This window comes from Pygocentrus nattereri, chromosome 8, assembly GCF_015220715.1.
Source record: "Pygocentrus nattereri isolate fPygNat1 chromosome 8, fPygNat1.pri, whole genome shotgun sequence".
NCBI classification, from domain to species: Eukaryota; Metazoa; Chordata; class Actinopteri; order Characiformes; family Serrasalmidae; genus Pygocentrus; species Pygocentrus nattereri.
Genome location: NC_051218.1, coordinates 9,302,586 through 9,374,674, shown reverse-complemented (window position 1 = coordinate 9,374,674; position 72,089 = coordinate 9,302,586). Strand labels below are relative to the sequence as shown.

At 38.9% G+C, this 72,089-nt stretch overlaps 3 protein-coding genes across 5 annotated transcripts in view; 1 reads left to right on the top strand and 2 right to left on the bottom strand.

Moving 5' to 3' along the window:
• The window catches only part of elmo3 (engulfment and cell motility 3), a 34,446-nt gene extending 23,799 nt beyond the window's left edge, over positions 1–10,647 (top strand). For 2 of the 3 annotated variants that reach the window (XM_017724360.2, XM_037540808.1), the window contains 6 exons: positions 6,229–6,392; positions 6,547–6,659; positions 6,827–6,931; positions 8,464–8,543; positions 8,831–8,911; positions 10,153–10,647. In XM_017724360.2, coding sequence (XP_017579849.1) covers positions 6,229–6,392; positions 6,547–6,659; positions 6,827–6,931; positions 8,464–8,543; positions 8,831–8,911; positions 10,153–10,365 — 756 coding nt within the window. In that variant the 3' untranslated portion in view covers positions 10,366–10,647. Of the gene's footprint in view, positions 1–2,933; positions 3,041–6,228; positions 6,393–6,546; positions 6,660–6,826; positions 6,932–8,463; positions 8,544–8,830; positions 8,912–10,152 lie in introns of those variants that run through there. The other variant, XM_037540809.1, reaches the window with a different exon arrangement.
• Positions 10,648–14,998: 4,351 nt separating this feature from the next.
• On the bottom strand, positions 14,999–24,182 carry lrrc29 (leucine rich repeat containing 29). Its single transcript, XM_017724361.2, has 9 exons — positions 24,032–24,182; positions 23,563–23,639; positions 22,700–22,801; positions 21,755–22,069; positions 19,581–20,252; positions 18,465–18,683; positions 18,085–18,297; positions 16,835–17,052; positions 14,999–15,763 (listed from the first exon to the last, which is right to left on the bottom strand). Exons 2-9 carry the CDS (start codon positions 23,617–23,619, stop codon positions 15,595–15,597), a joined length of 1,965 nt encoding a protein of 654 aa, XP_017579850.1. The 5' UTR covers positions 23,620–23,639; positions 24,032–24,182; the 3' UTR covers positions 14,999–15,594.
• Positions 24,183–26,086: 1,904 nt separating this feature from the next.
• LOC108443611 (cyclic nucleotide-gated cation channel beta-1-like) lies at positions 26,087–70,813 on the bottom strand. The gene is given in 39 exon segments (XM_037540755.1): positions 26,087–29,674; positions 30,082–30,271; positions 31,421–31,567; positions 31,786–31,904; positions 33,776–33,859; positions 34,152–34,249; positions 34,672–34,831; positions 34,934–35,075; positions 35,513–35,635; positions 35,723–35,787; positions 36,955–37,041; positions 37,160–37,210; positions 37,302–37,510; positions 39,289–39,489; positions 40,637–40,791; positions 41,134–41,229; positions 41,534–41,566; positions 42,618–42,783; positions 43,724–43,945; positions 43,947–44,513; positions 46,415–46,448; positions 47,802–48,330; positions 51,663–51,722; positions 53,599–53,760; positions 54,543–54,861; positions 59,111–59,135; positions 59,229–59,304; positions 61,558–61,615; positions 63,886–63,998; positions 64,640–64,730; positions 64,820–64,844; positions 65,304–65,345; positions 66,396–66,501; positions 66,594–66,619; positions 66,738–66,840; positions 66,924–66,987; positions 67,089–67,119; positions 67,558–67,639; positions 70,743–70,813. Coding segments are annotated over 38 exon segments (5,058 nt in total). The 5' UTR covers position 67,639; positions 70,743–70,813; the 3' UTR covers positions 26,087–29,476.
• Between the last annotated feature and the right edge of the window lie 1,276 nt (positions 70,814–72,089).

The following is a 72,089-nucleotide window of genomic DNA, read 5'->3' as shown; positions in this document are numbered from 1 at the left end:
AAGCGTTTTTGGGTCATAAACAGACGGCCTTTTGACCCTTTGGGGTGGTATGAGTGTCCAGCCTTTTGTTTGTGGCGACAATTTTCTCCCACAATCCTCGTGGCCAGGGGCAGTGAGCCCCATCTTTTTATGAAGGTATTAGAGCAACAATAGCAATTCCACGCTGTAGCACAACTACACACAGAGAGAAATCTGCTCCCTAACACAATCACTTACTAACATCAGCACTAAATTACACTCCACAACAACAGAGCTCACAGAGAGAGAGAGAGACAGACGAGAGAGAGAGAGAGAGAGACAGACGACAGAGAGAGAGAGAGAGAGAGAGAGAGACAGACGACAGAGAGAGAGAGAGAGAGAGACAGACGACAGAGAGAGAGAGAGAGAGACAGACGACAGAGAGAGAGAGAGAGAGACAGACGACCGAGAGAGAGAGAGACAGACGACCGAGAGAGAGAGAGAGAGAGACAGACGACAGAGAGAGAGAGAGACAGACGACAGAGAGAGAGAGAGACAGACGACAGAGAGAGAGAGAGACAGACGACAGAGAGAGAGAGAGAGACAGACGACAGAGAGAGAGAGAGACAGACGACAGAGAGACAGACGACAGAGAGACAGACGACAGAGAGACAGAGGAGAAAATGAAGAGAAATTAACTTTCCAGTCTAATGTAAAGCTAGGTGCCATCTATAAAATTCAATATTGCTATTTTCCAAATATCAGTTTCACAGTATCAGATTTCATTTATCTTGGCATTAATAACATTAGTGAGCTCATGATTCATTTATAGGTGTTGAGGTCTGTTCTGCTACTCCTGCAATTGCACCGTATTGTAAACTTCTTTCAAAACACCCTGAGGCAGCCAGAAAGTGATATACATTGGAGTTGAAGATGAGACTGTGCTACTTTTTGTCTTCTCTGATGCCAGTACCAACACTGCAACCAACTACAAAGCTTTAAAATGAGCACTTGACTTAAGATGAACCAATGTCCTCATTGGAAAGTCTGTCTGCTTGACAGCCACCTTGGCAGCGCCCCTGGCCAGTTATTCCAGTAATGCATTCCAGTCAGACTCTGATCTATTTGAATAGGTCGAGACCTATAAATTCAAAACGGAATGTCACATTAAAGTGTTACTGATGAAATCTGCCTTTGTACACTCGTTCTTAAAGGATTCTTTAGAAAAGAAAAGTGGTTCTATATAGAACCAGGAAAACTAAAAGAGCCGTCTGCATGATTAAAGGGTTCTTTACATTGTGAAAGTGTTCTTCAGGTTGAAGTAGAATGTGCTGTAGATGGTCCTATATAGAATCTTTTTGAGTTCTATATAGCACCAAAAAGGGTTATTTTATTGTTACAGGCTTAACATTATAACAGTAGAAGAACCCTTTTTGGTGCTTTATAGAACATTTTTCAAAAAGGTTCTATATAAAACCATATATAAAACACTCCATCGATCTGAAGAACTGTCTCACGATGCAAAGAACCTTTTTAATGATGTGGATGGTTAAATGTGAGTGTTAATGTAGAATATAGAACCACTTTCTATACTAAGAACCCTTGAAGAACCATCTTTAAGTGTGTAGCGTTTGGCTCGAAAGACAGTTTTTTCATCTTGTTCTGGCTGCTGTGCAGGCGTACGCAATGGGGCGGCTTTTTCTGCTTGCAGCTTTGCTAACTTTTTAGATAGGTACAACTTTCTTCTAAATATCTTGAACGTTCTGAGTTTTCCTTTTCATTTTTCAACCAGTGAACTGTCTCCTCCTCCTTTATAATGTCTCTGGGTTAGTTTGTAAAAGTAGGCTATCCTGTTTAAACTACTTAAAACCTTCTACCAGCCATATTTTTATACTGGGGCCAAACATGATCTTGTAACGAAAAACTCTTTTTAAACTTTTAATACTGGATTGCAGTGCAAAACAAAGCTATGCCTCCTCTAAATCAAATTTCTCTACTTTATTCTCTTTTAACACTTTTTATGATTGATAACACAAAAACAGAAGCTAGCTAGGAAAACGCTGTCATTAGCTAACAGAACTGTCTTTCCCTTACAAAAGGAGATGACTATTTTTACTGTATGTGTTCTTTGCACACTCGCCACACATCCACTTGCTTTATTGGGAAACTTTTCGGCTGTGCTAACTTACATGACATCCATGGGCTAACAAAACTGTTGTCCATTGAACAGCATGGATGAGCACACTGTCGCCCCATACTTTGAGCTCTGGCATCATGAAGTGTTGGATTGGTATAGAAAATTAGGTTGTCCCCAGACGTTCATGTTACAAGGTCGCCATCAACACTGTGTGACACATCACATGAGACAAGTGCTATTTTAGGCTAGATTTGTACAGGATTGGATCAGATTCATTCTTTTTTTCCTTTGACATACGATCCAGTACGTTTTTGTTATCTAGCAGTATCACTACAGCTTAATGTCTGTAGTCCATTGCACCAGTGCTGGTATAGATGATGTGTTGTTCAGCATTTAAGAAACATTGCTCAGCTATTGCTTTAGGCTTTAGGGCTGTATTCCCTCCTTGCAGTAGCCCGATGTGCGTAGATGTTGCTAAAACACTCTGTCCGCTCTCAGTATATAAGCTCATCGCGCTGGCTAACACTCCTGTTTCTGCACACCTCCATGCCTCACCCTTTCTTTTTTACTCCTCACTGTTTTTCTCATTTTGTCGTATTCATCGCTCACTCTTTTTCTCCAAGAACTGCCTGACTGTGCTTTTTCTCTCCACTGTTAATCGCTTCTGGCAGCGAGTTTCTGCCAGCTGGTTTCCTGGGGCCCATGGTGTGTGTGTGTGTGTGTGTGTGTGTGTGTGTGTGTGTGTGTGTGTGTGTGTGTGTGTGTGTGTGTGTGTGTGTGTGTAATGACTCTTCTGAGGGCGGGTTTTTCAGAGAGATGCGCCATGTGTATTTGGGAGTGTGTATCTGTGTCTGTGCGTTGGAGGGAGGGACTGTATGCAAACACACACTCAGTCACTGCTAGTTGAGGTTCCGGAGAGGCAGCTTTAACTGAACCATGGCGGAGGTAGGTTTACATACTGAATATACCATCAATACCCAGACAGGAAAGAATTTGAGACAGAAGTGGAAGGAAAGATTAGATGACAGAGGAGAAGGGGAGAGAGAGGGAGAGGAGGTGTGGTAGCTCTGTTTGTTGATCAGCTGTGTGCAGCTGAGGGTCCAGCACTCATTTGTGCCCTTGCTGTATAATCAGCTCCACTCTAACTGCTGTGTGTTGGGGAACTTCATTATTTACTGCATCCCTGCAGAGAGCAGCTATAGATTTATTATTCAGCTGCATGATTGTTTAACATGTGGATGTATTAAAGGTGAATTCTACTGGTGATTTTTTTTTTTTTTTCATTTCTTTGAATTTCTGCATAATTCAGTGGTTGCTATGTAAACGAAGTCATTCAGAGAGTCCTGATGTGAAATGGTTAATTGTAGAGAAACTTGTTGATTTGAATGTGTCTGTGACATCAGGCAGCGTAATCATAACTGTAGAATCATTTTCTGCTGAGGTAGGTTTTAGATAGTAAACGTGGGTGTCTGGTTCCTATCCCCACCACTGTAAACAATTCTAACCCAGTAATTTTTTTTTTTTTAGATAAGTTTTTCACACCAGACAAGTCTGAATGATTGTGTTTTTACATCTTAATTATTTAATTATTCAGAAATGTTGACAAATCAATGGAATTTCCCTGTAAATTGTCAGTAAGTGTCTGTTATCAGAATGCAATTTTAGACCTCCTGTGTCTCTTATGTCATATTATTGTTGAAGGCTTTTACCTATTAGAGAGGTTGTGGGATGTTTAGTTAAAATCTCTCAGTTCGCTGTTTTTCGTTTTACCTCGTTCACTTTTGTAATGGTATTTTAATGTGTCATCTAAAGCCAAAGATCCAGAGAGATTTATTTCATTTATTTGCAGCTGTTGCTGGAAGCTACTACAGCACCTCACCTATTGATACCTGCACAGATGTTCTTGCTCTTGCCAGGGCAGTTAAAACCCTATGTGAATTTTAAGAGGTCTGAATGAAAAACACTGGAATTACCAACTGATTAACATAATTACTGTAAAATATGCTGGATCAAAACGGTTTCCCATTGTAATATGATTTGAAAATGCCAAATACACCAATATAAATGGTTTAAATTTCAAGGTTAAAAAGATTAAAATTACCTAAAAAAAATTACCTTTCCTCTTTTTTCACCTTTTACTTTACAGTTATGTAAGAAAAAAATATCTGGAAAGATTTTATTAGCATAAGAGAGCTGTCTGCTAAGGTTTTGTGTATTTTCAGATTCATGTTCATTCAAGTGTCTTCCTTTTGTATGATGAGCGGTTTTTCTATTGTGAAAAGTACATTTTGAGCATATTGGGCTCGATTGGAACCTGAAAGGTTTGAGTGCTGATGTGTGCGGCCATCACAACAAAGGGATACAATGCGTGGTCTTATTCCCAATTCACAATGTGTGTGTTTATTCCCAAGTGTAGTCCTCTGTATTGACTCAAATATTAACACATTTTTGATCATATTGTTTTCATTAAATCACAACTGGTAACTCTTAAATATGACAAATTATTGCAAGCCAAGATTAACATTTGTGCTAAATAGCATTTTATTAAGATGTTCCCAAACTATTGACAGAAGGCAGTGTAGGTCAGTTACATGAAATATGTAGTAAATATTCTGTAAACTTACCCAAAGTTTGAAAGCTTAATAAGTTGAAAGTGCCACTTTAGTGGGTCAATGAGACACTCGCTCATTTAGCATTCCCATGGTCATGGTAATAGGCTGAGAGAGACAGTGAGTGAGTCGAGGGCTTGTGGTGAAGGCAGCTGAAGGGAGTGAATTGTGGTGATTTCGGCAGGGGTCAGTTCTCTTTAACGGCTGAGCTGGCCGCTCATTGTGCTCCTGTCTGTGGCACAGCTGGGGATTCAGCTCTGGACAGAGAGCGAAAACTCCATTGTGTTTTCTGTCCCTTCCTCCTTTCATTTCCTCCTCTCTGTCTTTCTCTCGGCTCGCCCTCTCCCTCCCTCGCTCCTGACCTTTTATTTGGGTTGCCTGAGGTTTGAATGTGTCTTGTGTCCATCAGGTCAGACATAACTGTCACATCACATACAGACACACATGCATGAGATGGCACACAGCGCAATTACTCACTCATTTAATTAATATTACTTTAGCTGTGTGATGGACAGAAGTGACACAAACTGTAGAACAAAATCTCCCAAATGACCATGTCGCATATTATGAAAATGGCTACATGTTGTCTTTAGAAACTGCTGAACGAACAACACACATTAACAAGGAATTCCACCAATTTTATGAGATTTCTGCATGATTCAGTCATTGAGATGCCATTCAGAGTGGTTTGATGTGAAGACTTACTGAATCAGATTTCTTTACAGTAGTGGTTATAGGAACCAGGTGTCATAATGTTTACATGTAGCCATTTTATTTATAATAAAATTATATCCAAAACCACAAGTGAACTCACATGATTTCTGAGTTTTATGTTAAATTAATAAAGATAAAAGAGTTGGAAATCTGAAAATGTATGTTTTCTTAGGGGATTATTTTGTCTAACAACACCCTACCTCTCTGCCACAAATTGACTTCAGGCAGCATATTTATAACCTTTTCATGTAAAAAACCTTGTGTGAGGGAGCTTTAGAGGCATTAAACGCTTCAGACGTCTGGTTCCCATCACCACCACTGTGAACAGTTTGACTCCCATCAAACCTCTCTGAAGACTTTGTTTACATTTGAATGATTTAATTATGAACATTAAAGTTGAAACTGACCTTTCAGTGGGTCAGTGGGATACTCGCTCATTTAAGCATTCCCATGGTCTTGGATTAATTCTGACTCAGTCAGTTTCTCTAGAACAGAACACTTCACACCAAACCGCTCTGAATGATTTTGTTTACATCTTAACTGTTAATTTATGCTGAAATGCGTAAAAAGCTGTAGGATTTTTCTTTAACTGGGTGTATAAATCTCTGACCTTGCAGAGCTTCATTTTGATTAGTATTCTTTAGGAAATTTTTTATTTTCTTAAATTTTACGTTGGGCAAAAAATAATCACATACTTTATTGAATATGTTTGTTGTTGATTCTAACATTCCAAAATCTAGACAGTGAATTTCCACCTTTTAGATTGATGCATGTTTGCACTTAACTGATGTTAATGTGTGTGTTACACAGGTTATGCAGGTGGTTCGGGAGCAGATCACCAGGACCCTGTCCAGTAAGCCCACCTCACTGGAGCTCTTTAAGAACAAGGTGAATGCTCTGAACTACAGTGAGATCCTGAAGCTGCGGCAGACTGAGAGACTGCATCAGGAGGAGACCCTGGCCCCACCTGTGCTGTGAGTGATACACCATCACTATGTCAAAAATATAAGAGCTAAAATAATTTTTTGAAGCTGTTGTGCTGTGAACGTTTTGCTGTTCCTGGCTTTTGGGGAGCAAATGTATCATTGCAGCTGTATCACTGCTGTATGTGTGTGTGTGTGTGCATAGTGAGCTGAAAGAGCGTCTGAAGCCGGAGTTGTTGGAGCTGATCAGACAGCAGAGGCTGAACCGGCTGTGTCATGGCACGCTGTTCCGCAAGATCAGCAGTCGCCGGAGACAAGGTGAGGAACTTTCCACTCTCAGAGCAGCAGTGATGATTTAGGATCAGCGCCTCTACCTTGAGCTAATGTTGGCTGTTGCTGGTAACTGTACACATTTGAGTCTGTCATTAAAGATTAAGAACATTTAGTTTGGGTGAATTAAACATGCAGATTATTGGCTATTTCAGATAAGCTGTGGTACTGCCGGCTCTCTCCTAATCACAAAGTCCTGCACTATGGAGATGTGGAGGAGGAGACCGAGACACCCTCCATTGAGAGTCTGCAGGACAAAAGTGAGTGGAACCACACCCTGTTCAAGCGCACTTGAGTACATGATCATACATGATCGGGAAGAACCTGCAGTGTATGTAGTGTTTACAGCCTGACAGTAATAATTAAAGTGATTTTAATCCAGTATGAATCTATAGTGTGTAGTGTTTAGTCTTAGACTAATAATTAGTGATTTTAATCCAGTATGAATCTACAGTGTGTAGTGTTTAGTCTTACACTAATAATTATAGTGATTTTAATTCAGAATGAATCTACAGTATGTAGTGTTTACAGTCTTAGACTAATAATTAGTGATTTTAATCCAGTATGAATCTACAGTGTGTAGTGTTTATTCTTACACTAATAATTAGTGATTTTAATCCAGTATGAATCTACAGTGTGTAGTGTTTATTCTTACACTAATAATTATAGTGATTTTAATCCAGTATGAATCTACAGTGTGTAGTGTTTACAGTCTTGGACTAATAATTAGTGATTTTAATCCAGTATGAATCTGTAGTGTGTGTAGTGTTTACGGTCTTACTTAATAATTGTAGTGATTTTTTTTTTTTTTTTAAACTGCTGAACGAACAACACACATTAACAAGGAATTCCATTGAGATGCCATTCAGAGTGGTTTGATATGAAGACTTACTGAATCAGATTTCTTTACAGTAGTGGTTATAGGAACCAGGTGTCATAATGTTTACATGTAGCCATTTTATTTATAATAAAATAATATCCAAAACCACAAGTGAACTCGCACATGATTTCTGAGTTTTATGTTAAATTAATAATGATAAAAGAGTTGGAAATCTGAAAATGTATGTTTTCTTTGGGGATTATTTTGTCTAACAACACCCTACCTCTCTGCCACAAATTGACTTCAGGCAGCATATTTATAACCTTTTCATGTAAAAACCTTGTGTGAGGGAGCTTTAGAGGCATTAAACGCTTCAGACGTCTGGTTCCCATCACCACCACTGTGAACAGTTTGACTCCCATCAAACCTCTCTGAAGACTTTGTTTACATTTGAATGATTTAATTATGAACATTAAAGTTGAAACTGACCTTTCAGTGGGTCAGTGGGATACTCGCTCATTTAAGCATTCCCATGGTCTTGGATTAATTCTGACTCAGTCAGTTTCTCTAGAACAGAACATTTCACACCAAACCGCTCTGAATGATTTTGTTTACATCTTAACTGTTAATTTATGCTGAAATGCGTAAAAAGCTGTAGGATTTTTCTTTAACTGGGTGTATAAATCTGTAGATTTTTTTTAATCCATTATGAACCTATAGTGTGTGTGTAGTGTTTACAGTCCTACTGTAATAATTATAGTGATTTTAATCCAGTATGAATCTGTAGCACTTGTAGGCACTTGGCCTAAGGGCCTTACCTAAAGGCTCAGTGGCAGAATGTTCACTTGTGAAAGGTCAGTTCTTTAAGTTAAGGACTACAGTTAACCTACAGTAGATGCAGTCCTGTGCTTAAAGAAGGACAGATGTAAGAGCCATTACTCTTTAGCTGAGATGTCGTGTGTCTTCCAACAGTCCCTGTGGCAGATATCAAAGCGCTGCTGACTGGAAAGGACTGTCCTCACATGAAAGAAAACAAAGGCAAACAAACCAAGGTTAGTCCCAGTTTTCTACATATTTTTCTTTCAGCAGCATTCTTTCAGAGCAGGCTTTTGCTTTGTTAAACAATACAGAGTTACTATCCTTCGTCATGCTGTGTTTTTATCAAATAGCTTGAGACCTGCATTAGCCAACTATCTCCTCTGTAAGAAAAACAAATACTTAAATGTGAAAACCAGAAATATGGCTTTCACAACTACTCCAGAGAGTGAAAACACCAGAGTGAATACAACATAAGCACTCAGAGCCCCTTGATTATGCTGCTGATGTTTTTGTTCTGCAGGAGATGCTGGACCTGGCATTCAGCATTACGTACGATGTTGAGGAGTACAGCTTGAATTTCATCGCCTCCTCCAGAACAGATGTAAGTGAGACTCCATCATTCCATTAGTCCATTTTTCAGCACTCCCTTATGACCGTGTTCAGACGGTGTCTATGATGAGGTGCATATTGTGCACTAAAGGGGGGAAAAGGGAAATATTTCATCATCATTATCATCATAATTTTTGTGTATATAGTGCTTTTCCCATGCTCAAGGACACTTTACAAGAAATGGAGATCACAGAACGCATTGCTAATACAGAAAGTGATGCAACATGTGTGTTTACTTATAAAATATATTCATATTTATTTTGTTTGATAAAATACCCTGATGGTCAATAAATAATCTATTATTAATAAATGTACTAATGATAGTAAGATTTGTCACTATCAGAATTGCCACTGAGCTGTGAGTGTGATTCCTACATGTGGTTTAATCTAAAACATTTCCAGCATCATGATTACAAGTAATCAGATCCAAAATGATACGCATCTGTAGAGAACCACTTAGTGTAGATGTTACCAATACAGCAAGCATCACAAGGGCGAGTCAGAGTGAGACAAGTTTTCAGCTGGCGCGCTTTTATTTCACATGTATTAAGAAAGCAGTGAGAGGAAGAAGTCATGTTCTGAGAAGCATAAGACTAATTTGCTGCTACTGACATTTCCACTGAAGGTTTGTTCTGAGGAGTTTTGTCTGAGCTTATGCCTCACTTGACTGAGAAAGTAGCACATAGAGATCTTTTTTTGATGGGTTGAGAGACATGAGCGTTATTTTGCAATTGGTCAAATCTTCCACCTAATTAGCAGTAGGCTGTGGTTGCTTAGCAACATGGTGGCTAAAGATTATTCCATGAATAGTGTTAAATATTAGTAAATTGCATGTTTTGTTAACTCTCTAAGTAGAACTGTTAACACATCCTCTCCAGAGAAAGCACAATTTATTAACTAACACTTTATTTTTGTGCCTGATTTCTGTTATTTGCGTTGTGTACACTTATTCTTCCCCAAAATGTAAAATTCATAATATTATATAATAAAAATGGTATTTTTGCATTAATATGTGTAGACGTGTGTTCTCTGTAGAGGATGTGTTGGCTTATTTTCACTTAGAAAATCTGTAAAACATATCATTCGAACAGGGACAGAAGTTTTTGCATGTGACCCTAGTACTAGAGCACTAGATATACTAGAGACTCTATATCTCTAGGATTAACTCTTTTTTTTTTCTCTCTCTCGCTCTCGCTCTCGCTCTCGCGCTCTCTCTCGCTCTCGCTCTCTCAGTTCTGCTTGTGGACGGATGGGCTGAATGTTTTGCTGGGCAAAGAGATGAGCAGTGAGGCGATGCGCAGCGAACTGGAAATCCTTCTCTCCATGGAGATTAAGCTCCGCCTCCTGGACCTCGAGAACGTCCCCATCCCTGACACAGCCCCACCTATCCCCAAACCCCCTAGTAACTTCAACTTCTGCTACGACTTTAGCCAGGCGGAGCAGTAACTTCGGGCACTGACCATGTTTCAGCTCTTCTGAAGTGAGCGGATACCCCGTTAGCACAGACGGATGTGCTGGTAGCAGACACACTACGGCCTTAAGATCAGGAGATTTGTGAAAAAAGCAGGCTGTGAGTAAGAGGGGCAGTGTTTTACTGCTGTTTTGTATGACGTTGTGCCCTCACACACACAAATCACTAAATCCTCACTGAAACTTTTTCCATAGAGTGACACACCCCAGTGTGGTGATGTGGTTGCCTTTCTTGAAGCTGAATGTAAAGGTGTTGTTGTGGTGTTTTTTTTTTTTTTTTTTTTTTTTTTTTTTTTTTTTTTTTTTGGAGAATCAGTAGGTTTCTATCATTAAGGTCTGACAAAGCACATCTACACTTTTTAAATCACTTTTTTACATGGTACTTACTGCTCCTAGTTTGGCTCCACATTGATCTTTCTTTGCTTTTGTCTTCTTAACCAATTTATCCTTAAATGAAACTGGCACGCTTCAGTGGTACTCTACATGAGAATTTCCTACGAATAATGAATACTTCAAGATGGTAGTAAATATGCAGTGTTTTACATCAATAAGTGAAGGCTTCTAATATTGACATCTACGTAATACAGCAGTTAGATTCATTTTAATGAATGTTGCTATAGTAGGAACCTCACTGCATGTTTCATACTGTTATGACAAAATAACACATCATGTAGTCATGTGACTAGCAGTGAGCCAATCATATAAGACTGTGTCTTGAACAAGCCTGAGCAGCTACTGGAGAGTGAATCTAACAGCTGTATATGTAACATCAAGGGGCATTTTTTCTTGTTTACTTCAAAATGGTAGATTAACTAAAAGATTGGTGCACAAGAATTAGCTAATTATGCGGTACCTGGATTCGCCTGAACCTAGATAATAATACAGCTTTGTTAATCACTTAAAGAACTTTGACGCAAGATTTCCTTTAAATAAGTTTGAATGTTGATTTTTGAACAATTTGCATTAATTATAGACCTGATGCATCTTTCCAAAAAGTTATGACATCGTATCAGTTTCTTTGTTTGTCATTTTTTATTTTATATTTAAAATTAAAAAGAGAACCAATAATCAACTTCCATGGACCATTGTAAACCTTAATGCTGATTTAAAAGTATGGGGTTAAACACTAATAACTATAGTGATTTGTGGCATTACTGGTGATACCGGGAAGCTATACTGCGGTCACTTGGTATAATTGGTACATATAAACAAGCTGCAAAAACAGTTACTGTGCTGTTATGCAAGATTCCCTAAGGCCAGAAACATCCTCGATGCAAGTATGCAAATGACAGTGCTTGGCCAAGGCTCTGCAAACGCATGGCCCTTCTGTACAAATTCGCTGTGTGTTGTTACAGTACTGTGGCGGTTAAAACACTCAACACTCCAAGGAGCAATAGAGTGCAAAGAAGATTGGGAGCTACTGTCATTCCGACATCTACAACTGCTAAACATATGAACAGTAGAAGACTGTTAGGTACTTAGGTACCTGTTCAATCAGAATGAAGAGGTGATGTAATATAAATATGTTTATGCAAGCAAACAGTTTTGTAAGAGACTCATCCAGCTGACAGATAACCAGGTTAAAGAAAATTGGTGGTACAGACAGCTTGGTCAGTCTTGCTGTCGTCACATTGCCCTTTGCTGCTACACTCTGTATACATTCTTTGTGCTTGTGCTGCATTATAACTTGCATTTTTTTCAGCACAACAACCTGCAAAACTGTCTGCATAGCTTGCCACGTCTGTGTTTGCACCCTGGCATGAAGTATGTTTCTGGTCAAAAACATATGCGGAAGATTTGGTAACGATTGACTTGTAGGGTTTATTAGCCACGTGGTAGCTCCAACATTTAATGAAGCAAAATATCTTGATCAGCTACAATTGGGTAAGCGTAATTGTAAATTTGATTTATCACCTGACTTCCTGTAGGACAGGTACACACAATAGCCTTGTTGTGGCCAATATAGAGTACCACGTTTGTGTCCTCTTCATTATAAAATGTTATAAGATATCGGATTCCACAAATTCTGTTAATTTAAGGTAAATTAACGTACATTTTTAGCATTTTGCTGCAGGTGGTTTGTTGCTTTTTCTTCCATTGCTTAAAGGGGAATTCCACAGAGTTGTCAACATTTCTGCATAATTTAGTGGTTGAGATGTAAACAGTAATTGAGTGGTTTTATTAAAGATGTACATAGTGAAACGTACTGACTTTGATTTCTTTACAGTGGTGGTGATGGGAACACAACAGAGGGTTGTGATGTCTTCAACACCAGTATAACCACTTCATTTACTATGCAAATCCACCAGTGAACCTAAACATGCCTTCTGAATTTTTATATGTAATGCTGATGGTGGTAAAATAGTCATAAATCTACAGAAAACAGAAAACAATGTCTCGGGCACCAGGCAGAGTACTTGTAGATATTTCATATATTTCTGTAAGGGAGCTTTTAGATGCATTAAACTCAGATGTCTGGTTCACCACCACTGTCAACGGTCCTTACTCTGTAAGTTTCTCTAGAACAAAGCATTTCACACCAAACCACTCTGAATGACTTTGTTTTATTGAATTGAATTGAATTATTGAATTCTGCAGAAAATGTAAAAAATTGGTGGAATTCACCTTTGGACTGTTTTTTTTTTTTTTTAAATGGTACATTGTTGTTTGGTTTATAACGTGGCTCATGTGGCTGTATGTGTGCTGGGTTTGTGCATTAATGACAACAGTTTTATTTCTGACAATCTTTTAAAACGGTGTACTGTAAACACTCCTCTGTAGTTCTCACGGCTTCCTCCTGGCACTGACAGATCTAAAGGATCAAGGCTTTAATTCCAGAAGGCAGATCACCTGTGGTTGTTTTTGTTGTAAATAGCTTCACATTAACTTACTGCTTTTCTGGGTTGATCTTGGCTACATCACGTAATATTATCAGAACAATATATTAGAGAGTTTTTGTTTTCATTTGTATGAAATTCTCAATCATTAAAATGTAACTTTCCTAAAAAAAATTGCTTCTCCATTCACTCAGTTATTTAAGAAGGACTCAAACAGGCAAACCCAGTGTAGACTGTAAATGTGTCTATTAACATTCTGGGAATTTTGAGGTTGTGGAAACTGCAGCCTTAGTAATATCATGTGCTGTGCCTGGCTTACTTTTTCAAGTCAATTTCCTGGATGACCATATGACTCTGTCCTTTTATCTTGTTTGCTCGAGGGTTATCTAGACTTGCATAGCAACGGGTGCAACCTTTGAACAATGAAGCAGTAAGGAGGCTACTTTCACGCACTGTTCTTAAAGGGCTTTCATGCTCCGTTTCCACTTCACTGTAACCGTTAGCTACTACAAAGTTCAAAACTGCATGCAAACTGTTGATGTATGTACACTCACTTGCCACTTTATTAGAACACAATGTTTAATACTGAGTATGTCCCACTTTGCTCTCATAACAACCTGGATTCTTCATGGCATGGATTCACCAAATTACTGGTAACATTCCTTGAATTTACTGGTCCATGTTGAGAGGATTGCATCCCGCAGATTTTTCAGCTGGACGTTCATGCTGTAAATCCCTTGTTCTACCCAATGTTGCCAGATTGGGCAGATTTTAGGTTGGATTGGACAGGTGGACAAAATTTGGGCTGGTTTTCATTATTTTGGTGGGTTTCTAAAAGGATATATTTAACTAATAAACTGCATTACTTACTAATGCAGCTTAAATGTAAATTTGTCTTCCCACAATAAGTTATAAAAACCTTGATATACATTATAGTCACTCATGTTGAGAAGAGGCTCCTACCCTGCCCATCCATATCATTCACAGTCTACAACAACGGTCACCACACCATAGTTTATTACTGATGTAATGGATGTGTGTTCACATCTAACACAACATAGATTGTCCAGTTTATTCTGCATTACACAGTTCTGCTATAGTAGGAAACTGGACCCAGGATCTGTTCAGCAGAGCATATAAAGGTAAAAAAGTTTTTTTCTCATTATAATGCAGTAAAAACTTTAAGTTGTATGGGTTGTATGTTGTATGAGCTCTGCAAGTTGTAGAAATAAGATATGCTTATAAATCAAATAATACAATTAGTTTATTGAAATTATAGATTCTTTGTCCAGGCATTTCTTAGATGTTTGACAAGGATAAAAATTAATTAAAACTAACTAAAAATTAAGTAAAAAAAGTTTTTCAATTTTTGTTTTTGATAAAATGGTTAAAATGACCTTAGGCTGTTTCGGACGTCTACTTATTGTGCGTTTTGGTGAGTTTTGTCCATTTTTTCCCCCCAGCTAGAATCTAGAAGCATCAGATTTATTTAATCTGGCAACCCTGGTTCTCATATGTTTCAAAGATGCTCTATTGGATTCAGATCTGGTGACCACTACAAGTATACTGAACTCATAATCATGTTCATGGAACAAGTTTGATATGACATTTGACATGGAAGCACCCATTAAAGATGGGTAAACTGTACAATAATAATTTGTGATGAAAATTATAATGCAATAATTTGCAGAAAATGCCATGTTTAAATTTGGTCCTGGTATCAACATAACATGGAATTTGATTGGAAGCTCAAGAGACTAGTAAGCCAGTAAGACTTTTTCATATATAACTTTTACTTTATTACTTTCATACCACTGCTTTTCAGCGAATGAACAATAACACTAAATCATTGAAATACACTGTTACCATGTAATTCTTACATTTCCTTTAGTTCTATACAAGAGGTATGTAAATCACAGACCTCAAAGTTTGGAGTACAACAGTATTTCCACTCTATCAGTCACATGATCTAGTAGTTACATTACCTATTCAATTAACTGGATTTGGATTTGAGATTAAACTCCCATTCTATACTGTACACTTTTTTAATGTGTACGAAGATGAAAGGGTTGGGATCACCCTTTTGTGCACTTGTCAATAGACTGAAATATATGTGTGTCAGTGTGATGAATCATCACAGCATCATCCATCCATACATCAATCCATTTTCTAAGACGCTTCTCCGTCAGGGTCACTGGGGTGCTGGAGCCTATCCCAGCAGTCTTCGGGCGGAATCACAGCATCATATGCTTCTTAATAAACTGCATAAAGTGCATAACACAATATTTCTGCTTTAAAGCAGGGGTTGAATTCTCCCCAGTGTTGTTATAATGTGTAATTTCACTCCACTAGAGTGTAGAAATAGGAATTAAAGTGTAAGGATCAAGTCTGCACCACCCACAAAACGATACTGGATTTTTTCCAGGAAGGGCAGCCGCGACTGGACAAAGTCCACCTTTGTCACTGTAATGTCTTTGCACATGGAGATGTCCAGCGTCCTCAGCCTCTTGCAGTACTGGCCTATGAGGGTCAGGGATCTGTCGGGACAAAGGCATGACGGTGAATCCCCACAAAAAAGGCTTAATCTTGATTGTAGCTGTTGACATCACAATGAAATCAGTCCTGTAGCTAGTGGTGTAGGCTGTGTTGTTAGCTTAGCTTAGCTTGCTAGCAACATTAAAGCTGGTGAACCTTGTGCTCAGTTAATCAAACAGGTGTTTATCCCAAAAATGTCAGTTACACAACATAAAAAATACACCTAGTCTATCCTAACCTAACCGTTCATATGCGTACAAAATGAAAATAATTTAGAATTAATAACAAGCTGTAAATTGATGTATTTTGATAACTTTAATGGCAAAAATCCCAATTAGCTATCAGCTCGGCTGACATCTCGGGTATACGTACTGCAGGACATGTAATTAAAGGAGGCTAGCTAGATAAATCGCCCCTGAATCATTAGACAGTACCCCCCGCCCCCCTATATCTTCAGGCAAAAGGTTATGGGAACCTCTGCTTGGTAGCCAGCAAGTACACAATCTGCTTTATCCACCAAACTAATGTTATAGGAGAACAGCCCCAGCTATAGCTACAGCTACGTACCTGAAGCTGTGTTAGAGGCGGCATTAGCTACTTGCTTTGCCCACTCATGAACCGGCAGACATCACAGGCTCTCCGAAATTATTCTACATTTTATCGTTAAACTAGCGCTGATGACTGACAGCTTAAAAATAATCAAAACCTCAGATACAGTCATTTTCAAAGGCAAAATAATCGCAATGTTACATTAAAGTGTAAGCTTCTCTTTAGCGCCCCTAGTGGACATTTGTTTCTCAAAAGTGCAGCAAAATGTACTCGAGGGTACGTATTTGTGGCTCTGCAAAAAAGTGGTCAGTGGTACGTATATCCCATGAGACCACGTTGGTAGTTTCACTGGGGTGCTCAAACTTTTGCACACGACTATATATACAGAGTGTGGTTAAGTCAGTTTAAAGATCAGGTTGATGAAACCAGGGGAATCACAGAGGGAAACTGTGCTTATGTTGTGTTATGATTCTGGAGAACTCCTGTTTGATGCCTGAGCTTTACGGTGGAGTGTATTAGCTCACCTGTCTGTGATTGAGTCACAGCAGGCCAGGTGCAGATGCTGTAGCCGGTGCAGGTGGGGCAGAGCACGGGCCATGCCCTCGTCAGTCAGCTGAGAGCAGTGGCTCAGTACCAGGCTGGTCAGGCAGCGGCAATGCTGAGCTATAGACACCAGGCTTTCATCACTGATCTCAGGCAGCATGGACAGAGAAAGCCGCTGCAGCACTGGGAAACGCAACACCTTCAGGAGGAAGGCCTGGGTTAGTAATACTGTATGCACTTCACTGACACCTTGGGAAAGCCTTAATATTTTACCAACACCAAAACAGTATTTGTTTATCAATAGAACAACAGAAAAAGTGGATATTCTGGGTTTTGTGACCAACAAAACAGGCCTGGAGTCTCATTTATGAAACATTCATATGTGTTTGAAAAGTTTTTTTTTTTCATAAATCAATCATAGAATTTAGAATGAAATTCTTTGCATTGTTGTCACAATATTGGCCAGAAGTATCGCAATTGCATATTTTCCCAAATTTTATAGCAACCTAAATTTCACTAAAAAAACTAACATCTCTGAGAAAACTGAAATAAAGTGCTAAACATACCTGAACTTTGCTGTAACTTTATTTTTTTAATGCAGGGGGAAAAATCTAATCTTCATGTTCTGCTATGATTAGGGAGAATAACAGCATCACCATGTCTCCTTTCACTTGTTTCAGACTTAGACATGCTTTAACAAACAATACAAAACAATAGCTGGTAAATGAGTTTTTCATATTTCGGCCTCAAGCACTCTGTACATCATCAATCAGTATTCAGTTTGCTCACTTTTTAATTTTGTGTACATAAACTCTTAAAACCAACCAGTTACAGCTGTGTCCCTCAACAAAAGTTTCCCAAAGGAGTCACTTGTTCTCAGAACAATCGACTGACGACCCCAGAATCCAGACCTCAACATCACTGAATGTTTTTGGGATTATTTGGATCGTGAGAAGCAAAAATGCAACCAACTGCTAAGACCGAACTTTGGAGGAAAATGTCTGCATATGTCTTTAGAAATCAGAAAGTCTTCTGAAAGGAATGGAAGCTGTAATAAAAGCAAAGTGTGAACATGCTGAACACTGACACATCTGATCATATATCTGTAATTTTCTGTTTATGTAAATTTGTTTTCTCCTTTTTTCCTGATGCTGAAACTTAATGGCCATTTTGACTGGAAATGAACTATTGCATGGTACTGTACACACTGGTCACCAGCCCATACACCTACCTGTGTTATACTGGCATCGGTCAGTTTGGAGCAGCCAGACAGGTCAAGCTCCTGTAGGCCCTTGAGGGCCAGCAGCGAGGCCCCCTCCTGCTCCCTGAAGGTCCCCAGGTCTTCATCTGTGACCAACCGTGGCTTTTCTTGGAATGGCATGCTGGGGGGCTGGAAGAAGCCCATGTTCCCAAATGTCCTGGTAAAGCTGGGGCCTTTTTCCTCCTGCAGGGTTTAAGCATTTGATATAAGCTACATTATTAATGTTTTAAATAGCTCCCCATTTGACAGCAAGTACAGTGCACTATATGTATAGTCAGCTAATAGTTTGTTAAATTGGTCATTAACCAGTAAACACAAGGAGCACATGGTACCTCGTGTCCACAGCTCACCATTTCCTTGCTTGGCTCGTAACCGTTGGTTGGCTCCACCATCCCCAGTAGCCCCCAGTCTGTGATCTCCTTGCACCAGCCCAGCCTCAGCACCAGCAAACCAGGCAGGTAGGAGGCAATGGCACGGACGCTCAGGTCAGTGAGGTAGACGCATGAGGTCAGGTCCAGCTCTCGCAAACTACTGCCCAGCAGCTGAGCTAGAGAATACACAGCTGCATCCTGCCAGAGAGAGAAAATAAAGAGGGTAAATCCCAGTGGTCTAATAGGAAGGTTCTGTCAGAGATACAGATACCAATTTTAGTTAGATAAAAAGTCCAATAACCATAATCAGCTGACAAGATTTTATATAAAATGTTGAAAGTAAATTCTGACCGTTTAATTCCAGTAGACTTTGACAGTTTTACTTAAACGCTGCTTTACTGACAGACATGAGTGACAGTTGTATCTGTATTTTTGCCACAGCTGAGGTGTTAAGTTTCTTCCCAGAAGGCTTTTTTGTTAGCCTAGAAGTCTCTGTGAAGACTGGTGTAGGAGCAGGAAACCACTGAAATCTCATTTTAGTATGAGATTTTGCTTTTTAATCATTTTATTGGCTGTATTTTTATCAAAAAATCTGTAACCTTCATATCACTCAGGCCCTGATAAATACATAAGAGTGGTAAAAATGTAGAAAATAAAACACTTATTTTTGTAATGATGCTTGTGGAAAATAAGGTATTGTAACAATACTTACAATGTTAGGGGGTCATTTAGTGGCGCAATGCCCCACCAACCGATCATCATGCCCCTAAACCCGCTTTCTCATTTTGTACATGCTTCTGTTGTGGCAACAAACACCCCCCCCCCCCCACCCCCAAAGCCACTTTGGTTTTGCTACCGGGCCTGAAGCCTTAAGCTAGTGTAGATGTAGTAAGTATGATCTCATTTGTACCCAGTCCACTGTTCCACTTATTAGCAGTTTTACCACGAGATCTACAGTCCTGCAAAATTAAGCTTCAAAACAAATTTTCAGAAGCATCTAAATACTTGAGCCTTTAGTGTTAGTATTAAACTGGTAACAACGTCCATCCCACAGCCAGCAACTCTAACAGGGTCAGCACTACCTTGATTGCTTACCCTGATGTAGGTGCAGTTTCTGAGGCTGAGGGATTCCAGCTGAGCTCGAGGCTGTGGAGAGGATAGCCCCTTCACCAGCTCAGCCCCTCCCACATGCAAACACTCTGACAGGTCCAGCCTGCTCAAACCAGGCATCGCCATTAAATCCGCCAGACCTTTATCTGTCATCCTCCAGTCCTGAGAAAGCGAGAGGGCACAGAGTCCTTTCAGTTCAGTGGCCACGGCAAGCATGCTGCGGCTGGTCAGCTCAGTACAGGCGCTCAGGTCCAGGCTGTGGAGGCCGCTCTGGTGCCTGCAGAGCAGCTCAATGGAGTAGTCAGTGAGCTCCTTGCAGCCTCTTAGGCTGAGCTCCTCCAGGCGGAGGCAAGGGACCTGGGCTAGGGAGCGCAGTGACTCCGGGGTGATGCTGGTGCGGCTCAAGTCCAGGCTGCGCAGAGTGGAGGCCTGCTCCTGGAGAAGGTGGTGGAGGTTCCGCAGGGACAGAATGGCAGAGGAACCCGGACCCACTGCACAGCCGCGATAAGGGTCAAACTCAAACGCGATGTGGCAGCCAGCCAGAGCCAGCCTGCGAAGCTTTGGCGTGCAGCCTGTCAGACGGTTGAAGGTGAGGTCAGACAGGTAACGGAGGTCAGATAGGTCCAGGTCTTCCAGGTTCTTCAGTGCTGCACGTATCTATGATTGAGGTACAGTGTAGTTGAGATTGAAGTGATGACATGAGGTTAGTGCAATAAATGAGGCTAATGTAGCTCACAAATAATAAAACATGTAGACCAGTTAGCATCTAAAAACATTAAAGCTATATTAGCACAGCTAAAAACAAAAGTGGTGGCCATCTTGATGCCTGAATTTTATCCATACTTTTGTTCACATTACATTCAGTACAATATCAATTAGGTTGGACCAAAAAAATAAAAATGATTGTAAATTATCTGAAAGACACTTTCTAAACGCACAAAGTGACTGAACAAATATCACCTCCAAAACCAGTCAGATGGTCAGAATAAAGTTAGTCGGCGCAACGTTAGACGGTGAGGATATATCACCTATTACACACAATGGCTTTTAGCAAACCTCAAAAAATGTAAAAGATTGCATGATTTAATATTTATATTCAAACACAATGATTTAATCGTAAATGTGAATGCTGCATAATCCTGTTTAATCTGAGCCCTTAGCAGTGTCATAACATTGCTCTGAAAGGTTATTTAACATTACACATTGTATTAAAATGCATGTTATTAAATACAGTAGCCTAGATTAAGTTTACTTCCACCACCGTTCTCACTGCAGGTTTGTTCTGCGGAGTTTTGCCTGAGTATTTCATTCACTTGTCATAGGAACTAGTGCTTAGACATGGTTGCTAAGCAGTGATTGGCCAAGTATTTTGGCAGTTCATCTTTCATCTTCATCTGGCATACCAGTTTTGCAAACAGTCAATCATGGTCCAGAAGCTGATTTTAATGTAAAACACGGATTCTAAATTCATCTGGTGTGCCAAAGAAGGGCCATAATTTAAGGCCGGTCAAGGCCTATGGGCCACATGTTTGACACCCCAGTCATAGAGTGTCAGAAATCATATAAGCAAGTCTCTCCAGCAATTCTAGCAATTTTGAGTGAATTATATTTGAGTATTTTCCCTGACAAACAATGCTAACATAACTCAGGGTATATGCAAAATTTGGTTTCAAATGTAAGGCTAAGTATCTTCACTATCTAAATGCTTTAAGTATTGCTATTGTTTTTTTTTTCCATTAAATCCTGTATTCCAAAAAGAACAATTCTACAACCAGCAGATCCAACCAAATCAACACCTCTCATCTTTACCTACTGACGCAGGTGCAGTTCATGAGACTGAGGGGTAACTCTGCAGAGGAAAGCCAGCTCCGCCCCACCCACATTACAATATAAACAAGCCTATCTGAGATAACTTTATGCTGTTTGAGGCAAATCTGTGATTTAGGCATTCAGCTGGCATGACTGGTGGGGTACAAGGTTCCATTACTTATAAGCTACAGTAGTCTAATGAAAAATGAGCACTAGCTACCAGTCCTGATTCTGCTACTTTAAAATCCACGTTAGCATTTTTGGGTGACCTTTCTCATCAAGGCACGTGTCCTGATCAGTTCTACTGGAACTTGTGATGGAATTTGCTAATGAAGGGGTGTAAATCTCACCTGCTGGCGGTGCTCCTCACGGCTCAGGAAGGCTCCGGACATAAAGAGGCTGTCCAGCCCGTTTAGGTCCAGCTTGCGCAGGCCAGTCAGATGCGGCAACAAACCCAGAAGGGATGACTCAGTGATGCTGCTGCCAGGCAGAGCCAGGCTCTCCAGCCGAGGGCCAAGTTGAACCCCTACCTCCACCAGAACCTGCCTGGACAAGCTGGAAGCGTCCAGGTGACTGATGATCAGACCACATCGGGTTCGCCGAGCAAGACCACGGATGAACCCCAGAGAAAATACAGAGGCGGGGAACTTGAAGATGATTTGTTTCTGAAAGAGAAGGGAGGGATAAGCGCAATGAAGAATTGTAAGCATTGATGATCTGGTGAAGTAAATGCATTAACCCCTAAAAATCCCCAAAGCCTACTCGATTTTATGTGTGGGTTTATACAACAGCTACCATAAATCAATATCATTTTGATATAGCCATTGTCCAACTATCTTTATATCTTTATCCTTATTGCCATTAAATAGGCCATTTTATTTCTGTGCCTTTGAGATGTTATAAGTTATTACATGTTAATGACCTCTTCTCTGACTGGCAACTCTTACTCTGAAAGCAGTCCAGGCTGAAACATTCCTTATAACTTCTTTGACAACTGACATGGTTAAACTGCTATAGACATATACAGATCTATGCAAACACAGGTATTGGTGACATTAAATTAGGATGGTTCCATATATGGACTGGGGAATGAATGGGACATTTTGAAACATTTATACGCTATAACAAACTCCTTTTTTAAGTGAGAAAATTGTGGTTGGTACAGGCTTTTTAACATACCTCTAGCTTAATAATAACTCAATCATGCTGCATTGTTTTCAGTGTAATTACTGAAATTACATTAATAAGCCTCAGTATGTGGACAGTTAAGTTCAGGGGGTTAAAATGCAAATAACCTGGAACTGGTGATCTTGGCTTGCTTCATACCAGCTTCTGCAGACCAGAGAAGCTTCTCTTCGGTCTGATGCATGAAGAAAGCTTAGAATATGGGAAATTATCTGCAAAGAGAGGAACAAAACCATATGACTACCAATGCTGTACATCTTCAGCCGTGCTTACTCCAAAACAGTCATACGAACAGATGAAATCACTTTTAATAATGTAGTTCCCATTCCAAAAATAAGATCACTCACTTGAAAAACAGCAGACATACAAAAGTACAGCATATCTAATGAACCCCAAGGTTAATGAAATTACACTATCATTACTGTCAGCCTATACAGAAAACTGATATGTGGCAATATATGGGTTTTAAATATATGATGTATAGTATCATACTCAGATGTTTCCTTATCCAACTTATTTTTCTCGCATCTGAACAAACGTGACATATATATTCTCATATACGGTACATATGTTTCACAAACATCAGCATATTCATACATACATGTAATATACTTAGCATTATATGACAAAATATTAATTAATGTATGGATGGAAAATATGAAATTGTGTTTGTGAAAATGGGTATACAGTGCTGTGAAAAAATTTTCCCTTTCCAAGTTTTTTCTATTTTTTCACAATTGAATGTTTCAGATCATATATATACATGTGTATATATGTGTGAGATCCATATATTATGCATATATGTAAGTGTCAAATAGCGGAATATATGTGCCCGACATATATGTACAAATATTTTGAAATATATGCCCGATCCTTTATGATATTTGTGCATATATGGCCATATTTACAAATGGGAGGAGGTCAGCTTCCGCTTATTAAAATGCAGGGGCCAGATATGTTTGACTGGACTCACCTCAAGTGGCAGATCTGGAGTTTCCATGTCCGTACTGAAGTCCTCTGAAGCTTTCATGGTGTCCTCCTGACTCACACCTGAAATCAGTGTGATTTCAAACGAGATGATTTAGCACCACTTTCACTCTTTTCTTGTCCACTGTCATTGGGCTAGTGGCTAGTGGCTCTATACACTGGCTGACCAGCCAAATTCCAGCAATAATAAGTTACATGTGAAGCATCGTTTCAGAAAGCTGTAGGTTTTAGTACAGTACAAATTGAATTCATGCCTGTAAGACCCCATGAATTACTGTACGACCCCTCTGTACGCGATTCCTACCACAATAACGATGCACAATTCACAAAATCCCACATGGATCTATGTAAAGTGGCAGGTCTGTTACAAGAAGTATAGACACATAACCCCAACACAACTAAAACACAATGCTCGCTATTGCTAAGGCCATAAACGTTATCGCAGCAACACAAACCTGCTTCCGTGACAAGTTTGTTCCCATGTTCGCTTCGCTTTAGTGCTTCAGACGAGGATAAAGATAAATCGCTTCTGAAATCCACTAATGAATGAGCACGAAAGCTGAAAATTAGAGGGGATACCGGGAAGGATCACTTGATAAATTATCACATGAAAGCTCGAAATGCACGCTGGGTAATGTAGTCTTTCACCGTAAAGAGCGTGGATGCTGTTTTTCTCCGGCAGATGGCGCAGTTTCTGCGGGTGTGCCAAATAGCGAGGAACTTCAGAGTGATTGCACACTCAGCTCCAACTACTTAAGCTGCCTTTTCATGAATTTGTACTTATAAATAATACACTGATAAACCTTTTAACTTCTACCTCAAGTATGATTGTGATAACAGTTACATTTTATACATATTAGTTATTTCATTCCCCACGACCCCGAGGATGGATGGATGGATGGATGGATGGATGGATGGATGGATGGAAGAATAGTTGGATAGTTATTTCATTCCGTTTGTGCATAATTCAGTTTTGGTGGTGGTGTCTGTGCTATTCTGTGAGCAACTGACACTGAGCTTTCTCTTTTTTTCTTCTTCTTTTTAAATTTTTTTTTATTTTAGACCAAAAAGCAATTTAAAAGAGAAGAACAGAGCCTAACTAACGTATGCTCCTATGCTGATAGATGCTGGATGTACTAAAAAGCTCCATTGTATTGCTGTAAGTAAATCTACGGCCACTTAAGTATTATTATTAAGTATAGGAATTGACTTAATGCTGTGTGTGTGTGTGTGTGTGTGTGTGTGTGTGTGTGTGTGTGTGTGTGTGTGTGTGTGTGTGTGTCTGTGTGTCTGGCCTGGCCTGTGGTGGACTGGTGACCTGTTCACGGTGTATCCGGTGTGTGTGTGTGTGTGTGTGTGTGTGTGTGTGTGTGTGTGTGTGTGTTTATGTGTGTTTGTGTATTGGGTTCGGTTCCCCTAGGTCTATTGTGTGTGTGTGTGTATGTATATGTCTGTGTGTCTGGCCTGGCCTGTGGTGGACTGGTGACCTGTTCACGGTGTATCCGGTGTGTGTGTGTGTGTGTGTGTGTGTGTGTGTGTGTGTGTGTGTGTGTTTATGTGTGTTTGTGTATTGGGTTCGGTTCCCCTAGGTCTATTGTGTGTTGTGTGTGTATGTTTATGTCTGTGTGTCTGCCCTGTGGTGGATTGGTGACCTGTTCACAATGTATCCAGGGTGTGTGTGTGTGTACATACATATACATGTCAATGATGTCAGAAAAAACCTTGCATCTCCGTTTATTTACCTTTTTCAGTTTTTGACATAATTTGAAAATACCTAGAATGGACTAAAAGAAATGACCCAAAATGTTTTGATTTATATTAAATGTGTGTTTTTTTCCCTTTTGCAAATACAAGGTTTTCTTCTAACAACAGTGATATATATATATATATATATATATATATATATATATATATATATATATATATATATATATATATATATGAACAATATATTGTTACCTCTCAAAATAACCTTAAGTTGTTCGTGCCATAGATTGGAAACATTCCTTTGAGATTCTGGTCCATGTCTGGTCTGATTTTTAAGGTGCATTTTCATTCTGTCATTTTCCATCTCCTGTTCTACCACATCCCCCAAGATGTTCTACTGGATTCAGATCCAGTGACTAGGAAGACCACTGAAGAACACAGATATCATTGTCTTGGTCATGAAACCAGCTTGAGATGATTTTTGCTTTGTGACCTGGTGCTTTATTATGCTGGAAGTAGCATTCAAACAATGACTGATTGGTGGGATCAATAGGCCCAAAAGTTACACCACTACCTGCTGCTTTAATACTACAATAAAGTATACATATATATATATATGTATGTATGTATGTATATATATATATATATATTATATAATATATATATACACATACACATATAATATATAATGTCACAGAAGCAACCATACTTTTGCTTATGAGTATGAGTGTTTATGCTACTTGTCTGATTCTGCACAGTAGTTTACTTAGTGTGAAGTGTGAGATGCTCAGAAAACACAGAAATGTAATACACACAAGCTGTATTTATTTAAACACACTGACATCAGTTCAAAAGGATGGCAAGAATGAGTATGTTCAGCAGCAACATCTCCTTCTAGGTAATGAATAATATCTACAGGTCAGGCAGTGCAGGTAGCTGGTCAGCAGGTTAATCTAGTATCATTTATCATATGAAATCAAATCATATATATCAAATACACAGCTATACAGTGTCAACGCAAATTACAAACATGTATTTAAAAAACAGTTTTAATGCCTAAAGAAATGCATCCCATGTTATTCCATCATATTTACAAGCAGGTTCAGAAATGACAGTTTGGGGAACAAGTGTGAAAGTTGCCGCAATTGTGTTGCACGAAACATGACTAAAAATAATGAATGGAAACAAAATAATCAAGCTGCTATCTGTTATTTTAGTCTGAAAGGTAAAAGGGGCATTCCAGCCAACATTGTTCGTTATATTGTGCAACATTCCATAGTGCAGTATTGCATTTTGTATCCTTGCGATGTTTCGTCCATCAATGCTCTCTCACTACAATATCCAGCATGCATTGCGCAAATATGTCAAACAGCCACTGGGGATCCCCCTAATGGCCATGAAGACATGCACAGGTATGATATTCAGCTTCCTGGCACTAACGTAATCTGCATTAGCCACCCCAGGACGCTTGTAGTTCCTCCCACCTTCAAGATACATCATCAGAAGGGAGTTTCCTAGTCTTTAAACAGTAAAGCAGTACTTCACCACTACTGTGAGAGGAGAGGAGGCATGTTTACCACAGATGTAGCGATGGATACATTGTTCATTTTGGCTGGAGTGCCCCTTTAAGGTTATGTTCTGTAACCCCTCATCTTCATATTGGCAGGCCATTTTGCTCTCATTTTAGAAGTTGACTAATATCAGAGACAACATAGAAACATGAACCACTAAATACCCCAGAATGATTTATTAAAATTGGTATGAAGAAAGGCAAAACGTTGCTCATCTGTTCCTTGTTACAAAACCCTGCTTTGTTTTTCCTTCTTATTAATGGCAGTACAGTCTTTTCACCTAATACATCAGCAACACCCAACCCTGTTTTCCCCCTCCACATCTGGATGTCATGAAGGGAGGATAATCCTCTGGGGTTTTGCACCCCTTCTAATATCTCTGATCGAGCAGACAGATGCTGAGCAGTCATGTTAGAATTAATGCTCGCCTCCCCTCCTTAATGGGGTGAAATGACATCTTCAAATGCTTCACATATGTTTTGTGTCTCAGGAATTCATGTTTTCTTGCCTTTAATAAACCCAGGCTATTTATAATGCTTCTGTTTATCTGTCTAGTTTGAAACATGCTTTCTGTTCACTGCAGTTTTTCATGCTCGTGTTATTTGTATATAAATGTTCTGATTGTCCTCTGCTAAAGGAAGAGACTGATCTGTGTCCCTGCGGTTCACAGGGTGGCAGACGGTATAAAATAATGTACGTAATTTGTTTCGTTGGTCAGTGTGGATGCTTTACTTTACATAGATCTGCTTGATAGAGTAACCATAATTTGTTAGTGTGGTAGGTGTGGCCTGCAGGAACCCACAACTGACTGGAAATTCCAGACATAAATTCCTTTTGTGACAAAGACAACTTATTATGTAAAAATAAACTTAAACAGGCTCTATGAAATGATGAAGATGTAAACAGAGTCATTCAAAGTGGTATGATGTGCTTTACTAAATGTTCCATTCCACTCACAGTCAGAACTGTTCACAGTGGTGGTGATAGGAAACAGACATCCGAAGCAGTAAATGCCTCTGAAAACAACCTCACTTAAAGGGTTATGAATACACTGCCTGATGCCTGAGACACTGTTTTGTGATAGTTTTAAAGAAAGATTTTGACCTAAAACAATTTAAAAAAAAAATACATTCATGGCAGGAGATATATGCCGGGAAATGTGAGGCAAAATAGTCCCCAAAGAAACCCCATCCCCCCCCCCACATTTGCCACTACTTTACCATCAGCAGCATTACATATGAAAATGCACAAGACATGTTATTTTGGATAGTAAATAAAATGGCAATATTTATGTTGTAGACATCAGGACTCCTGGTTCCTATCAGCACCACTATAGGGAGATATGAGTTAAGTTTCTCAAACCACTCTGAACTACTTTATTTACAACTCAGACACTGAATTATGCAGATATGTACAAAACCTCAATGTAATTCCCCTTTCAAAAGGGGATTTAAAAGAAATTGGGGGCACTTTAAGGCACTTGGCATCATGATTGGGACCTTTTACGCATACAGAGTGGTAAACCTGAAGATGTAAGGCCTCTGCAAACAGTGCACAGACCAAGAAAAGGACACAGAAATAAAAGCTACTTAAAGTATTGCTGAACCATTGCTCCTGTATGATATCATTCATAGACATTTGCTATCAGGGTTGGACTTATTGAAATTATGGCAAACACATGGCTCCACCTCACTAGGCAAAGACTTCCAGTAGCAAAAAAGATAAATAACAATGGAAATCATGTCTTATTGCAGTATCTGGAAGTAAGATCATTATACGTGATTGTGTAGGGACAACGTACAGCCACTGATATAAATAATTATAGTGGACTCCTGAGCCCAGTCTGGACCAAATGACCTCAGCTTGAACTAATATAATGCCATCGAGGATGACTGTGTTACTGTATACGCTAGAAGGGTGCTCTGCACATACTACAGTTTTCCCTGATCAGACACACTGGATTCAACTTGCAAGCTGATGACCAAACCTTTCATTATCTGAGCCAGATTTGAGTTAGAGAAGGAAAAACACAACAGTGTAAGTGCAGCAGCCTGGGCTTCTCTAGGACTGGAACAGGAAACCATTGTGTTGTGTGGTATTCCATCTAGGCCCATTCCACGGAGATGGAAGATGACCTTCCACACCCACTTCAACCGTCCTGTGGCTGAATAGTAGCAAATAGCTGAGTTCAAGCTGAATTCACACATACTGAGATACTCTACCATTCAAAAGTATGGAATCAAGGCTTTTCCTAATATAACAAACAATCTAATTACAGGTTCGTAAGAAGCCAGAAAAATAAATCATTTAGTAACTCTGGTTGTGTCCAGAATGATGTACCGGGCTGTAGAAAATTCCAAGCTGTCTGAGATGCTTTGTATGTGGTGACTGAATCTCAAGAAATACAAGCTGACAAAAAATTCTAAAAAGTTAGTATAAATTAAAGTATATAATTTATCATTTAATAACATTTCATTGTTCCCTAGATGCACAAACAGCTTAACATTATGGTACCAATAATATTGAAAACTATATTTTATAACATATTAATAATTTATTATTTCATATATAGTAATAAGACATGTGATTCCAAACTTTTGAACAGTAACGTACTGTCCTGCATTACTCATCCATTCTGTCCCTCCCCACTATCTTCCTCTCAGCTGCTGACCCTTCATGAGCCAGGCACTCCTGAGCTGAGGGGCTAATGGGAGATCCCTGCATAGAGCTGTCTGACATCTGGGAGAGAAGATCAGGTTCTTGCTCTGAGGGCTGGCCAGGGACAGGAGAGGCAGGCAGCACGGAAGAACAGACGGACGGCTGGTCAGAAAAAAATGAGAAAAACTCAAGGTCAAGGTCAGCTCTATCACAAAGCTCACATCATTAAATTAAAGTGACAGTTTTGCAAAAAAAAAAAGTTTCCCTTTAATCTAAAAGTGTCAACCAGCAAAGAGGTTTCATGTCGCAAATTTGCTTCTTCAGTTTTGTACTAGAACTACAGGGAAGCCTGAGGTTTGTCTATACTTTTGCAAACTGATGGATAACAGAATCACACAGTGTCAGAAACATGTAATCAAGTTTATTTGTGCTTGTTTAGCAAGTTTACAGTGTTTAAAGCATGACCACTGTTCAAACACCAATGATGTCTTAGCTGCTTGACTACATCTGTGTTGGGGGAAATTGTGTCATGTTTCTCTTCTTAGGTATTGGCTTGTGTGTGTGTGTACCTGTAATGAGACACTGGACTTGTTGGTCTTCTCCTTCAGTTTGGCCAGTGTGCCTCGCAGGCCAGATTTCTCTGTCATCTCAAGTGCTGCTTTGAACAGTTTGGGGGTCTCAGGCCGTGGTGGGATCACATGCACCGGCTCCTTCGCTTCCTCTTTCTTCTCTGCAGGTTTCTTATTCGCCAGCATTTTCCTTCAAACACACAGCAGCCTCAGCATCAGCAACACATTCCAGTGCCCAGCATCACAGAGGAAAAATGCCAAAGAACTGTGTACAGTGTTAAAACTCCCCAATAAGGAACTTATTAGCGATGAAAAAGTACAAAGTAAGAAGGTAAATCTGACCACACAGCAATATGATTTGATTGTGATTCTCTAGGAAGAATTAACCTTATCATAAAATCTTTCCCTTTGATTCAGTATAATTTGATTATTTTTGTAGGGTTCAGATTTAAAAATACATTTATTCTCTGTGTACACAAATGTGACAAAGGGAAGTACTTACACAAGAATACAATCAATAAACAAAGCTTTTTTTTCTTTACTTTTTTGCATATTAATACAGTCTGACAATTTTATTTTGACCAAAAGAATTGAATATATTTTGATAAATTTGTAGCTGTCAAGAAGGACAAAAAATCTTGTAATGGAAGTTACTGGAACAAGATTTTTTAAAAGTAACTTTGGACGATTTCTGTTGGTGCACATATATCTATTGTTTAACACATTGGTGGGGGGATAAAACATGAAATATAAAGTCTGTCGTAACTTTTGCAAAGGGCTCATTTTATGTTTTTGTTCCCAATTAAGTTTAGCAAATTGTCACGTTTGGCCCCTCCCAGTCCTGTCCATGTGTTCGTGTTGTGTTTTGGTTTAGCCTGCATGCTCTTCATTTTGGTTTTGTAGTCCGGCCCCCTTGTTTAGTGACTCCGTCCCTGATTGTTCCCACCTGTTTCCACCTGTGTCTTGTGATCCCTTGTTGGCCCTGTTGTATTTAAGCCCTGTGTTTGCTGTTTGTCTTGACTGGTCTTTGTCTAAACTGTTTGAATCTTTGCTTGATATTTGTTGTTAGATGTTTGGCTGGTGTTTGTTGTTTTTGTTTGTTTGGCTTGTTCTGTTCCATTTAGGATTTTTGTGTTCTTAGTTATGTCTGTCCACCCTGCTCTCGGTATCGATTATTGGAGCCTGGACTGGCTCGACCACAACCCTGGATTTATATATATATATATATATATATATTGTATAACCGTGCACCAAAATTTTTGCACACGCCCGTACCACACCAAACATTCCATGTCAGTAGAACTGTAATGCTTAGTAATGCTGTGACTCTCTCTCTCACTTTGCTTTCTTGCGGAGCAGTTTCTGGGACTCTGGATAGTGCACCAGGATTTCGTTGAGGCCCTTCTTGTCCAGGATGAAGAGGTTGGTGAAGCCGTGTGCTATCACGTTTGCTGTTCTCCGGTTCCCTCCACCCACTGCCAACAAACTGCATACCAGAGAGGGAGACACAAAGGTGAAGAACTAAGCCCAGGCCTGACCGTGACACCAGATTCCATGCTAATAAATTCAAACTTGCTTCCTTTCATTTTCAGTTGAGGTAGTAAATCTAAAATTTACTTTTGTACTCTTTGAGCTGCAATTTGAGAAAAGAAAAATGTCAGTTTAGGTAAAGAATTATAATAAATACACATTAAGGGGGCTCACCTGATTTCACCAAACACTGATCCTGCTTTCAGTGTCGCAAATACAGTCTTCCCATCTGGACCCCCAACCACTTGAACCTCTCCCGACTTTATGATGTACATCTCGCGACCAACCTCATCCTGCAAGAAGAACGATTAAAGCTGAAATAAGCAGAGTCGACCTCTATGAAGCTTGAACATAGTATAGCACTGTAAATGCCTTTTCTTACAGTGCTCACAGCACAGTAGGTTACATCCTATTATAATCATGTGGCCTGTGATTAATGCTGTAATATAAGTTAGCCAGCATTTTGCAATTCATCAGTGAATGAAACTGTGTCCCACTCACAAATGTGCTCTTTCTTAACAAATATTTTGTGCCTGGACAAGCTTTTTTCAGAATGTTGGCAAAAATCCCATGTGAGAAAATGAACTGAACTTATGAGCACATTTATACTACACCTGTGCGATAGTGTATGCGAATATCAATGACGGTGATCAAAGCCACACTGACAAACAAAATCCAGAGAATTTTAGCTAAATAGCTTGCTAGATCTTCTTCTTCTTCTTCTTCTTCTTCTTCTTCTTCTTCTTCTTCTTCTTCTTCTTTTGGCTGCTCCCTTTAGGGGTCGCCACAGCGGATCATCTGCCTCCATCTTGCCCTATCCATTGCCTCCTCTACTTTCACTCCAACCATCTCCATGTCCACCTTCACTACATCCATAAACCTTCTTTGAGGTCTACCTCTTCTCCTTCTACCCGGCAGCTCCATCTCCAACATTCTTTGCCCAATATATACACTATTCCTCCTCAACACATGTCCAAACCATCTCAACCTGGCCTCTCTGGCTTTATCTCCAAACTGCTCCACCTTCACTGTCCCTCTGATCTGCTCATTTCTAATCTTGTCCATCCTTGTCACTCCCAACGAAAATCTCAGCATCTTCATCTCCGCCACCTCCAGCTCAGCCTCCTGTCTTTTAGACAGAGCCACAGTCTCCAAACCATACATCATAGCAGGACGCACTAATATGTAAAGTTTTATTCATTTTTACTGTTAAAACTGTGGGTTAAGCCATTGCAGGGAAATTCCACTTATTTGTGAATGATTTAATCAGTAAGTAAATAAAGTGATTCAGAGTGGTTTGGTGTGAAATGGTTAATTGTAGAGAAACATAGAAGTGCTTTACTGATATGAACCAGACATCACAATGTCTACAAATATAGTCATTTTATTTACTACTCAAAATGACCAATGAACCTACATATCTTCTGAGTTTTTGTGTGTGATGTTGATGATGGGAAAATTGTGGTAAATCTGGAAAAAAAAAATCTTTTAGGGCTATTTTACCTGACAACGTCTAACATGTACCTCTCCATCATAAACAACAATAAAAATCACAAAAAAAACTTAAAACTAGGTCTCAGTCATCAGGCAGTGTATTCATAATCATTTCATATAATATCTTTCTGTAGGGGAGCTTTCTGAAGCATTAAATATGTTCTAGAACAGCACTTCATATCAAACCACTCTGAATGAACTTTCGATTTTGTTTACATCAAAAAAAAACATCGGTGGATTTCCACTTTAAAACTATGGTAAAGTGAATTTACAACTGTCTTTATGTTAAGCTTGTGGACGTGGCTTTTAGAAGTAACCGACTCTTCTGCACCTATTTAACAGTGTGAAGTTTCTCCAGCAGGGGGAGCTATTTGCACTTAAATCACTTTCGTGTGCATCTTTAAAGAGAAGGTACATCCAAGAACTCACACCAGCAGGAGCTCACAAAAATACCTCTTCAAAGCTTTTAAACATGATATGAAAAGTGTGCCAAAGTTCCTCATTAGGTTGAACAGAACAGCAACAGTTGCTACAAAAGTGCAGATCTGTGGGCGGAGTTTGAAAAGGTCAGTTGTGAAACTCCTTTTAAATCCTCATGTTTGTTTGATCATCCATGCAGTAATGAAAATGCAACGTCTTTCTCTGTCTGTTGCAATCATGAGCATGGTACCTTTTTGCAGACATAGTCTCCAGGAAGATACACAACAGACCTGAGTCTTTTCAGCATGTCATAAATCATCTGCCTGTCACAGCCCTGAGAAGAAGACATAACAGAGACAGAAAAAGGTGAATAGATTAAAAACAACTGGGAGATAAACAGACCAATAATCAACAGATTTTACATACATGTGCACCCTTGGGGGTCTCATAAGTACAAATAAATACTGCAATATGAGGAAACACCTGACATGAACCTGCGTAGATAGAGTTCAATAATTGCTATGAAAAACTAGATCTGTGCAGAGTTACAGTTTATCATTACAATTCCTACAATCGTTTCTTAGATGTAGACCAATATGACAAATCCTAAAACATGATGTTCGTACCTCAAAGAGGGGGACTTTGCTGACAATAGAGTAGCTTACATCCACTGCTATATCCAGCCTCATCTTGTCTGGTATCTGCACAAGTAACTCCTCTTCATCTGTATATGCAGTGAAGATACTGGATAAATCATTTGTCCAAAGAAACACACGTACAGCATGACTTTAAGAGAAGATGTGCTGAACTGAGCTGTAATGATCTGAATAAACTTTATTCTCAATTAATGTCTGCACATGTTAGTAACAAATGGAGTAACATGAACATGTTAAAAAAATAAATAAAAAGAGAAAAATAATTAAATATATGTGTATTTACACAAATAAACAATACATGAATACAATGGTCACTGAATTATCAGGATTTTTTGCTTTATTCTAGCTCCCAACATCACCTTAATCGACATACTCACTGTTCTTCACTCTCTGATTGCCTGGTTCATTTACTGCATGTGTTTAGTGAAGGAGGTAAAGAAATGCAGACTGGTGAGCAGCCGGTCTAAGTGGGAAGGCAATGTACGCTTACCCAGCATGCCTTGAGACTGCCACGTGTAGTTGTACCAGGTTTTCACCCGGTTCTGTACGTCTTTGGGGATGCGGTTGGAGCCCATGTATTTCACTGTGCTGTCCATGCAGGAGCGGTAGTGCGTCTGATCAGCCGTGGCTGCACCCACCACGTCTCTCATCTAATATTGAAAAGGCAAATCACTTTTAAATCAAATCACCCTCTTAACTGAAAATGAGCAATCAAACTAATCCAAATAAGTTTAGGATAATGAAGACTATACCTGTCCAATCATGATGGAGAAGGCAAACACGCCAACGAAGTAATTGATCAGCTGGAAAATGATTTCAGAGAGAGTGGTGGGGTCCGGAAGCCCGCCGATGGTGATCAGGGTCTTTACAGCAAAATAGTAACATCGGATATAACTGAAGAAAGCATGGGAGACAAATCGTAAGAATGACAGTGTTTCAGACATTAAACAATTGCATTATAAAGATATACCATATTTCACAATAATATAATCCATCATAATATATGTAATATGTCATACAATGCTATAATAATTGATATAATAATAATATTATAGACTCTATTATATTTGAGAGATGCTTAAAGCCCTTTGTCAAAATCTATCAAGATCTTTAAAGGAATTCTCAGTGAAGCAACTGTCCATTGGCTTCTGTAAGCAGTTTTCTGTTCTTTCTTAAGTACAGTTTAAAAGTCCTTTAACTATCACGACACAACCAAACAGATATCTATTCATCCCCTCCAACCACATTCTCCCCTAATCCTCACATTGTTAAGAAGGCCAATTTGAGCAAAAAACATAACCTAAGTTACAGAAAGCAAAATTAATACATACGCATTGCCTTCTCCATTATACACCCAATGTGTAGAGCCTAGGCCTTCATAGGCAGACACCCAGTAATACAGACAGGCGTTGCAGTGGAGGGAGTACAGTAGGTAGGTGGTGGTGCGAATGACTCTAGAAACAGGAGATAACAGATGAGGGGAAAGGCGGATTATAATAAATGAATATTTTGTCTCATGTAACACAGAGGCTTGTGCTCACCTGTAAACATAGGCCTTGGTCAAAATGGCCTCAAGTCGCATGTTGAACTCAAAGAAAGACATGATCTGAAAAACAGCAGGAGAGACGGATTCTGAGAAACTGATTTGTAAAGGACCGTTTTTAACACAAGTTTTTAACAATGCCTTGCTGAGTAAAGTTAAAAGCTAACTTAAAATGCTAGAAGTGGTAAAATACTGCAGTATACAAATAAGTCCTCTAATCAGTCAAAGTGTGTTTTGTGTGCTATGAATATAAAAAAGCATTTTGCTCAAAGGAAATTGGGCCTACAAAAATTTCTTAAATATCTGCAAGATTAAATGGTTAAGATGTAAACATAGACATTCAGACAGGTTTGATAGGAAATTCTCTATTTACCAAAATTTACCACATCAGAATTGATGGTAGTGATAGGAACCAGACATCTGAAAAGTGTAATGCTTTAAAAGATGCTTCACTGAAGTCTATTACACTGAAGGGTTACAAACAGAGTGGGCAATTTGGTGATATTTTATGATTATCCTGATAAATTTTGTTATTGTGATGCTGTTCTGAGCATATCATGTTTCATTAAAACACAGTGTGTGTCAAAATATCATGGTACATATTGTATGTAATAAAAATGTCTTGATGATGATATGATCAATATTACATATAAAAACTCAAAAGACATGTAAATTCACTGGTCATTTTAGACAGTAAATAAAGTGGCTATATTTGTGTTTTAGACATTGTGACCTCTGGCTCTTATCAGCACCGCTCTAAAGAAATCGGAACAAATGAGTTATGCAAAAATTTTGGAAAATTGATGGAATTCCCTTCTGCCCAGTTTTCCCCTGGTTCAGACATGGCCAGTTCCATCTGGTAGCAAAGACTCCCTATTACACAGTGCTACCAAGCTGAGGAGTTGAAGTACTGGTGATACAACAGACAGCTAGCAGTAGTTACTAAGGCCACAAGTTACATCATACTACCCGGTTCCCAATGACTTTAAACCCCTTAAATTCTAGGTTTAATAGTGAATAATACTTATTATTGAGTAACTAATTAGTATCCACTACACATATGCATATTATCCAGTCATGAGGATGAGGAATTGTCTGAGAATTGAGGAAAAATCTTAAACTTCCCACAGTTTCTTGGTGCTGGGTTAAATCACTGGCAGCAATGTAAGCAATTATAGGTAAACTCTTTCTTTGCTGATAAACAAGGAAAGCGGTGTATGCGAGGCTTGCCTTCAATAGCCGTGGGCAGCGGAGGAGCGGGTTGATCCCTGTTTTGAAGTAGAACAGCTCCAGTGGAAGGAGACTTGCCACATCCAGCTGTGACCCAATCAAACCAAACATCAAGACTAAGTACACAATGAAATCGGAGAGACAGAAAACAGAACATTTCAGTGCGACTAATGTTGGCTGAGCATTGCTAAAGCTTGGCTCTTACCTTGAATCGCAGAGCTTTCATGTAGTTTTCTCTCATTTCCTTCTTGTCACTCTGGAAACAAAGAAAATTTTGCAAAGTGAGCAGCATTTTCAGTCCAGTAATCTCTAATCTACACTGGCTCTGATTCTGCAGCTTCGCGTACCACGATGTCCCCACCGCGGATGAACTGCATGCGGGGCTGGAAGAGCAGGATGTCCATGATGTAGATGGCGTCACACAGGTAGTCGGTCATTAGCCACAGGTGAATGTTGTCTGGGGTCTGAAAGGGGAAAGCCCAGCGCACTGGGATCATCCACAGGTTCCAGTTCCAGGCAAAAGTGACAAAGAACAACCAGAGCACGTAGCCCAGGTCTGCAGAGAAGGACACAAGAAAAATATGAATACTCACAACACAATCAGTAGCGTTCAATGTCAAGAAGGTATATCTGAGACCCTTTACAGCATAGACCTTAATTCTTTTTGCAAGCCCCTTAGTCAGCGTTTCACCAACGAAAAGGAAATTCAAATGACTCAAATATTAATAATTAATATAATCAAATAAAAGATTTTCCCCTTAACTGTTTCTCCATATTCCCATAACATAACATAACTGTATTCAGATTAACTGTTAACTGTTGGCTCTCTCAGTGTGAATGCTGTGTTGAGCTGCTAATGAGCAATGAGGGGTAAAAGGGAGAGAGAACCCCCCCATGAGAACAATTCACAATTCCTCAAACACAGCTTTGCAGAGATGAAACAGACAGCGCAACTGCAGCTTTCTTCATATAAAAATCATACTGCATTTAAAGACAATAAAAACACATTCATGAATTTGGATTCGCTCTACTTTACTTGCAGGTCTGTAAATCACAAACACTTCCATCCAAATATGTCAATATTAATAAAGAAAAAATTGCATAGCTCAGCTGAGGAAGCTCCGAAACAGGCACACATGGTATTTTATAGCTATTGTGGAAAAAAGAACACTGGGCAGGTTGATTTAGTACTGTTAATACTGGATGGTAGTATGGATGCACTGATATGAGAATTCTGCACCAATGCCCATATCCAATATTTTACATGTACATCTATGCCGATATATTTACACACTTAAAATGTAGAAGTTGCCACTACATCCACCTATTACATACTACATCCACCAACATTACAGAGAAATGTATGTATTTATTTTTGTAGCATTACAAATGCAGTGAAATGCATAAAACGCAGATATTTTATTGCAGTATCCCAGCATCACCTTAACCAGGGGTGTCCAAACTTCTTGCAAAGGGGGCCAGATTTGGTTAGATGAAAATGTATAGGGGCCGACCATTCGGACTGACATTCCTCAAACCATTACCATAGTAAATGAACTTGTAAATATGTAACTATATCCTTTGCTGTCTGCAGATAGGTTGATATTGCAAATGAGAATCTATTGTCAATTGCATTACCAGGATAGTTAAAGATTAAAATAATAATAAATTAAATACAAATGAACGATTTTATGAAAGTTGAATGAATTTTTTATTACATGTATTGAGTTTGTTTTATTATTGTTATTGTATTAATAAGAAGGGTGATATCGGTGTTTCGACTGCAGTAAACAGGCCAGGTCTGGCTCAAAAGCAGTGGTTTGATGTGCAAGATGTCGATGTTTAGGTCCTAAACATTCTACTCCTCAAGAGTATCCAAAATATATTAAATATCGGGTTGAAATATCAGTCAAATTTGAACATCTGTTTAATAAAAAAAACTTTTTAAAAACATTTTTCTGACCATAGCAATATGATGCATATATTTTCATAGATCTGATATTAAAATGTGAAAAGCAATGCTACTTGAAATGTTAATTAATGCAGGCTGCACATGGTCAAGAGGGATGGATAGAGCAGACAAACAGGAAGGATGGAATGGAATGAAAGAGAAGAATACTGAATAACTGAACAATGGGGGGCTAAATTCTAGGACTGTGTGTTAAATGATTTTGTATATTGTTTATTATAAATTATTAAAATATTTAACTTCTGACTACGAAGCATCTGAACATAACTCCAACTTTTTATGTCGTAACATGCATGTGAAGGCTTTATAAAACATGATGAAGACGATGGGGGACAGAGAGAGGGAAGGGTGGGGAAGGGTCTCACTGGTGAAGGGGTCGATGCTAGCCGGGAAGCGATACTGAAGCACGCGGCCCATCCTGGACTGACGCTTCACCTTAAAGCACAGCAACCTGCTATATTCCTCTTCCTGAGGCTCCTCATCTGCAGGAGCATCCTGTGCTTTCTCTTCTGCCTCAGGCTCCTCCACAGGCTCAGGAGGAGGTGCTGGAGCTGCTTTTGCAGGAGCTGTGGTGGGTAAGAATATGGAGAGAAATCTTATTTTTTATATTTATGACAGTCACATTTTATCCGGATGGTCAACTACACAACATTTGCAGGTGTAGGGAAACTGAGCTAATAGTCCTGCAGACGAATTCTTATTATGCCTGTGGTTTGGGATGGGAACAGGTTTAGGTGGGGTTGAGGTAAGATTAGGATCAACGTGAGAATCAAAGGCTGGAGCAAAGGTTATAATGATAGTCTTAAAAATCAGATTTACACCGTTTTTTGCAACCTTAGTTCTGCAGGTTTTAGCCAAGCTGGTTTTTGCAAGCAGCACCTCGTTTTAGTGATCTGCACGAGACTGCGCAAAATTTAATCCCGCTCCCACCCACAAACAAAACATTTTGGCCCACTCTTGTCCATGCAGTTCCGTCAAGGTGAACTGACATTCAACATCTGACACAATCTATTCACAAATACATTATCCTCTGCTGAAATAACATGGCACTCACGTCTTGATATATATATATATATATATATATATATATATATATATATATATATGAATTTCATTTGCTGTTTAATAGTACTATAGTACTAGTTGAACTTTCTGCCTGTACATGTTATTACGATTAAGACTTTAGAATAAGACTTTCTGCCTGTACATAAGCTTACTAGCTAAATACTACTGAATGATAGCAACAAGATGTGCAGTGAAAAGCAGACTTCAGAGAAAAGCAGTGTGAACCCCCCCCCCCCTTTAGTAATCATTTACTTGTAAGTTAGCTAAGAAACAGTTTAATATCTACAAATCATTTGCAGGAGCCAATGAAGCCAATGAAGTGCTAGCCTTACTAGGATCTAAGATCAGCCTAGATATTCCCAAACTTTATTCTCAACTTTGTCTGGCCAGCAGCATCAGCTCTAAACCTCAGCTCGCCTGAAAGCGAGCGAAGGCTCTCTGCAGAGTGTCTGAGCCTAGAATCAAAAGGTAACACAGGGTGTTTTCAAAGCTCCAGGAAATGAATACCAAACATACAAACCCTTATCAATCACTTATCACGTGTTACTGTTAAGAGTTACTGATGATTTCTATTCCGCTGTGGCCTGGCTCTGCTCTTTGCCCCCATGTGCGTGCAGTCTTTTTGAATTCACAGGATGTTCAGCTCACAGGCAGGTGATGTATCGTTGTCCGAGTCATCGGGATCAATAAGTTTCTCCTTGGCGCGCTCTGTCCTCTCTTTAAAGAGCTTGACCAGCTCCTGCAGACGCTCATTCACCACAGTGCTGGTCTGACTGGCAGAGGAAGCTGGACGCTCCTTCAGTCTGTTGAAAGGCAATACATGTGGGACTTACAGCTTAGAATGGTACATGCAGGAGCGTACAGGAATATACTGTCTGGGTGCATGACTTGGTTGGCCGACAGCATTTGAGGAAAGTGAAAAATTATATAATTTGTTTTTCTTTAAAATGTCCACCATTGTTACTTTGTGAAATGTTTTGGTTTATTATTTAGTTTAAAGGTTGGAAATGATTTATTAAACTTGTTTCTAATTATTTACCTAGCAATTGTATTTATAGACATAAATATGTATATTGATGCATAAAGGTCACTTGTTTTACCTACTGAAGCTGTACAGTAGTGTTATACTGAGTTGAGTGCTTTACCCGTCATCACTGGTGATGCTGCTCTGGCTGGGCCATGCCCTCACTGTGGTCTCCAGCTCCTCCTCTTCCTCGTCTCCTGAGGAGTACAGCTTCTTTCTGCCAGTGAGAGAGAAACCAGTTAACAGTGAGACTCACTGCTCTGGTGTCATTCAGTCACATGTAGCATGTTCATTCCTGTACCTATCTTTAGGAACTTCACTATGTATCATACTATTAATTCAAATCTAATTCTGAAAATATTAAAAATCTAAACAATTAGAAATGAAAATGTGAATGGATGTACATGTAGAATGGAAGGGGATAAGGATGCTTCCCATGTTCAAGATGAGAATGTTTGATGAGCTTATGAGTATGAATTGATGGGGTGAGGCCAGACAATGACTGATATTTAATATCTTACATTTTGGTCCAAATATTTTGTGGTTTTCTGTCCCTGGAGCCAGCACAGTTTCCATCCACAGGTGTGTATGAGTGTGTGTGTGTGTGTGTGTGTGTGTGTGTGTGTGTGTGTGTGTTTGTGTGTGTGCGTACAGTGAAGAGAAGAATCCCAACAAAATTAAAATAAAAACATTAAAAATGATAAGACACAACAATTTAATCTGAATAACGCTCAAAAAATCTACTACTAACCTTAAAATAAGTTAAAAACTATACATTTCTAAAGTCAAGTCAAGTCAGCTTTATCGTCAATGCATTACTCTCAGATCCCATGGTGTAGCGATTACATTAAATAGATGGTAAAGAGGAATGTGTGAATTTAAATAGACAATAAAAATATTTTTTCTAAAAATGCACTGATATAGAAAGTTTGGGCTGAACTGCTGATGCCAATACTGAACCATTGTAATGATCTTAGTGACTGAACCTATGACCTAGAGCTAGGCCATAAATACCAAAAACAAAGAAAAAATATCTATATAACTCTATTTTTTGTTACCACAGGCAGTGGGATTCTAGGATGGTAGTGCTAAGCCAAAGGCACTGAATGATTTTTGGCCGTCCTAGATTGAACATGGACTTTTGACGCTTGTAAAAGTCATTCCATGTTTTAAACCTAACACACATCTTAACATATATTTCACCTTGTAGCTGTATTACTGTGACTTCTTTAGACTCCAGAATAATAGAGCTGCCACTGCTTTTCCCATTTCAAGCAACTAACTAAAACTTGTCTAGACTGACTCATTTACAGTCAGTGACCTAGTGAAGTATCTAGTACTCCAATTGACTGATATTTATTCTTACAAAACTGGTCCCACCTGCTGGAAATTAAAACACCACTGATTATTTCCACTGTCCGTTCCTAATTGTTTTAGTGGTTGATCAGACAAAGTCAAATATCTGCAGATTTCAACATGATTCCAACATCACTGTACGGCCCTAGTGTTTTTACATCCAAGGGCTGCTGATAATGCATCATGCTCATAGACAGTTTCTGTGCTGAACGCTCTGTGCTGTTGTATAGGCATAATAGGGTTTCGAACCTGGTTCTGCCTGTTTTTGATGCTCCTGGCACGGTGAGGGTTTTGAGGTTGGGGTCCTGTGGAGTGATGATTTGGGGCATCTGGCGGGTCATTCTCCCTCGCTGCTCAATGTCTGAGTCCATGTCTTCCACATTGACAGCTGGGTGAATGCTGAGTCTGGAGCCAGCTACAGAAGTGACCGAATAAACAGAATAAAACAAACACGGATCACATGTGGATGAATTGTCAGGATAAGGTTTTCAGGTGAAGCCTGGGCCTGTGCCAGAAGATCCATCAATGGAGACTGGTTCTTATTCATTCAAATACATGATGTTGTTTGATCCATAAATAATTAAAAGCTGTTTTAACTTTTTTAGCATTCACAGCTTAAAATATCGCTTTTAATCAACTACACATCACATCAGAGCACAAATGTCTGTGCAATATTTGTACAGTTTTAGTAGACGCTAAACACAAGTTATCACAAATAAGCTATCACAGATATAAAAAACAAGTAAGCTATTACAAATAATTACAGAATCATTCTGCATCATTATTTGGACAGTGATGATATGGTCCTTTGGTTCCATATATACAGCACCATGCAAATGTTTTAGGGACCTGAAAAAAAATTAGAATTAAAAAGCTGTTTCTCTGGGCAATACGGTTTTATTTGCTCAGAAAAAGGCTAATATCAGAATAAACACAAATATCATTAAAATTATAAAACGTGGTTTTACAAATGCCAATGTGTTCATTTAACTGTTTCCAAACCTCTCCTTAAGGAATCCTAGTATTAATTGTTGTTATCATTCAATAACTGGTCCTGCTCCACTTTACTTTAATAATGTATGTTAACTTAAGTGTGCTGATGATAGAATTTAACAAATCTATGTGACGGTTTTCGGAGTCCAGGAGACAACCAAACAAAACTTCATCCTTCAAACAAGTTCTCAAACTGTCAACTACTTTTTCAACAGTAAGGAATACAAAATTCTTGTTTACTTCCATCTATTGTGAGGGAAAATAAACACAATTATTGCCAAGATAAATAAACAACATGGTTTGGTGCCTAAAACATTTGCACACTTTACTGGGCAACACACTTCACAGACTGAGTAGATCACCTGAAGGTCTAGCAGAGGTGCGCTCATCTTCGATGTGGAAGGCAGGGTTGGAAAGGCCTGAGTGTTGGTGGGAAAGGCTGATGGGGGGTAGGCGGGGGTAAGAAGGCACATTGGGGAGGTCCAGGGTGGATCCGGGTGAAGAGGGGGAAGGGGTGCGTTGGGTGTGGAGGGGGGACTGGCGGACCAGGCGGTCCAATTCCAGGTCCCGACCCTGTTGCTGCTGCTGCTGTTTAGGCATCTTGTGCAGGTCTGAGACTGTTCAGACGGTTCTGAACAGTGGCATAGCACTGCCGGGCATGCTGTGGAAAGCTGGATAGATGCTGTGGAACGTTGGATAGGCGCTGCGGAACACTGGATAGGCGCTGTGGAACGTTGGAGATTTGTTGTGGAATGTTGGACAAGCGTTCCTGAATGTTAGACAGACGTTGAGGAAAGGCAGGCAGCCTCTGTGGGAGGTTGGAAAGCCCCTGAGGTAAACTGCAAGGAAACCTTCGGGGAAAAGTGGGACGTTTTGGTGGAAAAGAAGGCAATTGCTGGGGAATCTTGGACACACGCTCAGAGATTTGCTGGGGAATACTTGTGAGTTGTTGGGGCAGCTGGTTGAGTCGGGTGGGTAATGAGGGCAGTTGCTGGGTGACCCTGGACAACTGCTGAGGAAGCTTGGGCATAGGGGGCACTTTGGGCAGGGTGACGTTGTTCTCTTTCAACAGCTGGTTGAAGCGGTTGAGGCACAAGTGTGTGCAGGGAATACGCATGAGGCAGGCCTTTAACGCATCACACCTGGAGGGAACTGGAAGCAGAGCAGCTGAGTCAGTAAAGCACATCAGAAACAAACAGACCCATGTGTACTGTGATATCTGTGCAAATTTGTGGCTTTAATCATGGCACTACCATGTTATAGTGGTGTAAAATACATCCAAAAAGGTGACATAAAACTTGGTGTATTGTTTTTATTTTCTATATTCCACTAAAGTGTAAACATTTCCTCCACTTACATATGAATATTCAGTGTACTTAAGAGTTCTGAACTGTTCCAAAATTGTTCTAATCCAATCACACCAAATTGACCACTTATAAAATGATGATTGACGCATCTGACTGTCAATGACAGCCATATGCTTCCTCTGGCAAATCTCCTCACAACAAACCTGCACTGAGAACAGTGATGGCAGTAAATTAGTCAGAATAAATACAATAACAGAGGTAAAAACTTGTGTTGAGAAAGGTTTTAATAATGTTACAGAGCAATGTTAATCGAGCTCATGTTGTACCAGCTAACTCTAGTGTTAGCATTAATGTTAGCTTATCTGAAAAGGTTGATTCTCCTTATTAGACATGAAGCTTTGCTAAATTAAGGCCTAGTGACTTAAAGATTATCCTGGTTTATTAAAGGTAAACATAGTTTCCCGAATTCCTTTTTGACCCATCAGACCATTACAGTTTCTTTTTCCTCCTGTTACGATGCTAAATCAGCACCAGAAAATACTGAAGAAATACTACACAAGACAGTGACTCAACTATGGCTAACAGGGTAAAAGAACATGTTAGATTCCAACTGTGATTCTAACACCAGTCATTCAACTTTATGCTTTCAGATATCCTCTAAATGTGTCTTACTTAAGCATCACTTAGCATACTAAGTAAGCTAGCATAGGATTAGCTAAACTTAAAACACCATTCGATTTGGGCTTTCTGTCGCTCACAACACCCTGTTCTGTCAGATATGACTTTTTATCGTCTACAGCTCTGACAGCACAGCACCAGTTAGTCAGGAATCTTGAACATGTACTGTGGTGTGTAGCACTGCTTGAATCTGTAGCCCAGTTAAGCCAGTTAAGTAGGATGAGCTGGCTAGCATTAGCCTAGTTAGCATGCTACTGACCCAAATACCACGGAACATGATTCGTTTTGGATTGGCATCTGTCCAATACCAGCAGGTTGACTTTGCGTTCTCAGATTTGTGTTATCATCTAAACCTGCATCAGCAGAGTTGTTAGCGTGCTAGGCTAATGCTAACCATCTCCTCTGTCCTAGTTAGCAGCACTGTTTAACATTTAGCAAATGTTGTTAGACTGATGGTTTAACATTTTTTAAATGATAAAATGAAAATTCTGCACAGTTTTTATTAATTTGGTGAACAATGTGAGTAAACTGAACTTAACTGTTTTAGGTTTTGAAATTACACAGGATGAGGAGGTACAATAGTAATGTAAACATAGAGAAAATCAACAAATAGCTATGTCATTAAGTCACAGTTGTCTAACCATGTCAAGAAAACTGAGCTGACTCTGAACACTTTTCAAATGTCAGACAATGTCCATGTGGAAATTCCACCAGAATGCTAACTCCCAGTGCTCAGACCTGGTTCGCCCTACAATTGGAAAGAGGTCTATGTCTGCACTGAACATCCTTAAAAGCCACTTTATTTGGGAATAATAAAATGTTTTCAGATCTACTTCTTTGTGTTTCACTTGTGCTTTTTGGTCTATGAGCACAAAAACCTGGTTGCTTGAGCTGAAAGTTTGACAAACAGTAACTGTAACTGGTCTGGATTTTGCAAATGGTCAGATTTCATGATGAGCCCTTTCCTTGAAAAACATCCATCAAATCAATCTGATGTCAGAAATTTACACCCTACAATGACAGTACAAAATCTGACATATTTCTCAAAGAAAATGTCTTAAGACTTACCCTCAGATTCCTCCTCAGTCAACGCCCCCTCCTCCTAAACACAGAACAGGGTGAAGAAGAGAGATAAGAAACAGTAGAAAGTAAAGCTTTAGAGCACAACTCACAAGAAAGGATAGATGAAGTGGGAGCAGCAGCAATACATGAAGATCAGGATCTAAGAGTGCTGATTTAATCCCGCTGCAAACTGTGCAATAACAGCGGTTTTACAAGTTTATTGCATGCCATACTATGTGAGATGATATATAAATATAATCTTGGCCAAATCCCACCAACTGCATCAGCTCCACCCACTTGACATGAATTGTGCATCATCCCTTGCCATTCTCTTATTGGTAGCTTTTTAGCTAGGTTGTTTGTTGGTTGCAAAGGCACTAAATCAGCTGCCGGTGGGCACTTCACATTAAGCGTTCTAAGACGACTGATTTTAAAGGGGCCATATTTTACATTTTTCATTTCTCCCCCAGGATGCACTTACAACATATGTGTGGTTCATATACTAAAAACAGGCATAATTCCTTCCTACATGACCATTTTCTCCAACTTTCTTTATCTCTTAGAATTAAACAGGCAGTGCCTTTAAGATTGATATATGTAAATTAGCTTTATTCTGATTAGCCGACCCCTTCACATATCCAACGAGACCGTATTCAGAAAGCAGTGAATGGCACAGAACAAACTGTTAAGCTCAGACTGAACTCCTCAGGGAATAGCAGATAAAAGACTCCAGCACTCCCTTGGAAGACACATTTATATCCTGACATATTTATATCCAGGAACAGCATCTTCCACGTCAATAACTCTGTAAGCAGTAACAACACTCTGCATCACTTCAACATAAATGGGCAGGCTAAACTGCTGTAAGCAGAATGGCCAGTCATATGTAGGTGTGTTCATGTTTGTGATATCACAACTATGAGGAATTCCAAACGTGCTGTTTTTGCAGCTTAATTTCCGCACATGGACGTTTTAAGGAACGAACAAAATGTTTTGAAACTTGAAACAACGTTCACAAAATTACATCAAACGCTTTGTTTAAAAACAGAAAACTAATAAAAACTTTAGAAGTTTTCTATGATATGGCCCCTTTAACTCATGATCAAAGAATTCTTTCACAATTTGCGATTTTTGTCTCCAACAGCATTATTGAGACAAAAATCGTACAGTGTATACCTGCCTTACGTGAAATCAGTGTTTTCCCTTTATCTCCTGATGATTATAGCTTGCTCAGGAGAAAGTTTAGTTAGACGATAACCAAGTCTTATGTATCATAAGAGACAGTGAAAATATCTGAGTCATTTCAAATCTAAGAAAACATAACAACTGTTACAGCAGCACAGTTCCTAAAGAGGAAGAACAGGTAAAGAGCTTTAGGCTAACTGAACCCTACCTGAGCATCAGCATTGCCATGAACAGGCTTGGGCTGCTCAGTGATTACAGCTGTTTCTGATTCGGCCTCTGAAGAACCCTCAGAATCCTCTTCCTCTGATTCCTCTGGCTCCTCTACTGGAGAGGCTGCTGCTCTAACAGGCTCAGGAGAAGCAGGCTCAGACTCCGCTTCTGGAGGAGGTGAGGGAAGCTTGGGTTTTTCTACAGGAGGCTCCTCTGTATATTCTTCTGCTTCCTTTGTTTCCTCCTCTGGATGTTCTACTACATCAACCAGGTCCTCGTCTACTTTCTCTGAATTGTCTACTTCTCTTTCTGGATTGTCTGCTGCCTTCTCTAGATCTGCTGGCTTCTCTAGGTCATCTTTTTCTGCCTCTACATTGTCTAGTTCCTTTTTGGGATCCTTGACGGGTTCTTCTAAATTATTTGTTGCCTTCTCTGGATCTTCTCCTGCTTCTTCTAGATTCTCTACAATGTCTTCTAGCTCTTCAACTTCCTGGACAAACTCCTCGACTCGAGATAGTTCCTCACACCTGTAGGACACACGTCATATAGTACGTTTAGTTCAAATACACAGCAGGAACATTGAGGTTCTTCAACAATCCTACAATAATTAAACAATCATAATATCACAGGGCTGCCTGCCAGCTGTCATGCACAAGCTGTGAGACTTATGGTCAACACTTGTATTCTTGTATTCTTAAAGTCAAACGTCATGGACCTGAATGACTCAAAATGGGAACTGAAAGGTTTTTATAGTAAATACTGCAAGGTAATGGTCCTCATAATACTAACCATATAATAGTAAGCATATAAAGTAGAACCGTTGTGTTGCAGTATTTTGAAATAGGGGTGGCTGACAAAGATACATCACAATAATGTATATACTATAATATTTTCATGATAAACAATATGCATCACAATATTTCGTTTTTCTGAGATTGGAACAGATGAAATTTAACTTGTGTCACATTTAAATATAACGCTGCTGTCGGGACAAAACCTCGTATCTCCATTTTCGTTGTTTTTTCAGTTTTTGACATAATTTGAAAATACCTGTTGTGCTTTACATTGCGTGTAAATTTCAATAAGAAATTTACCAAAAGAACCAAAATCACCAAAAGAAATGACCCAAAATCACCTGGAAAAACGTCTGGTTCCATTGAATTACATTAAAACATGTAGTCAGTGAGTACTGACTGACCTCCTTACTGTATTGACAATATCTGAACGATGCATGATTTACCTCAATAATGATAAAACATGGTTATATTTTCCACCCCTATTTTGACCTAATACAGAGTCATTTTAATTGTATTTATTTTTAATTTTACAGCTTTCAATCTCACTTTAAGTGTCCATATGACCGTATATGAGAACACTATTTTATATATAAGTTTCTATTTTATATCATAACTCTCAATGTAGTTGTTTTAAACAGGTGAGCATCTTCACCCTTTAAGGCAAAAAACCATGAACACAAACCCAGTAAACCAGGAGCCATCATCGTTCAGCTGTGAACTCACTCTGACAGTCCAACGCCGTTGCCTTCACATCAGCTAAAGTATCTTCCCATTAGGCTACAATCCATCTGACAGCGCCATTAATCATCCCCGCTATCGTCGTCATTAATCGCCTTTTGACAGGAGCTCAATCTTCGACGAATCTGTTTGTGTTTGCTATCTGAGCGCCGCCGCCATCGTCCACAGAAAACAAGCACTGGATGCTCGACTGGTTACTAGGCAACCGTCAAGGAGGGACCTGTTACTGTGGGACGCGATTCTGTTGCCAGGACAACAGTCCAGATGCTTAATCCACCGTTTGGAATGGATGTTCCCAAAAGCTGTGTTGGCATGAAACCTGTGCTCAAAACTATTATTAATGTGCATCTGACGGTTCAGACTAGCAGCTCTGTGTTCAGTCCCTGTTTCATGAGCGAAGAGCCTGACGAGCACTCGATGGCACTTGAAGATTGAAGGACCAGCCAGCGAGAGCTTCATTTACTTAGGCATCGGCAGAAGAGGGCGCTGAAGAGGCATGTTAGTGTGGGCGGCGGGGGCGTGGCCTCCGCGCCTAATTTGCATACAGACTATAGACACTTTAGAGAGTTTCTCTGTTAGGTTGTTCTTTGTGTCCATTAACAATCACTTAACCCTGTTCTCTCAACACATTTACTCATCTTAAATTGCTTCTTAGTACAGTAAATGGCTGTATTTAGAACCACGAGTTCTTTAAAGAACCATTTTGTGCTTAAATGGTTCTTGGCATGGTGGCACGGTTCTTCCAACTGATGGAGAATGTGTTGTATATGGCCTTATATTGAACCAGTCAAGCTTGTAACAATAGCAGAACCATTTTTGGGGCTATATAGAACCATTTTCAAGAAGGTTCTATGTAGAACCATGTATAACACACTCTCCATCAATCTGACGAACCATTTCACTGCTCAAAGGACCATTTAAGCATGAAATGTTCTATGCAGAACTCGTGGTTTTATATAGAACCATAATAATAATTAGATTGCAAATAAAATAAATACATGAAATAGATTACAATATGTTTACCACATTCTATAACCTTTCAGTGTGGATTTGTAAGTGAAGTCCTGATATTTTTATGAGACATTTATCTGCCCATATAATTAAAAATGATACAAATAATATTTTAAAAATATATATTAAATGATACTCATGTGGCCTTGTGAATCTCAGGGGTCATAAGCGATTGCTTATACCACTTACAACAAGTAACAGCCCTGTAATAATCTAGTCATTTAAAAGTACTTCCTCATCTGGCTGTTCTAGTCTTATCCTTTACTTTTAAGATGTATCTGCAAACTAGTGATTATTATGCTATGCTAAGCTAAGCTAATGGGCTCTGACACTTTAAACTTGCCAAAATGTTTCAGTGCATTTATTTATCTGGTAACACTTTACTTAAGGGATTTCTAAGTCTTTCAATACAACTGACCTAAACCTATATAAATATATATAAAGGCTTATTACAACAAGCAGTAGTTATCATAACACTTGCTACCTTTATACTTTATGTCAGTTGAAAAGGGCTCTATATAGCACTTAAAAAGGGTTCTTCTATTGTTACAAGCTTGACTTAACAGTAGAACAAAAAACAAAAACGGTTCAATATAGAAAAGGTTCTACACTGTTAGAAATGAACATACCATGCAGGTACATGATTCAGTCATCAAGGTACAAGCTTGATGGAGTTGGAGTCAGTACAACTTAGAAAATATCATTTCAATGATTCTGGTACAGTTTTGTTCCCTGACTAAAGATACTGGGATGTACCCCTGAGGGTACCACCACAGTGACAAGAGGGGTACTGCCCCAGTGACAGTGTCGTACCCTTTTTTCTGAGTGTATACAGTAGAACAAAAAATGAAAAAGGTTTAAAAAAGTTCATAAACCACCATCTGCAGCACATTCTCCATCAGTCTGAAGAACCCTTTCATGATGCAATGAACCCTTTATGGACCCCAGTGGACAATATGCGGTTCTATATGAAACCTTTTAGAAAATGGTTCTATATAGCACCCAAAAGGGTTCTTTCTATTGTTATGATGTCAAGCTTGTAACAATAGATGAATCCTTTTGGGTGCAATATAGAACCATTTTCTAAAAGGTTCTATATAGAACCATCTATAACACATTCTTGCACAATTTCCATCAACCTAAAGAACCCTTTCATATTGCAAGGAACCCTTTAATCATGCGAAGGGCTCTTCATGGTTCTATATAGAGCCATTTCCTTTACTAAAGAACCCTTGAAGAACCTTCAGTAAAGTGGATTCTTTCTGTGTGTATTCATGCATAGTAGCTGTGCCTGCTCTAGGGTATGGCCTTACTCAGTGACTTTATTCTGTGAGTCTTCCACTTCACTCTCCTCGTCCCGCAGCACCTGTAACCTGGTACACAGACACATGAGAAGGTGAGTTTCTACACCTGAGTGTTAATATTCCTGCATCCTGCCTGTGTTTATATGAGTCTGCTTCTGAGTGTGTGACACTGTATACATGCAGGAACTATCAGGTCCATAAATATTTGGATGCTGACGAATTTATTAATTTAGCTGTCTGATGCAACATATTGCAGTTGAAATTACATCATGAATGGGCTCACAAGTAATTGGACAAGCTAACATAATCAACAATGAAATTGTTACTTTTATGCTTGCTTGCAAATCCTTTTCCGTCAATGACTGCCTGAAGTCTGGAGCCCATAGATATCAACAGATGCTGACTTTCTTCCCTGGTGGTTCTCTGCCAGGCCTTCGCTGCAGCTGTTTTCAATTCTTGCTTGTTCTTGAGGTTTTTTACTTTCAGTTTTGCCTTCAGTAAGTGAAATACATGCTTGGATCGAAGTCAGCTGACTGACTTGGTCATTGCAGAACATTCCACTTCTTTGTCTTAAAATAGTATTGGGCTGCTTTTGCAGTGTGCTTCCTATCCCTGTTTGTCTGCACTGTGAAGCACCGTCCAGCATGTTTTGAGGAATTTGGCTGAATCTGAGCAAGTAATAAAGGTACACTTTTCATAAATCAAGGTACAAAAAATGTAAATGCACCCTCAAAGGTACAGCAAAAGTTTCAACTGTTTATCCTAAATAAGTTTTTATTTGTAACTTTTCATAATCTAATTCTGTTCTAAAGCAGAACAATAAAATTAGGCTGGAGAGAAGACAGGGTGTGCAAAGTCCGTGTAACTTCAGGAATATAATTGTAATGGGTTGTGGTACAGTTATTTTTTTAACTAAAGATACTGAAGACGTACACTTAAGGGAGCCAGCTCAGTGACAGTTTAGTGTCTTTTTAATATAACTCCTCGCCCTTTGCTCAGAGGGCAAAGGAAAACACTAACTTTATTCTGAACAATGTGAACCCAGCCAGCGTATGCTTATGTACTGCCATTAATGCAACATCACTGAACACGCCTGGAGGAGAACACTAACCTCCACTTCTGTTACGTCAGATTATAGACCATCTTACCCACCCAGGAAGAGCAAGGGCAGGTGTGGTCTCTTGGAGTCCTCACCACGGAGGGCTGTAGTACTCAAACTTGCAATCTTCTGATGATGGGGCCAACACTTAATCAGTTGTTGCTGCTTTTGTCATTAATCAGTAGGTGCTGTTTGGCTACCTCTGATCTGGCCTTCCTGTTTGAGGCTTACTAGCAGTATACATCTTGTGGTAATCCCTCTGTATACGTCCTTTCTAGATTGTTGACCTTAACAGAGATAAGCCTATAGCCTGGAGGGTGTTCTCGATCTGGCCAACTTTCGTGGAGTAGAGAAATATTTTTTATGTCCTGTTTCACAGTTTACTGGGCCTTTTTGAAGTTTCTGAGCTGACCAGTTCATTCTTTTTTAAAGAATGTCCCAGATAGTTAATGTATAGTTTAGAGTTCATTTATAGTTTTAGTTCTCTGACTGGTTTGTTTTCATATTTCAGTCTAATGATGCCTTGCTATGCTGGCAGTGAAGCTCTTGTGACTTCAGACTGAGAGTTAACAGCAACAGATTCCAAGCGCAAATGCCACAATTGAAATCAATTCTAGATCTTTCATCTGCTCACTTTTAAGTGAAACTATGAGGAATAACACACACTTGGCTATGCTGAGCTCCACATCTGATTTGATTCAATTTCAACTCAAATATGTTTAATTTACACTCCAATATGTGGTAGTACGCTAGATAAAATACATTTCATAAGATTTGAGCTCAAATATGCTCTATAGAAGTTACTGAACACTGTGTGTTAACTGTGTGTGTTATGAGTGTAATTACTCTGGCTCTGGTTCTGGTTCTGGCTCTGTCTCCTCCTCCACCTCTATGATGGTGCTGTGCATGGCCAGTCTGGCTTTGGCCAGCTCTCTGACTGCCTGTTCCGCCGTCTGCCTCGCCACCTCTTCAGCCATCCTCGCCATCTCCAGACGCTCCAGGCGCAACCTACAGCAGTGTTCAACAAACTCCTGTCATTTACTTTCATTGCAGTGGATGGGCTCTGGCTCAAACAGCTTCTGAGAATTCCTGAAAAAAAAGTACCTGAGCTTTTTTCACTGACCAAACTTTTGTTATTCTTAATGAGGAATTCCACCTTTTTAATTTTCTGCATAAAATTCAGAGAGGTTTGATATAAAGGATGTAAAGTGGTTCATTGTAGAGAAACATGCCTGAGATATCTTTACAGTGGTCGTGATAGGAACCAGGGGTCACAGTGTCTACAACACAATTATAGACATTTTACTTCTTATCTAAAATGACCACTGAACTTAAACATGTCACTTTTATATTTTTATAAAATGTATTAGTTTTTATATGTAATGTTGATAGTAAAATAGTGGTAAATCGCACCTTACTTGCATCTCTCCATCATAAATACACTTTAAAAATGTGTTTCAAAAAGTTTTTTATCTCAGAAATATCGTTAAGCAATGTTTCAGGCACCGCACAACATACTCATAACCATTTTGTGTAACAACGTCTTGTAAAAACAAGGAAACCTGGTATGTAACTGTGGCTTACAATATAATATATAATAACCATGTGGGTTGTTTGCTTCTGTTTGTTAGTCATCTAACAGTACCAGCTGATATTAAAATGGAGCTGTTTTTTGTGCATATTTCTATATTTTCTATATTCTATATTTTTTTGGAGAACTTTTGTGTCTCAATATTGTTTGAGCTCAAATTACTGTAATTAAAAATTATGGAACATCTCGCATATCTAACCGTTCCTCTATAGTTGCAATGGCGTTGTTCTCTGCCTCTTTTCTGATACTCTCGATGAAGGGTGTCCATCGTCCGGTTTGGGTCTCAGCATCTTCCCACTGTGTGCATGAGCCTGTCACTGACTGGTGGATGCTCAGAGAACTCGCTGGTTCTGGTTCTGATTGTTCCACTGGCTCTGATTGTGCCAAACTCTGCAGGACCCCTGAAGGCTCTGACGTTGAGGAAGGCTGCTCAGATCTCCTCTCCTGGACGGGTACCACCTCCTCTGGACCGACCTCCTCAAGAACCATGTCTGCATGAGTAGGCCTAACATGGACAACTGGTGATAGAGACAGTGGGGAGATGTGTTCATGCACTCTTAGTTGGTTCTTCACTTAAAGGAATAGTTTGGGGGAAAGTTAAATTTACACAGTTGACTTTAGTCATTCTTATTAAATGATAAATTAGTGCTCATACAAGTGAAAAGGATACTTTAAACTATTAAACTGAAGAAATACATCTAAAAATAAGTACATATAAATAATAAAGTATAAGTAAAAATATGGAGATAAAGCCAACAAAAATGTTATTGTCATCATGAGATATTTTTCAGCCAGTATCACAATGATTGACACAAATAATAATAATAATAATAATAATAATAATAACTATATACTCTCAGAGCCCCTTGTGGCTCGGGGGCCCTAGGTGACTGATTGTTTTGCTTGTAGTATGAAATGCAAATACAGTCATATGCAAAATTATGCCCCCTGGTCAAACAAAGTTTTCTTAATTTTCTAAGTGAACACGTCCATTAAATAAGACTTTTTTCTGCAAATTTTTGTAAACTATTTATGATTTATTTGCTGAGTTCAACAATATGCCATAACTTTTGCACAGTCAACATTTTCTTTTCTTTTTTCCAATATGTTATATTCAGCAAATAAACTGTAACTGTGCATTAAAATGTGCAGAAGTGTGTTCTCTGTAGATGACCTGCTCATTATTTTCAAATTAATAAAACGTGGAATTTGACCAGGGCGCCCAAACGCTTCCAAATGACTGTTCAAACCGTTATCTACAAAAGGTGGACAAAAAGCCTTGAAACACCAGACAGGATCAACTATGTTTATGTTAAAAGCAGAATCAGATATTTTTGCCTGGCTGCTCCTTTAACGTTGAGAATGGCAAAGCCCCATTTGAAAGGTGGTATCATGAATGCCTCAAATGAGGTTCTGTGGTTCACGGCTCACTTTAGAAAAATAAATGCCACTGTGGTGACCGCAAAACAGTTCATTACTATTTCTTCTTTATTTATCATTGTAACATGTGTACAACAGCTCACTAATACATTATTTTATCACGTTAACATAAAGTCCCCAGTTTTACTACAGCTTTTCTACTGCTGCTTGAAAACATAGGCCACATTTATTAGTGAAGGCAATGAAGAGGGGCTTACATAATAGGGTCAGGGAGAAGTGCAGAAGTGAATGCTGGTTTGCATTACATGTGCAAATTGAAAATGTTTGTTTATCTTCAAAGACTTTTTCAAATGTCGATATAATTAAATCTTTAAGGTGTAAACAAGGTCATCCCGAGTGGTTTGATGTTAAATGTTCCGTTCTAGAGACATTCAATCAGAACCGTTCACAGTGGTGGTGATAGAAACCAGACGTCTGAAGCATTTGATTAATGCCTCTAAAAGCTCCCTCACAAGTTGTTACATGAAATAGTTATAAACACACTGCACAATGTCTGAGACATTGTTTTACAATAGTTTTGGGGAGGTTTTGCTTTAAAATGTAGATTTGAATTCATTCCAGGTGGAGAGGTACATGCAGGGTGTTTACAGCAAATAGTCCCAGAAGAAAACTTGTTTTTTTAGATTTACCACTATATTACTATTAATAACATTACATATTAAAACTCAGAAGACAAGTGAAGGTTCACTGCTGGTTTTGGATAGCAAATAAAATGGCTGGAGACACCTCTGGTTCTTATCACCAACATTCCTCATCAAACTACTCTGAATGACTTTTTTTACATTTCAACCACTGAAACGTGCAGAAATTGTGTTGAAATTCCTCTTTAAGACTCACATCAAATTGTAGAAGGGCATTTAGCAGCATGATTCTCACATTCATTACTGGTTAAAACTTGGACGACACACAGATCTACTGCAAGTCTTTATAATCGGGCCATTCAATCTTGAATGTGTTTGCAAGATTTTGCAAGATTATTTGTTCAAAACTGAGTCAAATGAGTAAAAAAGATAAGTACAGTGAGTGGAAAGAATTAAAATGAAAAAATATATTTAGCAGGCCCACGTCAAGCATCCAGTGCTATTATAGAAAGTTGCCTTATTTTTATGTGCAGAAGAAATTTCAGTAGTTTTCCAGTAGAAAAATATTATATCGTCACTGTCCATATGAAAAACAAGTATCTCCAAAATGGTAACTTCCCAGTATGGGGCAAAAACCTTCCTTACTTTCAATGTAAGTATAATATAAAGATATTTTATTTAAAGCATTTTTGGAGTAATCTTATTGGTCCAGCCACTGAGACATTTTCACACAATGTAAAGGAAAGCTGTGTCACTCAAACTACACAGAAAACTACAAATGGTAAAAAATAGAGATTATTATTATTTTTTTGGACAGAGATAATATACAGTACTTACTTTTATGAGTGCCACAGGTGTCAGGTGGGTTCATAGTAAATGAAGTAAATTTCTCCTGCACCTTTTTTGTCTCTTGGATTTTTTACATTTTGAAGTACATTCAACATTGTATGGCCTTATAATGATCACTGCATTACAAACAACAAAAATCCACCCATAACATGTATGATAAATATGTATACAACAACAGATGTCCCTTTATAATATATCCTCAATTACAAAAATAAAAACTATGTTACATATTCAAACACTGCTAATGTGAAATATAATAAAATATTTGAAATGTATATATAAAATAGTTTAGTTGCCAAGAGAAAGATAAGTATTACAATAATGTGAATTCATAGCTGCCAGATTGCTCATCTCAACCTGCTACTGACGTAAGGTGAAACGCTCTGAAGTGATTCCCTTGTCTTCTCCATGAGTGTGAACTTGGGGGTTCAGGGTAAGAAGGTGCAAAATCTGGTTTGATGTGACATTTTTGCTATCAAGTCTTCATGGAGTCAACCAGATATCAGTACCAGTCAAAAGCTTGGGCACACCTACTTGTGTATATATATATGATTTTGTTCCCATTTATTTTTACTATTTTCCACATATTAGAAGACAAAATGTGCTTATCTTAACCGTGAAATAGCACATGGATTACCAAACTCTGAAATGTTGATCAGGTAGGGCCACGCAATACAGCTGACTGGCAAAATGACTTTAAATGGGCATTCTGGCCTAAAATTAGACTTTAATGTAGATTTTTATGTAGTATTTTATAGAGCAGCATTATATCCCTCAGCCACACCTGTTAGATTTTTGTGGTAGAATCCACAATTTTATATTATTTTCATGTTTTCATTCATCAGTGTTCTCACTACAACACCCAGCATGCTTTGGGAATTCCTGTGGCGTCAGTCAATCCTTGCTGCTAGCCTAGCCACTGGTCTACAGACAAATGAATACGAAACAGCTAGTTTTAGTGTAACTCCAACCAAATTGTTAAGAAAACAATGATTCTATCTTTTAATCCTTTTAGCCAGAGAAAAGAAGCCAAACTGAGGCAAGAAATCCAGATAACCAGATGACTGTCTTGCTAACTTTAGCTTTCAGCTTGTTCCCCTGCTTCATCTGTCCACTGTAATGATGACTTGCAGACAGTTACCACTGTTGTAAGATATTCAGCTCCCTAGCAGTGATGTTAGCTATGTGCCTTTCTCCTGCATTTGCCAGCTAATGTGATTTAAAGACACTTTTCAGAAATGCTTGCCTGCTAAATCCACCTCAAAGCAGCTGTGGTTTTCAGCATTCCTCCTACATTCAAGTTAACAACAAGGGTATTCCTAATCTTGAAACTGGAATATCTTACTCTGGAGACTAAGAAAATGCTTGAAGGCGTTTTTACAACAGATGTAGTGCTGGTAATATCTTTTGTTTTTGGCCAGAGCTTCCCTTTATGATACTCAAACTTTTGACTGGTACTGTAAATCAGACATCAATAATCTAAAAAATACAGCCAGAGTCCTTAAGTGTGTGGTTTGTTTATCAGTCTGTCTGGCTAGGTGTCTGTCTGAGCTAAGGGACAGTGCCCGACTCTTCCTCAGTCTTCTCCTCCTCTTTTTGTTTAAGGGGCTCTCAGTGGCCTCCCCCCTGAAACAGAAGGAGAAGACGAACTGGGTTAGAGGTTGGCTGGACACTGGCCGAACAAAGCTGACCACAGACGACTGGTCACCCAATTCCAGTCTTTGCTGGAGCTGCCCAAGGCTGAGGCTGTCTGCATTCTTTGGTTTTGCGACTGTATTAGAGGAAGTGTTTTGTTGTTATTCATGCAGTGATCTTTACATGAGGAGATAAAACCCTGTAGCCATTTCCAGCTCTTATAGAGAAGAAGTGGAGGAAGGGAAAAGAACGTTTTACTCACCGTTTTGCACAACGTCTGCCGCCTCCTGGAAAAAAAAAACAAAAATAGGAAGTCATTTGAGGAATAATTATCCAGAAAATGTTAAAAGGAAGCTGAAGGTTTGTGGGTCCTGACTCACCCCATGCTCCTCTTTGCTTCTTATGACAGGCTGTGGTAGAGCCAGGCCTAGACCATGGACGATCCATCCCATCATGCTATGAGTGACAATGAGATACAATAAAAAAAAATAATGCTTTGGCGACGTTGTACTTGAGACAGTTATGCCATAACGTTACAGGGAACTGACTCAAAATGAATTGCAGTGTAATTTCATATATCATACATCATTCTTCTGTTTTCACTTATCTCTGTATGCACATTGAGTGACTGTCGGTTTTTGTGAATCGTCTCACTAAATACATTGTGAGTCAAACTTGTGTGGGAAAGAACCTTGCTAAGTGGAATTTTATAAACTGTTGATAATGTTTACAAAGATATTCAGTGATATAAGTTTTTAACACTTTGTGCAGAGTGAAAGTTAGCCTAGTGTTTTAACCAGCTAGCTAATCTGTATGCCAGTGCTAATATTACTCATAGACAGCTAGTTAACTATGAGGCTAGCTTTAATGTAGTAGGTAGTGCAGCTTCAAACTTTGATAACTTATACATTTTTCCCTTTTTGCCTTTAGGTTTCTAGACAAATTGTTTGGAATTTGATCTTTTGGCACCTGTATTTTTGAAGAGCATGCTAAGGCTGCCTGAGACAGAGAAAAGCGGAGAAAGACAGTTTCGCTGATTCCTTATGAATTGTCATGAATACAAATATAAGGGTCATTCTACAGAAACGTCCATTTTTATATCTATCCATAGGTGTCACTGCTGTTACCAGTCTTCATTGGTGGTACACATAAGAAAGGTAACACCGGTGACAGTAACACTGGTGACATTTTTTTACTGAAAATGCATTCTACAAAATGACTGTTACAGAGCATCAAACCACATGTTGTCAATCACGGAATATCCACTAAACTATGTAATAGTATCCATTTCTGCTCCATTTTTCCACAATTGCCTAGGAATAAAGTAGGTCGCACCAGTGACTTCAACTAAAAGCTTCATATGAAATCATGAGCTAATGAGAACGTTTCTGATTACTGAAAGACACAGTGGACTTACCATGTGCTTTTTTCCTAGATCCTCAGAAAATGGGTAAAAGGAAATTAAGTGATGTCATTAGTGTGATTTTTATTTCAAATTAAGAGATTTTTTTGTTATGTGGTAACACCAGTGACACGACTCCTGGAGACAACTTTCATTATATATTTTATAATATTTATTTGCCATTTGTTTTCTTTGTCATTTAATTTATATATTTTATAGTCATGCATAGATTATTGCAGTTAGAATGGCAGGAAAATGTTTTTTTCTTCAAAATATAGCACCCTTTACACACCTTAACACCCTTTGTGGGGACGAGCACTTCTGCGGTGCTACGAATTCTAGATAACTGATTTAATTGGCATTGCTAAATTGATGGCTCAAGGTGTAATGGTTAAATAACTTTAGTTTTAACTAAAGTTTTATATCAAAATATAGTTTTATATCAAAATATAAATAAATTGTGACCCTAACATATTTTTCAAGTGTAATATATCTGTAAACGTTAGGGACACAAAAACGGACATTATTGTAGAATGACCAATAAAACCCTGAAATAACTCAATCTTGATCAAGACTTAAGTTTGTCTATCAAAGTTACTTCCCTCACAATAGAATTGAACTTGGAAAACTACATTAGCTATGGAATATGAACTTTGCTAAGCTTCATTAAACCAGCTAATCTAAACTGAATATCAGAGCAAAACCTTGTATATCCATTTTAATTTTCAGTTTTTGACATCATTTGAAAATACCTGATGTCCTTCATATTGTGTGTAAATTTCATAATGAATGTACCAAAAGTAAACAGCCCAGAACTGCTTGGAAAAATGTCTGGCTCTATTCACTTACATGAAGTGTGTGTACATAGTAAGTGTACATAGTGTATGTTTTTCCTTCTCCTGTACCAGGTTGGAGATATGAGCTTTTGGTCCGACACCAGTGATATGTAAACACATTGATTTTGAATAGAAAAAAGATTTACATCTTGAACTTCTGTATCATTACTGCCGGCAAAAATGGTGCATTTTCTACTTATCTGATATAATGTTACAGCGCATTTGTATCACTGCATCTTTGGGATGTCCAGTTTTAAAAAAGGATGTAAATATGTGTAAATGTCTTAATTGAGAATGTTTTGAGAAAAGAATTCGGAGTACTCGCTTTGAAACACCTAGGAGTATTTAAAGCCTGTATGAATGAATGCTGTTCAGGACAACCCAAGCACCAACACAATGTATACAGCACAGATAAACACAAGCAGAACCAGCTCTGCTAAACCTGTCTGGCATGGTGAGTCTTTAACTTACCTGACCTTTGTATCGACCTCTGTAAGACTGGTCACTGATTCTGGAGGAGGTGACAATACTGTGGGGAAATGAGAAACGGAGATATTTAAAATCTGTATGATTGATTTTTACTTCAACACGCAGAACTACATTAGCGTTCCTAAGTTTGAATGACTTATTAATATATACAGCACTCTCCACAAATATCGCCACCCCAGGTAATCATGAGCAAAATGAGCTGTAAGCTGTATTTTTCTTAAACCTATCTGTGTCACGATTGTTGGCACCTCTGGAAATCTTTATAATCCCTAGTGAAATCAAACTGAAGTATATTTCCATTCATGGTTTATGTTTTAAGTGCACCTGAGTGATTAGCAACACTTACGTGGTCAGCCATGACTTCCTTTTCACTAGGGAATATATATGAGATGAAACACAGGCCAAATTCCCTCAGTCATCCATCATGACAACAATGATGTATTCTCTACATTATAGAATAGAGCAGTGATGTGTGACAAAAGGTTGCTGAGTTGCACACATCAAGAAATGACTACAAGAAAATAGCTAAACAGTGCTCATCTCCACTATCAGGGCAATAAGAAATAAGTTTAAAACTACTGGAGATATTAAGAATCTGCCGGGAAGAGGGTGAATGTCTGTACTGACACCATGCAAAGTGAGGAGGATGGTTCAAGTGCACAAGGACTCTCCATGGATCACAGATTGGGAACCACAATCAAACACTAATACCATTATACTTATATAACCAAAAGTTTGGGGGTTGCCAGAAGGAAGCCTCTGCTGTCAAGGACCAACAATCTCCTACAATTTGTCAAATGTTACTGGAACTTTCAGTGAGACCGTGTTCTACAGTCAGATTTTTCTGGCAACAAATCCCAGAGGTGAGCTTGGTGTGGACACAAATATAGCCATGCAGAAAATAAATAAAATCAAAACCTCAACGCCTCAACCAGGAAGCTTAAACTGGACCAGAGTATGGATCTTCCAGCAGGACAGTGATCCAAAGTGCACCTCAAAATCAACATGAAAATGGTTTACTGACCAGAGAATTAAAGATTTGCCATGGTCACCCCAGTCATCTGACCTAAACCCCCACAGTGTGGTTTGGAAAGGAAGACAAAGTATTAAATGAACAGGTGCCAACAATTGTGGCACACATAGATTTGAGAGAAATATTTATTTAGATTTAGCGCTGTCGCCTCACAGCAAGAAGGGCCTGGGTTCAGTTCCCTGGCTGGGTGTCCAGGGTTCTTTCTTTGTGGAGTTTGCATGTTCTCCCTGTGTCTGCGTGGGTTTCCTCCAGGTTCTCCGGTTTCCTCCTTCAGTCCAAAGACATGCAGCCAGGCCAATCGGACATGCTAAATTGCCCCTAGGTGTTAGTGCGTGCGTGGGTGTGTATGTCTGTCTGTCTGCCCTGCAATGGACTGGTGACCTGTCCAAGGTGTATCCTGCCTTCCGCCCAATGACTGCTGGGATAGGCTCCAGTACCCCCCACGACCCTGAGGGAGAAGCGGCTTAGAAAATATGTGTGTGTGTGTGTGTGTGTGTGTGTGTGTGTGTGTGTGTGTGTGTGTGTGTGTGTGTGTGTGTGTATGTGTGTGTGTGTGTAAATGAAAGAGCAAAACAATAAGCAACAAAGAACATTTTTAGAGCATGCTTACCAAGGGTGCCAATATTTGTGGAGGGCACTGTAAGTTCAGATTGTCATATTAATACTTTACTATTTTATTTCATAGATAACAAATCTATGATAAAAACAAATCATTTTCAAGAATTCTGTAAACAAAATAAAATTGGGCAAAATAATAAATCAAATCAAAGAAAACAAACAACCTGCTGTAATACTGTATACTGTAAAAGAATGTAATTTTTAACAATTTCTTTTATTTCATCTCCACATTTGACATATTTTAGATAGTAATTTAATTATAATTTCATTTTCTATGCTACACTTTTTTCAGTTGTTGTAGAATAAAGTGTTTTATGAAACCATGTATATTTGATGCCGAAAAAGTGAAAAGTGAAGGCACAGGCAACCATATAGGATGAAGTGAACGCTCTATAATTGCAAATTATATAGATTTATTTCATTTAGTTTATTTAAGACTGATGGAAGGCTTTCAAGCATCATTTTATGTCCACATTGACTGGGAAATCACTATGAATTCCTCTTTTTATGAGCACAAGAAGACTTAACAGTATCAGTGTCTGTATTGCTATCTGCTTTATTAGCCCTGTTATTACTTGGTTTTGGATGGAAAAGAAGATGAGTGGGATCTCCTGCCTCTCTCTGCAGATAATCTGCGCTGGAAGCTGTGGATTTCGTACCTTTATGTGAACAACGGGATGATCTCTGTGAGCTGCTGTCTGGAAAGTCAGGTGGTCGGGGCATGGGGTAGGGCAGTGCATTCTGCAGACCAGTTTTTATCCAGCCCACCACTCTGTTGGGCAAAGAGAGAATGGATAAAGCCTTTGTAGAATGCATAGAAGGGCTGCTGGACACAGCATGTTCAACACTATGAAAAATAAGACAAATGGTTGTATTGTGTTGCAGCACCTTATCCTAATCTAACTTGACCCCTAACCTCAATCAACATCAGACATCAGGGGCTAATCCTCATCCTGCAGACTCACTCAGACTAAGGTGTTAACTTCAGTCGTCAGTCTCCACAAACAAAATTCAGGCTTCGAGATGGCTGCTACTACTGTTTCCAGCTATGTTAATGTACTCTTATCCATTTTCATAGATAATCGTATGTCACAAAGTGTCAGCAAGTCTATTAGAGATTAAATCTTGACTTGAGGCATTGACTTGACTTGATTTGGGCTATATGTTTTGTATTAAAGCTATATATTTATAGAACTATATTATTGATATTTGTTAACTAACATGCTGGTCTAAGCTGGTCTGCACTGCTTTTTGCTGGTCTAGTGCTGGTCTGGTGCTTCTTTAACTGGTCAACCAGCATGGTCTTGCTGGTTGACCACTATACCAACATCCAAGACACAACATATGCTGGTTTTGCTGAAGATCAGCCATGCTGACCCTTTGCTGTTTTCGCAGCTGAACTGTTGAACTCACCGGGGTTGGAACTGAGCTTGAGGTTGTATTTCAGACACTTCGTCTTCTGAGATCATCTCGACCACTGGAATGTGAGGTAGCGGCTCTGCGTCTGAGGGCAAGACAAACGGTCAGTGACCACTTAAGGCGTAAACTTCACAAGAGAATTTGTTGTAATTCAAGTGCTGTAGAGAAACACACCTGGAATTTCTTCCATATTGTAAATCTGAAAGTAGAAATGTATAAACCAAGCATTAGTAAACACAACAGGGAGTGAATGCATGAGTTACTTTGAATATTCTCTTTATTTATTTCTTGCTAGAACTTGTTTAATGTTGCAGATATTAAGTTAACAGTCTTGTTTAGTAGCCTGATCTTTTCACTACATTATCGTTTATTCAGTTTATTCAATATTAAGTTTATACATTTATTTATTAGGGTATATACTTAATCTATATATTTAACACATAGTGTCTGAAAAGTAAAAATACTACATTATCTGTTTAAAGAGGTCCACAATGAGAGTTCAGCTTCCCTAGTTACAATGTGTTCATTTACTGGTGCAGTGTGTAATTGAAAGGCCTGAAGAGTGTGTTTACATTATGTGTGCATTAGGATGGACTGACTAAATGGGTTTTAGCGAGACACAGATGAGAGGCCAGATACAGCATGCAGCTGTACTTACAGGTGTCTCTGTTTCACACTCCGCCTCACAGGCCTCTGAAATCTGAACAAGAATGCAGTTACACTACAGCACAAAGCTGAAGAGCTAACTGGCTTAAAATCTACTGGGCCATGTCTAACATCTGCCTGATGTTTATGAGTATGGTTATCCTTTATCTAGCCTTAAGATTCCATTTAAATAATTTCCTGATTAAAGGACCTATATCTGTATTACAATTTGTACAGTACTGCACTGAAGTCAAAGACCACCCTTTCATTTATTTAATGCACGTGTTGGGGTCCAGTCCTTGCAGGCCAAAACACTGCAGACTTCGGCACATTGACTCAGTTTAATTTTAAGGCAAGTTTGTTTTAAAAGAAAAAAAAATATTTAGCAGAAATATATTGTTTCCATTATTTAGTGTGTTACAGTTTCCATTCATTTCAGGACACTTGCTTTCCATTTTTCAAAGAAATCTACAGGGATATTTTTCCACATCCCTGAAATTCAGTCTTAGAATTTGGTTGCATTTTCTGTTTCTCACAACATAACTACAAATTTAGATTCATCAATCCACAACACCTTACTCAACATCGTAAATGTCCAGTTTTGGTGTTCATTTTTATTCTTTTTTTAACCATTTCCCTTCCTCAGTAAGGGATTTTGACAGCTACACATCCTTACAGACCCAGAGGGTTGAGTTAAAGTGGCAGTAAGATGTAAATATTTTGTTAGAATCTTGATTGACTGTTTTTTTCCTGATGCTGAGTAATAAGCAAATTGTAATTAACTGCAGTTTTGACTGGAAATGAAATAACAAAAAGGGTAGTCAGTGACTTTTGGAAGGGCTGTACTTTAAAAGAAACGACTTTTTTCTTGAAGCTGATTTTGTCCTGTTATCTGTCTTGCTATTTATCCTTCTTATATGTCTATATATCAGGCTATATATCTTTCTGGTGTGGTCAGGAGAGAACATGATTTAGTTATTTCTACTTCTAACTTTATTTCTATGCTATTAGTTTATCACAAACTATAAATATATATTATAAATAAAAACTAAAATAACAAACTAAAGAAATATGGATATAAATGAGAGTTGATGGCATAAAACACCTCTGTTGTTTCGTCAGGCTCTGTGCTCTTCTGGGTGTATTTAGCCTCTGGCTGAGGCACAACCTTCCCGATTCCCTGAGAGATCCATCCAATCACTCCTGGTCTGCTGAAGGTAGAAAGGTTGGAGTTTTTGCCCAGCATAAAATCATAATTGACGTCAAAAAGTATAACAATAAATAAAATTTTAATCTATTATACCTCTCTGAACCTTCTTCTTCAGAAGCCTGAAAGATAACAAAGAGATTAACATACAAAAAGTTGGCTATGGTAAATCCACTGTATTGGCCATACTGTTGGCCTGCTTTAAGTAAAGATGTTGAATGGAGAGGTAATGAGTTTAACCTTGGCCTCAGAGTTGGCTCTTTGCACGAGGGGGCTTCCTGCTGGCTGGGGCAGAGCGCTCACAAAGCCGTTAGAGAGCCAGTTCAGGACCCCACTCTGAACACTACAGAGGAAAGCAGAGAAACAGAGACATTCAACATAAACCACTATGTCTAATAAGAAAAGGTAGGGGCCAAAACTGCTGACCTGCCCTGGGATGTTTCTGACCCTTGATCATCCTCCCTGATTGATTTCGCTGACTTCAGCTTTCCTGTGAGAATGGAATGAAATGGGAAACATCAGTGGGCTTTAATCACAAGAGCATTTGGTATTTCTTTTAAAATCAGGATGGCTAAGGGAACAGGTGCGTACCTCGGGTTCCTACTGCTTTCCCATTCCCATCCTAGTGACATTCAGGACAGAAAGAGAAAGTAATCAGGTCATATATATATATATATATGTGTGTGTGTGTGTGTGTTTGTGTGTGTGTGTTATGTATACATTAATATGTACACATTGCCTTATCTAATCCACTCGTACCAGAACAACACACATTAACACACCACCACCACATCAGTGTCCACTGCAGTGCTGAGAATTATACACCACCCAAATAATACCTGCACTGTGGTGGTCCTGTGAGGGCCCTGATCTTTGAAGAACAGGTTAGGAGGGGCCTAACAAAGAGGACCACACTACAAAGTGCACCTATGTGGCAAGTGTTGCTGATAAAATAGCCAGTGAGCGTTGATATACATGTAGGGGACATATTATTATTGTTATTATAAAGTATTAATAGTGAATACATATATTACATGGGTCATATTATACAGGTACTTACAGCAACACTGAGCTTCTGTTCTCCCACAGTGTCGGTACCTTCCGGCACCTGAGGCACCACCTTCACCATCCAGTTAAACATCCTATACACAAACACAGTGGCCCACGTTATTAATATTTACATATGATCGCATGCACTCATGGAAATTACATAAACAACACAGGAACAATGGCTTTGCACTTATTCCTTTTCATCAGGGTCCAGCTTTGTTGATATATGATGGAGTGTTTTTCAGAGTCATTGTGTTCCTGGAGTAGTTTTAATGCCAGAACTTCATTTAAAGTCTTACACAAAACACAATATCCTTTTTAGATACGGGGTTTATACCATGGGAAAGCCCCCAGAAGCCCCCATTCAGCTTAACATCCTGTCCCCATCTCCAGGGAAACTCCACAACAGGCACAGAACTAGAATGATGTCAAGTTTGCTCCGTGTCCATCCACAAACAAGAAAATGCCAGACAGGCTTTGGGGAGAACAATGAGGGCCAGCGAGAGGTAGATGGACAGGAAGTAGGGAACATCAGTCAGCAGCTGAACTCTGAGATATCACACACACCCTGACAATTACATTCTCATTTACATTCATACAGTCTCATAGATGCTAAAAGAAACTGGCAACTCTCTAATGAGAGCATCTTTTGGGTGTAAATTAGGGCAATGAAATAAAAGAATTAAATCACTGAAACTTAACTTTTAAAAACAGTTTTATAAATATGAAATTATCCTGGGACTATTATCATTAAGCAGTGGTGGACAGTAACTAAGTAAATGTAATTGGTTACAGTATTTAAGTAGTTTTTTCGTGTATCTGTACTTTACTTAAGTATTTCCATTTTGGGTGACTTTTTATTTTGACTCCACTACATTTCAAAGTCAAATATTTTACTTTTTACTCCACTGCATTATTCAAAATCTGTCATTCCTTTTGGTTTCTGTGTGTATAAAAATGTAACATGTTAAAACAAAAGAAGCGCAAAGCAAGAACACCAATCAGGGCACAGCGGTCACTTTGTTCTGAGCTTGTTTTGACCTGTTAAACTGAAACTTTGCTTGTTTGTAAAAAGTGATTTTAGAGCCACTCACTTCTCCCTGATGGAAACTGTTTGCCTTCAGTGTTTTGTGTCTCACAATCAAATCATTTTAATAGTGATCAGTGTCAGACTAATTAATGACATTTTATTAAAAAACTGGTTTACCAAGAGAGACACTGGAGTATTTTCACCTAAACTGAGTTCATAAAGCGAGTCTTGTTACAAAAATGATAAGAGGACATCAGAGTCATCAAAGTTTTTTTGTACTTTTACTTTTGGTACTTAAGTACATTTGAAAGCAAATAGAGTAATAGGCAAATTGAGGTCTAGAGTAAGGACTTCTACTTTTACTGGAGTAATATTTTACCTAGGGTATCTCTACTTTAACTCAAGTACATGATTTGTGTACTTTGTCCACCTCTGTCATTAAGTGATGTTAATTTGGTCTCCTGGCGACCATGCATGAACAGCTTCTCCAGAATATCCTGACTTCTTTAATGACCTCATCATGGTTCCTCTGACTGTCCCCATCCTTTTTAACATTCTGCCTTGTATGCTGTGAACTGGGGTTCAATCCCTGCCTGGGAAAGCACCCTACACTATACCAATAACAGTCCTTGGGAAAGACTCTTAACAATGCCTCCACCTACCTGTGTAAAATGATCAAATTGTTAGTCGCTCTGGATAGGAGTGATTCCCAAATGTTCAATGAATAGGTTCATCTCAGAATCTCCAAAATAGAGAGCCTCAGTTTGGTTATCAGGGCTTCCACTGAGAGGTAAAGCTTAACTTGGTCAAGAATCCATTTGTTCTTCCCCAGCACCAAAGTTCAAAGGCCTCAACATTTTTCCTGTTCTCCTATTTCTTATTGTCCAGCTTTCACATCCATAATGAACCATAAAAAAGATCACAATCTGGTCAGTCCTTTTGTTTGTTTGCAGAAACATGTCATTCTATTTGAAGGAATTTCATTCTTTTTAAGCTCCTTCATCTTTGTCCTGTCGAGTGCCAATCTGTGTCATATTTCTTGATTGTTAGATCTTCTGATGTTTATTTATCCAGGTAGGCAAAACTGCACATCTTCTGCATCGGTTCTTCACTGATTGTCACAACCTTTGTTTTCTTCATATTGAGCTTAGGTTTCATTTCCATACCCTGTTCTTTAACTTTCCTTACAGAGATCTTTCTGATTTCCCACTATGAGTGTTGTGTCATCTGTATATCTACGTTTATTGATGTTTCTTCTACCAGTCTTGACTCCTCAATCATCTTCCTCCAGTCCTGCTTCTCTCATTATATGTTCGGCATACAGGTTAAACAAGTATGGAGATAATGGGCAGCCTTGTTGGAGGCTAACAAATAGGTAATTCTAAGAATATTGGTCTGTTATTATATGTTATTATAACATGACTGTATTAGACTGACATTTCACGTTTCTCCTCATTCAGAATGTTAAGACTGGTTGCTCATCACTTTCTCGATCTCGCACTTTCTCCAGCTAATCACTCCATCTGTTCGTTTCTCCACTAAGCACCGTCTTCTACATTTTGCATGCTCTCACGAAAGCATGAAAGAACATGCATAGTGTAGAACTGAATTATCAAACATATTTCTCAAAAAGTGGCTGTTATATAGAATGCTGCAGTATATTCTGTATTGATATTTGAGCTTTTAAAGTATAACAAGAAGAGTCACACACACCTGCCAGGTCTGGGACTAATGGTCATGGTTAGAGTGCTACTGCTTGTGCAATATGTTTTTAGTCATGTATGCATGATTACAGAAAGGATTTGCCTTTCTTGTACTTATTCTGAACACAGTAACTCTAAGTGAGCTGTTCCCTCCGCACAGATAGAACGAAGCTTTGCATCCTTATGTTCTCATCGGGGTCCAAGTCAACTTGTTGAAACTCTTTAACACAGCATCTCTGTAAATTTTTGAATAACTTATAAAAATGCAACACTCAGCAATATTATCTAAAACACATACCTAGCAAACCTCCTCTAATCCCATCCAAGTCGTTTATATGCATGTCTATCCATATAGACTATATCAGTATAGCATCATCAGAAACCCAGTGATGGAAAAGTGCAAAAGTAAGTATGATTTGTCATCAACAAGAAAAATAATAGTAAAATGATGGCTGTTCTTACCTGGTTCCTCAGCAGCAGTGTTACAACCAAGGGAGATCAAGAGGAGCCCAGGACACACCTCAGCGATTTGTGTGTGGATTAGGAGTGAAACAAGACTGCTAATGGGATTACAGCCTGAAGGACAGTGTTGCTTCTTTCAGATTGGGTATAAAAACTTGCAGCAGAACAGAATCAGAATTACACTCTATGTGGAAAAGTGTAATTCAATTCAAATATCATTGTCATATGAAAAAGCAGGCACAGCTGATGTCCAGCAGCAAAGATAATCAAAGGCCAAGAAAGCTCCCCAAATGATCCACAGGTGTCAGCACAACTGCAGTTTGGCAGTTGATTTACTCTGTTTTCTCCTGCACCTTTAACCTCACGGTGGGTAACAGACCCTGCTTGTGAATATCTCCCTGGGTCATTCCCACTGAACTGTTTCCAGTATGCCGAATTCCATGAGGCTCCTCGACTTCGTTCAGTTTGCTTTTTGAAAGAGTTTGTATAAAACTGATTTTTATCTGTAAATGCTTTAATCATTTAATGTGGTGTTCAACTGAATGTCATGTTTTCTGTTGAATTCAAATTAGACCAAAAATGCTTTCCTTACTTAATCTTGATTACTGGCTTTGTGTGAATGGCACACGTTTAGTAACTCGAGCTGGGTGCTTAATAGGTTATGCCAGGCTCTCTGGCCTTACAGAGCCTCAGCCAGGCATGGATTTATGTGGAGTTGTGCATTGATGTTACTTTATCATCAACCTTCTCCTATGAGGAACACATTGGGCTCAAAACATATGTACAATTTTTTTAAAGAAACATCACCTGTGCTTATTTACTAACTATGATGTGCAAAGACAGACTCTAAAGAAGAACTTTACAAACACTGAAATGCTAGACACCTAAAATAAAGCTTGAGTAGACTGATAAATCAGATGATCCAATTATTATTGGATTATTAGACCTAAACTCTTTTGAGGGATGACGGACGTCCTCAGTAGTGTACATGTTCATGAGTATCGTGAGCTTATCATTGGTGCTGTATTGAGTTCATATGTGTATATAAGTTACATATGTGTCATTAATTGAAAATCACATGGCCCACTTTATAGTACAATTTGCAAGAGTTATTTCAAATTGTTTGCTTAGTTCATGAGACATGAGCAGTGGGAGTTATGGGGAGTAACATTGGACAGAAGCAGGCAATGACAGCCAAAATAATGTTGCACATTTTGTAACTTCATTTAAAGCTGCACTATGTAACATTTAGGGATTTGGAGACCTCTCTGGTGGAAATATGTAATTACACAGAAGAACACTGTTACATCGATTGAGCTTCGAGCAACTCCCTGGGCGGATGAACCT

Bases quoted from the DNA above. Each gene is read 5' to 3' on its own strand.
- lrrc29 (XM_017724361.2), bottom strand. From the start codon at position 23,619: ATGAAAGCTTCAGAGGACTTCAGTACGGACATGGAAACTCCAGATCTG. The intron at 18,684-19,580 runs GTAAGCAATCAA...TCTCTCTGGCAG, and splicing joins GAAACTGCACCTACATCAGG to GATGCAGCTGTGTATTCTCT. The intron at 17,053-18,084 runs GTAGGTGTATGG...TTCCTCCTGAAG, and splicing joins CCGATGCCAGTATAACACAG to GTGTTGCGTTTCCCAGTGCT.